At 36.0% G+C, this 72089-nt stretch overlaps 3 protein-coding genes and 2 long non-coding RNA genes across 37 annotated transcripts; all 5 read right to left on the bottom strand.

The window, feature by feature from the left end:
• Window positions 1-14260: 14260 nt before the first annotated feature.
• Window positions 14261-15040, bottom strand: LOC118486561. The gene has a single exon (XM_035983094.1). It carries the CDS (start codon window positions 15038-15040, stop codon window positions 14261-14263), a length of 780 nt encoding a protein of 259 aa, XP_035838987.1.
• A 2126-nt stretch (window positions 15041-17166) lies between these two features.
• On the bottom strand, window positions 17167-19298 carry LOC110879118 (serine/threonine receptor-like kinase NFP). The gene has a single exon (XM_022127524.2). It carries the CDS (start codon window positions 19065-19067, stop codon window positions 17229-17231), a length of 1839 nt encoding a protein of 612 aa, XP_021983216.1. The 5' UTR covers window positions 19068-19298; the 3' UTR covers window positions 17167-17228.
• A 124-nt stretch (window positions 19299-19422) lies between these two features.
• On the bottom strand, window positions 19423-24602 carry LOC110879119 (protein DA1-related 1). 3 transcript variants are annotated; one of them, XM_022127526.2, is made up of 12 exons: window positions 24353-24602; window positions 24020-24211; window positions 23410-23581; window positions 23095-23338; window positions 21809-21944; window positions 21564-21684; window positions 21260-21343; window positions 20843-21175; window positions 20687-20749; window positions 20208-20323; window positions 20066-20124; window positions 19423-19976 (listed from the first exon to the last, which is right to left on the bottom strand). In XM_022127526.2, exons 3-12 carry the CDS (start codon window positions 23530-23532, stop codon window positions 19648-19650), a joined length of 1608 nt encoding a protein of 535 aa, XP_021983218.1. In that variant the 5' UTR covers window positions 23533-23581; window positions 24020-24211; window positions 24353-24602; the 3' UTR covers window positions 19423-19647. The 3 variants fall into 3 exon arrangements, with proteins under 3 accessions (XP_021983218.1, XP_021983221.1, XP_021983220.1); XM_022127529.2 differs by lacking the exon at window positions 24020-24211; XM_022127528.2 differs by lacking the exons at window positions 24020-24211; window positions 24353-24602 and adding an exon at window positions 23697-24012.
• Window positions 24603-26957: 2355 nt separating this feature from the next.
• LOC110874802 lies at window positions 26958-29335 on the bottom strand. 2 transcript variants are annotated; one of them, XR_004879464.1, is made up of 6 exons: window positions 29173-29335; window positions 29000-29092; window positions 28702-28842; window positions 28382-28552; window positions 27751-27823; window positions 26958-27326 (listed from the first exon to the last, which is right to left on the bottom strand). It is a non-coding gene; the product is annotated as an uncharacterized LOC110874802 (long non-coding RNA). The 2 variants fall into 2 exon arrangements; XR_004879463.1 differs by having other exon boundaries at window positions 28382-28842.
• A 29019-nt stretch (window positions 29336-58354) lies between these two features.
• On the bottom strand, window positions 58355-66282 carry LOC110879120. 30 transcript variants are annotated; one of them, XR_004879456.1, is made up of 15 exons: window positions 66195-66282; window positions 65902-65973; window positions 65447-65695; window positions 65103-65295; window positions 64824-64917; window positions 64262-64727; window positions 63996-64062; window positions 63859-63902; window positions 63070-63215; window positions 62883-62973; window positions 62175-62784; window positions 61316-61451; window positions 61031-61125; window positions 59160-60939; window positions 58355-58663 (listed from the first exon to the last, which is right to left on the bottom strand). It is a non-coding gene; the product is annotated as an uncharacterized LOC110879120 (long non-coding RNA). The 30 variants fall into 30 exon arrangements; XR_004879450.1 differs by having other exon boundaries at window positions 63070-64062; window positions 64262-64328; window positions 64439-64541; window positions 64665-64727; XR_004879440.1 differs by having other exon boundaries at window positions 63546-64062.
• Window positions 66283-72089: the final 5807 nt, after the last annotated feature.

Here is a 72089-nt window from a genome sequence, read left to right as displayed (position 1 = left end):
TTGAATTAAGATCTGTTCTTATTCCGCTTGAAAGATTATCTTCTGATTTCGCTTGAAATCAGAGTTGCTTAGATTTCGCTTGAAACGAAAAATCTGATTCCGCTTGAATCAGATTTCGCTTGAGATTAACTGTTTGATTTCGCTTGAACGGTTCTGTTGATTTCGCTCGAAAGCTGATTCCGCTCGAATTAGCTGTTTTTAAAAATTTCGAAAAATTTTCTAAGTGTTTGCTGATTTTTCAGGTACGTGCAAGATGGATGATATATTCATGAACCCGTTTAGCGATTTGTATGCCTTTGCTAGAAATTCTGGAGACGATACTTCTTCTAACAACACCAATGAGAACACGCCAAATACAAAGAAAAAGTTATCGGATGCTTTGGAAGTTGGTAGCGCATTTGGAACATATAACAAACCCCCGAAGTTGATGGCTATCGAAGAGTACAGTCGGTGGGCCAAGAAGTTTGAAGATTGGTTGAGGGCCTTTGCTTTTCCTAGCTGGAAGAGTCTAAAAAATGGATACAATGATGGAGGCAAAAGTGGCGAAAGTTTAACATCACCTGAGGAAATAGAGGCATTTGTCGCTGAGCAAAAATGCATTGCACTGCTATTTCAGTCTGTTCGAGAAGATATAATATCTTTGATCGAGTACAGCAGTTCTAAAGATCTCTGGAAAAAGTTAGAAACCAAATGTTTAGGAAGTACAGAAATAGTGAAAAACAAAAAGAAACTACTTAGAAAAGAGTTTGATTTGTTTGGGTGTTTAAAGAATGAATCAGTTTCTAAAATGATTGAGAGATTTGGGCACCTGAAGCTGGAACTGGCGAGACATGAAATCATTTATTCTCGAGAAGAGCTTGTCGACAAATTATTTGATGCGTTGCCAGATGAGATGGATTGGCAATATTATGCGTTGATGCTGAAAAATACTATCAAGCCGCCAGAAGTGTTGACTGTAGATTTGCTGATTGAGAAACTAGAGAGTCACGAGCTGGAGTTAAAGAAGACACACAAAGTCAATCACTCATCATACCAGCAGAACTTGGATTTGTATTATCCAAAGAGCATGATGCCAAAGAGTACATCTCCCAAGACAGCTTTTTCTGCCAAAAATGTTAACACTTCAAACAAAGAAAGTCAAAGCAGTGGATTTCACAGTGGATCTTCGTCATCTGCAAATCATTCTGATGCAAAGAATTTATTTCAATGTAACATCGCTGTAGACTTAAAGAACGCTCAAAACTTCAGCGAGGAGTCAGCAAAGCAACAGATGGTTTTCCTAGCGTTTGTGTTAGAATCTTATGAAAGTCTTGTAGCAGGGAAGATTGGCAACACCAACTTGACAAAAGAAGATTATGATCAGATAGATCCTGAGGAGATGGAACTGATCGACATAAGATGGTGTATGGGCAGTGTAGTTCGTCGGGCACAACGTTTCATGGAGATAACCGGGAGAAAGTCAATTGGTGGACCTTTTACCAAGTTGGGCTTTGATAAGTCTAAAGTGACGTGCTTCAAATGCAAACAGAAAGGTCACTTTAGCCGTGAGTGTCGGAATGCGTATGTCGATGAATCTGAGAACCCGTTCAGAGAAGACTACTACAAGAAGGCGATTTATCATCAGAATAAATCAGAACCGCCGAGAATGAAGCAGCTTGAGGATAACAAATAGAAATCTAGAGCTCTTGCTGTAATTCACGACGATGAAGGTTACGACTGGAGTGAGTTGTTACCTGAGGAGGATGCGGTTGGATATGCATTCATGGAAAAATCTGAACCTGTTCCTTGGAAAGACAACAAAACTGAAGAACAAAAGTATTGTCACAGAAAGCTGTTGGCCACGAACAGAATGATCAGAATAGCTAGTATTTTTTCTGAGGCAAAAAGAGCAAATAGATGGGATCCAGACAGAGAATGTTATCTTGATCCCTAGGGAAACATTGCTATTGATCATAACACTCTTGATTTGGAAACCATAATAAAAGAATTTAAAGAAGATGATTATTGGCAAAATAAATGGTGGGGAAGCGGAGAAGAGAAGGAGAAAGAAGAGAAAGAGAAGTCAAAGAAGATGGACACTGGAATCATTGACACGACACAGGAGTTGAATGCTGAAAACATGGGAAAGATGGCTGACAAGGTGCTGGCTGCTAAAGCACTTGAGGTAGACTCTAAATCCGTCTCTGAGTCTAAAACCCAGGTCAGTTCAAACAAGTCAACGACTGAGTCAGGTAAGAAAGCCAATGGTGATGTTGACTGCAAAAATTGCATCAAGGAATGCAAAGTTTGTAGCACAATCACTTATCTCAACGGTAAGAAGGTTGATGATCTGACTGCGAGAGTCAGAAGTGTTGAGGATCAAATTCTTGATCGTGATAAAATGGTGAAAGCTTCAACTGAACGATTAAAGGAATTAACTAACAAAATTGAAAAAGATAAAATTGACCAAGAAAAGGTTAGGCAAGAAAATGAAAGGTTAGCTCTTGAAAATCGTCAGATCACTGAAAATTTTGAGAAGCTTAAACGCACAATGAAAGATAATGATGACAGAAATGGTAAAACTTATAAAGAAAATGTTCATCTAACAACAGTGCTTCGATTAAAAGAAGAATTAATCAATCAACAACTGGATGAAATCGCAAAGTTGAAACTTAAATTTCAAGAGGCTGAAATTGAAAATGAGCGAATCCAGTTGAAGCTTAAGAGTTACAACTCCGCAAGCTTTGTTTTGCAACACATTGTTCCCAAACCCATCGGGAAAACAAAGCAGGCGAAGATGTGTACTCTGATGGAACCGGGGTGGGTTTTCATCAAGTTCCACCACCAGTTCTAGACAACTATTTAAAAAAGCAATCTGGGTTGGTTGAACTTGAGGATGATAATGAAGTGAAACTTCCGGACACAATTGATGTCACTTTCACATCTTCCGATGAAGATAGTGTCCAAGCTGAAGTGGTAAACAATGTTGTTGAAAATGTTCTAAAATCGGACAGTGACACTACTGAGGAAGATCCATGTTTCTTGGACAAATACATTCCGAAACAAAAGTCCAAAAACAACTTAAATGATGAACCTAATATTGTCATGTACAAGATGTCGGGATCGGATAAGTTGTATTCGGATTCTGAGTTTCCATTGGAGAATGTAAATATTTCCAAGCTGACAAATGTGTTCAAATTGGTTGAAGTTGAGTTGTCAGAAGTGAACAGTTTGAGTCAAACAAAGAGACAAATGAATTTTGAGAAAGATAAAGCTTACTACAAAAGGCCTGTTGTTCCACCATGTTTTTATAACAACAAACGAAACAATTGGCCGGGTGGTTATCAGGGGGGTAAAACTTATCAGAAGAAAAGCTTTCAAAACAAGAAGTATGTAAAGAAGGTGTTTGTAAACAGTTCAAGTTCACTTTCTGATGAAGAGAAAAAGATTTTTTCGAAATCGAATGAAGAATTCTTTGAGAAGAAAGCTTCACAACCTCATTCTGAAGGCACAAGTCGGGTAGCTGACACCCGAACATGTTTCAGATGTAATCAAGTTGGTCATATTGCACGAAAGTGTACCAACTTGAAGCCTAAGACTGAATTTGTAAAGACTCAAAAGAAGAAAGATGATGTGAAGGGAAAAGCACCAATGTTTGTTGAGAAAAAGGTTTTGAATAACCAAATTACCAAGATCAAAACTGAACCCGTAAAGAATATGGTAACTAAAACTGAAAAATTTTACAAACGGGTTGCTTCATCTCAACAAATTTGGAAGCCTAAAACAGAGAAACAAACTTCAACTTCACAAGAGAAAAAGGTGGTGAATTTAGTTCCAATTGTGGATGATACAAACTTTCCACCATTTCAAGCTAAAAATTTTAAGAAACAAATTGGGAAAGCTAAAAACAACAAGGTAACACCCAAGGCTGGTCAGGCTTGGGTGGATATATTCTTCGTTGAATGAAAACCTGACTTGCCGGAGCTTCCTTGATCGCGAAGCATGAATCGGCATCCTTATTGAAATTTTTAAATCAATTTGTGCTATGTGCAGGATCTTCCAAGACTCGTTTCGAGATGGATCATGGATAGTGGAGCTTCTAGACATATGACAGGGAAGACTGCATTGTTGTACGATGTTAGGAATATCAATGGAGGTTATGTAGGATTTGCAAGGAACCAAGGTGGTCGAATTATTGGTGAAGGAACGTTATCCAATGGGATTGTGACGTTTGAAAGAGTTAATTACATTGCTGAGCTGGAGAACAATTTGCTGAGTATCTCGCAGATATGTGACAGGATGTATACCACTCATTTCACTGACAAAGAATGTTTGATCTTGAAGCCAGGATTTGTTATCCCTGAAGAATGGATTATCATGCGGGCACCAAGAGTCAATGATCTGTACGTGTTGGACATGAGTGTAGCTACTACTACCACGGGTCAGGCTCATTGTTTTGTGTCCAGAGCAACTGAGAAAGAATCGAGATTGTGGCACCGCAAGATGGGGCATATACATCTTAGAAAAATGAATCATTTGGTGCATAATGATTTATTTTTGGGTGTTCACATCAAAGGTTTTCATCTGGAAGGGGAGTGCATTAGCTGTGTTAAAGGCAAGCAGAAGAAAAAGTCACACCCTAAAAAGCAAGTTAATTCAGTTTCAAGACCTTTGGAAAGACTTCACATGGATTTGTTTGGTCCTGTGAATGTCAAAAGTATTACAGGAGATTACTATTGTCTGGTCGTTACTGATGATTATTCCAGATTTTCGTGGGTATCATTCTTGAAGACGAAAGATGAAACGTTTGACAGTTTGATGGCGTTGTTCAAAAAGATTGAGAATCTGTACCTAAGGCGTATCAAAAGGATCAGAAGTGATAATGGTACTGAATTCAAGAACAACAAGATGGAAGAATTTTGTGACGAAAGAGGTATATTGCATGAGTTTAGTGCTCTGTACACTCCACAGCAGAATGGAGTCGCAGAACGCAAAAACAGGATGCCAATCGAGACGGCTAGAACAATGCTTGCAGATTCAAAACTTCCAATAAATTTTTGGGCAGAAGCAGTTCCCGCCGCATGCTATACTCTCAACAGAGTTCTCACTGTCAAGAAGTTCAACAAAACTTGTTTCGAGCTGATCAATAACCGCAAGCCCAACCTGAAGTATTTAGAACCGTTCGGGGCACCCTGTACAGTTCTAGAACCTTTTGGAAAATTTGGTGCGAAGAGTATTGAAGGGATATTCATTGGTTATGCAAGTCCATTACGACGTGTCTTCGTTCCAAGTTTGAAGCGGATTATTGAACATGCAAATGTTGAATGTCAAGGTTATACAATGCCGCCGCAGAATCCTGGAGATTCATGGCGTTACAATCATGACAAGTTGTGGGATTCGTTTGACATGATGAAAGAATCAGAAGAAGAAGAAGATTTCTTTGATGAGTTGGATATTTTGCGAGAGTACGAGTCGCAGCAAAGGTTCCCAACCGAGTATTTTAGCCGACCACGGGAAACTTCGAATGATGATGAAGCTGGTCCAAGTAATGCTGGCGAACATGACGATGTCCAACTAGATGAAGTTGCTCCTGGTAATCAGACGACAGAGAATGATAATCAAGATTCTGAGAACATGCCAGTATTTGATCGTGGAGATTCAGATTCTGAGGGGGAGCAGATCCAGATTTCAAGTCAAACAAACCCAGTCAGTGAACATGGTGCAAATCAGAATGTTACTAATCTGGAGGGCGAGGTAGATGTTCCAGGCGAAGTTATGCCACGAACTCTTTCATACCATCCAAAGGAGCTGATCATTGGAGAACTACAAGCAGGCGTTCGCACTAGACGTCAAATTGACCAAGGGCTTACATGTTTTTATTCTACAGTAGCACCTTTACAAACTGAATTTTCATTAAGTTGTTTTATTTCGCAGATCGAACCACGAACTTACAAAGAGGCGCTTACTGAAGATTCTTGGGTCAATGCGATGCAAGAAGAATTGAGTCAATTTGAGAAATTAGGAGTGTGGAAGCTGGTAGATTTACCGGAAGGTCATAGGAAGATAAACACAAAATGGGTGTTTAAGTGTAAAAGAGATAATCGTGGAGTTGTTGTACGTAACAAGGCTCGACTCGTAGTTCAGGGCTTTAGTCAGCAGGAGGGAATCGATTTTACAGAAGTTTATGCTCCTATGGCTCGACTAGAAGCGATCAGAATCTTCCTGGCATTTGCATCATGGAAAAATTTCAAAGTATATCAGCTAGATGTAAAATCGGCGTTTCTTTATGGGAAGGTTAAAGAGGAAGTTTATGTCGGACAGCCACCTGGCTTCACCGACCCAATCCACAAAAACAAGGTTTATCTGCTGGACAAAGCGTTATATGGTTTACACCAGGCCCCGCGAGCCTGGTACGAGACTTTGTCTCAACACCTACTAGCCAACAGCTTTATTCGCGGGAAAGTGGATGCCACTCTCTTCACTAAAGAGGTCGACGGTCATCTTCTGATCGTACAAATTTATGTGGACGACATAATTTTTGGGTCAACAAATGAGAAACTGTGCAAAGATTTTGAATCAGTTATGAAGCAGAAATTCGAAATGTCATCGATGGGGGAGATGAAATTCTTTTTGGGACTTCAAGTTGAACAACTACCTGAGGGAATTTTCATTCACCAGACGAAGTACGTTCATGATATTCTAGAGAAGTTTGGGATGTCAGATTCTACTCCGGCTTCAACCCCACTAGCGACGAATCATGGGATACATCCAGATCTCACCGGAGACAGGGTTGATGAGACGCTTTATCACTCCATGATCGGTTCGTTAATGTACTTAACTGCTTCAAGACCTGATATTATGTACCCAACGTGCCTCGCAGCAAGATTTCAATCTAACCCGAGAGCTTCGCACATGATTATTGTGAAAAGGATATTTCACTACCTGAAAGGAACTCCTTCATTGGGGTTGTGGTATCGTTGAAAAGGCGACTTTACGCTCGAAGGGTATTCCGATTCGGATTTCGGATGCTGCAAAGTCAACGCAAAATCAACAACAGCAGGTTGCCAGTTCTTTGGACCTCGGTTGGTCACCTGGCAGTGTAAGAAACAAACTTCTGTGGCGCTATCCACATGTGAAGCGGGGTACGTATCTGCTAGCAGTTGCTGCTCTCAGATCCTGTGGATACAGCAACAGATGCGCGATTACGGTTTGCAGTTTCTTAACACACCTCTTTTTGTTGATAATGAGGCCGCTATAAATATAACAAAAAATCCAGTACATCACGCTAAAACTAAACATATAGAAATTCGACATCACTTCATTCGAGATTGCTCCGAGAAGAAGTTGATTCGAATTGAGAAAATCCACACTGACAATCAGAAAGCTGATTTACATACCAAAGCTTTTGATAAAACATGTTTTAAATTTCTTTCGAAATTAAATGGTATGAAGCTTGTAGATGATGATGAGAAACAATCTGCAATGGTTTGTCGATTTTTTACTTGTTTTGGTATTTAGGGGGAGTAGATATATTTTTCAGAAAATATGTATAACAGTAAAAAATTCAAAAATACAAAAACATGATAAAATTTCAAAAATCCAAAAACATTAGAAAACTAAAAAAGAGCTTGTGTGAAATAGGGAAAATGATAGTACATCGGTTTGACAGTTACTGTATGCTAAAGATTTGTAAAGTATAAAGCATTAAACAGTCTCACTGATGATGTGTCAATAGGTTTTTACGCATTTAGTAAGTTTGTTTGGGATATAAACATAAAATTCAAACTAAACTTATTTCGTGGGGAACACTACTTGGATATATAGGTAACCCCTGAAATCTCGTTTGAAAGGTCCCTCTTTCTGAAATATTAGGTCTTTATACTCAGTGATATCTGGGGTATTATTCCGGGACTTCTGCTGAATGGAAGTTCTGACCTAGTTCCCGAATAATACTTTCTGCAAATGCTTGAAACATAGCATCGCCCTCAGCAAACTGATTAAACAATAAAATTGATAATCATTGCTGTTGAAACAAAAGATCCTCTAAAGGGGACACACCGAAAAGACGAAGCCGTCATCTCTCTGCGTATACGGAAGTATCGACCTGAGCTCTCACGACCCTCGCATCTAACCCCCTACAGATATCATCTGTGGTATACTCACCTGTAAGATTGAATATTGGGATTCTAGATACGGGAGTATATTCAAGAGGTGGGACACATGAATGAGTTAAGTTCATAATTCACCTAATCTATATCCTGAATAAATTGAAATTTGTGTGAGAATTTAAAGTGGATCAGTATATCGACAATCTACGTGAATTGTTTAATTCTGAGTATGAATTAAAGCTTAACGGTACTAGTAGCTTGTTTAATAACTGATATGATTCCCTAACACGCTCTCCAAAAATATGTTTGTAAATAGTTTACTTTCTTTACATTTTGCAATTTAAGTTTCTGTATTTTATTTCCTAGTTTAGAGACTTTATTAAAATCCAAAAAGATTTTTCATTTTTGCTTTATTTTCCGACAAACCAAAGTGGAGAGTTGATCGTTGGATTCTCAATGATGGAGCAGATGCAGGGAGTTTCTGGACTGGAGTATGAGAAGAGCTAATCCTGATAAAAATCTGAGTCTTGAAAAGTCAAAAACAAGTTCATTAACTTGAAACTTGTTATTTTCAGAAATTGTTTGAAAAATTGAATCAGTTTGATTTGTCAAAGATCAACCAAGGTCATTAAATTGGACTTGGTAGATTAATTGAGTAATCAGGGTCATTAACTTGAACCTGAATACTTGAGTGGATTTCTAAACTGATAGATTATTGAGTTATTGTTATTGTGAAAAGATAGATTGTAATGTTATTGATTGAGTAATAGGTTATGGACTTCATCATCCCCGTGGCAGCAAAAAGTCAAAGTTTGAACCAGATCAAGATCCTAGATCCAAGCATGTTGAGAGGGGGAGTCTGTGAAAGGGGGTGTCTGGATTAACAGTCAAATGGGAGATTGAAGATGGAGCTAGGTTGAGTTCCTGAACCTGTGAAGTAGACAAATTTGGAAAGAGACCAAGACTGAAGACTCGACGCCGAAGACTTCGTCAACATCCAAGGGGGAGTCTGTTGGTGCACTGAATGTCTGTTAACCGCGTCTTTATCGAGTCTTAGGTCTAGATAGGTTAGATTGGAGCTTGGAAATATAAAAAGTGGATTTAGATTGTAATTCCGCTCGAAATGACAAGAAGTCATTTCAAGCGGAATCAGGTTATGATGTAATTCCGCTCCAAGATGTCAAGTAGGTGATTCCGCTCCAAGTGTTCTTGTTGATTTCGCTCGAGAGTGAACACATCATGGGGTTCCGCTTGAACCATTTCAAGTGGAATCAGACATACTATAAATATGTGTGTTGTGTTTTCATTCGTAGCGGTTGGAGCGGAATTAGAGTCGAGGTGCTGCCGGATTTTTGTCAGAATTATTGTATTTGACTCAGAAAGCAGTAATAGAAAGGAAATTGAAAGGATAAAGTTGTGTGATTTTGTTTACTTTGATTCCGCCCCTGCAAACGAAGATGAACTGCCTTTTACTAACTGTTTAGGGTCGCACACGGTCCAACAATGGAGTTTCATGATTTCGCCGACTGCAAGTCCTTGTTAGATATGATAGACGACAGAGAGTTTGTATTTAAATACAAACATGAATTGGAGGGAAAGTTTGAAGAGATGGTGACATGGTTTTTAAATGTCAAACTGGGAATCTCTTCAAGGCCTATCCCACCATTCGCATCAGATAATAGGAGGGTGGATTTACTGGGTTTATATATGGTGGTAGAACGTGATGGTGGCTACCGGAGTGTCACAAATGACAATCTATGGCCGGTGATTGCGAAAGACATGGGGTACGAGTATCATGACGTCGAGTTCATGAGAATTGTTTATGTTGTGTACCTAGATGTGTTGGTTTACTACTATAAGGGAGTGCAGGAAAAAGTGATCGACAAACAGGTGATCGGATGCGATGAAGGTCCATCGGAGATCAGCCATGAAAGGAGGAGGAGTGATGGTGATGTACGAGATGAAGAAGCTTATCAACATTATGCCCTCTTCGCCGGAAATGATTGGGAAGGTGTGATGAAGATGCAGCAGAAAAGACGCAGGTTCGACTTCAATCAAGCGAGGAAGGCAGTTGATGAAGCAAATAGGAGTGTCTTGATGTATGCTGCAAAGCATAATCAAGTTTAAGGGAGTTGTGTTAGACTGATAATTAAACTTAATTATGCTATTTATGTCTAAGTATTATAACTTATATGTATTCGATTTGTATGATAACTTATATGGGTGATAAGCGGGTATGATTTAAACTGCAATGGCAGTTATTCCCGTCAAACAAAACCGCCAAATATTCATGTATATATGTATGATATCCGGCAACTTCTTCCGGTATCAAGACACATTCTGTTTCTTAGAATTGTCCACTCATTCTATTCGAATACCCCTTGTTTCCTATGGTTTCTACATAATTCCTGTTCAAACATGAATACCGATTCAAACAAATCTCATAGTTCCGCTGCAACTGTGCTTGAATCCCAACAGTTTTGAACTGCACTCCCATTTCCTTTTTTTTTACCCAACTGCGGCTTTCTGCGACACTTCCTGAAAATATTAAATCATACGTTTTGATTACTAAAAGTTTGTAGAATTAAAAAAAGGAGAAAATTCTGTCACACCCCGATTTCCACGTGTCTCACCGGTGGGCCCGGTGGGGGATTACCGTGACGTAGTTGGCAACATTATAGTCAAACCACACAATATATGAATGCACAGCGGAAGCATAAAGATAATATATTTCAACGTGTATATCAATGTATCACCATTGTTGAAATAATAATCCATAGGGGATCAAATATAATAACAAAATATTGTTCAACAGACTTCAGGCATCTTAAGCTTGCGAGACTTCTAATGATGCAAAGGAGAAATCCCAGCCAATTATGCATAGTACCTGCATTTAGTCTTTTTGGGAAAATACGTCAGTTTACACTGGTAAATACATTCAACCGACACTTTTGTAAAATGTTTAATAAAATTGGTTTAAATGCTCAAGGCACAAACTCTTTATAACTTGGGATAATTTATAATCAAATCTTGTAAAGAATTACATGTTACTATGCGTTCGGTCGCCCGAGTCGTGTCGGGTTAAAGTTTAATAGACACACCACATAGCATAAAACCGTGGCGGGTAACCAACGGCTACACTTTTATAGTTATAAACATAATGCCGGGTGTACGCCTACACCGGGATGTCAAGGTCGTGGCCATTCGTAAATGCTGCCAAGGATATCCGGGACATGGTCATTAAGCCCCCAAAGGCGTTAAGCCAACAAAACAAGTTTTTAAACGGGTCACATTGATAATACCCAACTACAAATGAGTTGGGGTCAATTGCCCGACCAAGCGGTATTTTAGATACCGTAACCCAAGCCCGTATAACGGAAAATAAGTTAAAAGTATTTACCTTTGCAAGTATAATCCTTAATTGAATAAATCACAGATAGCTTTTACTGGTCTCCTATTCTGGAACGAAGGTTTTAAAATAACCTATTAGAATCCTAACGGGTCTTTATATTGGCCGTAGCCTAGACCGGTCAGTTTCAAAGGATAGATACGGTTTAATCGCGTGAAAGGCGAAAACCGGGAATGGAATGTGATTTTTGACCCAACAAGTTTGAAGACTTGTTTTATAGGGGTATAATAATCACACTCTGTATTTTGGGGTCAAAACAATATGGTTTGACCCGTATCGGCTAATTCATGTAAACTAGTTACATGAGCCGAACCGTGCGCGCGAAAGGCGCAACGGGTAACTGTAAAAGTCCTACACTGTTTTCCTAAGTCACTATGCTTTAAAGAGGTTGTGTTATCTGTAGGATACCTTCCATAATGCCCGTAACGAGTTTAAGTTCGTAATATGCCCCGTAGGGGTATTTCGGTCTTTTTAAAGATTATAAAAGAGGTTTCTGAGCTCTACAGGAAATATGAGTTTCCCGAACAGTTTATAAAGTCTAAAATACTTTATTTATTATTTAAAATCAGTGGCAACTGGAATCGGGTCAAAAGACCTTGTAGAACTCAAGTTATGGCCGAAAAGGGTATATTCGGTATTTACCGAACCGTTGCCATAACCGCAGGTTATGAGCAGGTTAAAAATAATTAAAAAAATCTTTAAAAATCCCAAAATATTATTTTACATCAGTGAGTAAAAGGTTTGGTGTCGAAATCCGGGTTTAGATAGGCGTTATGCTAATTGCGCTAATTAATTACTAAAGTTTCGCAATTTGCGCTATTTAGCATAACTCCTATTCTGGACCTCGGATTGACGTGAAATTTTAGGGACATGCTTAGAAATCAGTAACCAAGGTTATGATCCGTTCACGTGTCCGAAATTCTCGTTTTAATTTGAAAAGGGCGTTACGGTCAACTTTTAAGCATTTAACGGAAATGTGTAAAAGACTTGGACAAACAACGAACCGGTCACAGAGGTTTATACCATCATGTAACCTGGTCCTAAGAGAGTCCTAAGGCATATCTAAATCAAACTTTAACGGGTCAGAACTGAAGTCAATGCAAAAGTCAAACTTTTGCGACTTTCGGCTCCGAACCGGGTCTAAACAGAAAATGGTCGGATCAAACAAGCTTAGACTAGTTTATAAACTTATTATCATGTTTTATGAGTGTTCAAACAGGTTACATATCATCTACATTACAGATTATGCAAGAAATCGCAAAATGACATTTCTGTTGACTTTTTCTAAGCACGTTTGACTCGATATTTGAACTAGTTAGAGTGGGAATCAGAGGGTGCCCTTTTAGGGGTTTAATGCCCACATGATTACCATCATATAACTATCTTTGATTCGACAAACCACTGGACCATTCGTGATTTATCGCAAAGTCAATCGTTAATTACGACGGATTGACTTTTAGGCTAAACTAAGCAAAAACTAAGCCATAAAAGGGTTGGCATACTTACAGAAGCTTGGTGCACGACTTAGGATGTTAGAAGAAAGCTTGAGAGCTCCAGGAATGATCAGAAGGTAAGTTTTGAGGTGTGTTTCACTTATGCATAATGCATTGGCTTTTATAGAGGGCGCCCATGCTTCATTTATTGCCCTTTTGATCGTTCACAACTTCAAACAGCAAGTATGTCCAAGAATTCTGCATCTGGGACTCTCACGCGGCCCGCATTAGATTCATGCAACTTGTACGCGGGCCGCATGAATCTGTATGTCAGGAAACGTATCTGCAGGTGGCTCGCGGCCCGCATCAACTCAACCTTAATCTTAACGCGGCCCGCATTAGACTTGATTTTCAAGATTTTTAAATCTTTTGCAATGATTAACCGAATCTTTCGTAATCATTAACCTGACCTTTCGGGTTCGAAGGGGTAACTTTGCGATTTGGCCCTCGGTTAATTACAATTAAGGGCCTCGTGCCATTTACCCGCACTGTCAAGTCCCTGGTTAGTTTAATTCTCATCCGAAAAGCCTTAACTTTTATTGTTGACGCTTTTAACCCCTCGCATACGAATTTGATCATAACTTTCTCGTTTTAAAACGAAACTTCGCGAAATTTATATAGTGCATTCTAGTGAGTATATTTTACTGTTACAAAGCCTCGGGTTCGTCAAAGGGTCACTCAGAGGTATAATTAAACATGTTGACACAGTTAACCCCTGTAGCTTGTAATCCCTCACTTTCTTCCGCGTTTCGCTCCGTACGATCCATGATTTATTCGTTCGAAGGTACGAGCATCGTTTAGGGTTACTATACAGTATATTTACCCTTTGTTGACATTTATAACCCTCGAATTTACATACTTTCAAGGTTTGTCAACTTTAGTCCTTTATTTATTTTATAATGCCACGTGTAAACTCATGACACGTGTCAATACTTTATTGGACACAAAATTTCGAGGTGTTACAAATTCAGTTAGAAGAATGCAGTAATTCTTATTTGTAGAAGAGTGCAGTAAGGTGTATGTGTGTGTGTGTGTGTGTTGCAATAAACTGTTGAAAAGATGCAATAATACTTATAGATTTAAAAAAACAATATACCTCGACATCTGAGATGATGTGGGAAACCTGTTTCAAAAAACTCCGCATTGTTGGTTTCTTCCTTCTCCACATCATACTTTCCTTAACAACACTAATTGCTTTTTCGATTGTTTGCTCACAGTAGTTCATTTGTTTCTCATAGCGTTCCTTTTCTTTCATCTTTTCCTTTTTCTTTTCATTCATCCTTTTTCTCCTCTTGTTTTTTTCTTTTGTTGCCCTTGGCACCACTTATAACACTTGCATTACCTTCCCACAAGCTCGCAGGCACCACAAGCATATAAACACGCATGTATATGAAGAAAAGACATTTAGATCGAACCTTATTCATGTTCCACTTTTGCCCCTCATAGTTTTTACTATGGGGATGGGGAGATACAAGGCTCTCGACAAAGATACTAGCACGAACATAGGGCCCCGCAGAAGGCACACATTTACCATCTCCAAGAGTGTATACATAGCTATTCCTCTTTCGTAACACCAATAAAGAGTGCGAAACATCATACTTGGTCTCACAATGATCATTATTATATAATTCCCACGTATTGTTTTTCATCACCCATGTTTTACTAGATAAAAGGAAACGATCCCAGTATATGCATAGATATTCTTCTATTACACCGAGAAAGCATTCGATGTCATCGACATCATTCACATATTCTTCATCCGCGAGTTGGGGAATTTCTTTAAACTCTTGGGTAGATAAATCTAAAGAAAGAATTACTCTCTTATATTTATCACTCATAAACCAATGAAGCGCCCCACCACATAAGACGCCATTAAAACCATCAATACACCTATACTTGACTTCTCCAATAACTTTCCAAAGATTTGATTTCAGTGTTAGCGCATAGAATACCGTCAGTTTTCTTGAGGGAGTTTCCCTGAAGCCTGCTATAACCTTGTAATAATCTGTAGAGAAATCATAACCAACACCCCAACATACTATTTCTCTCATCAATGAAAATTTGTCCAAATTAGGCCGAAAGGGCGGGGTCAGGAGTTTCTTTTCCTCTCTAGTCAAAGGATTGGTTACTACCAATTCAAAATCCAAAGGAGAAACACATACTAGGCCATTACAGGAACCAACAATATGAGTATACTTGCAGACACAATTGTTATCTATGGATAGAATGGAAGACAGAGCGATCCTTCTATGCCCCCGAGTTCTGGATCATTGTTGTAAGCATGTTTCAAGTGAGCTTTAACAAAACGAGAACAGGATATAAAAGAATACCATAACTTACACACGCTCTTGCATCGGATTAGATCTTCCACATCCAATCGCACCAAGATATCCTCAACTACATCAACTGCAAGCTCTGCCATTCCAACTCAACCTTAAACAAAATCGATCGAAAGAGTCAGGGATGCAACAGGCAAACGTATATATCTTCTATGCCTAAGCCCCAAATCACTAACATCTTAATTCTTACATCCCAGCCCAAACACATTAACAACCCCAGCCCAAGCCCAAATTGAAAACTCTTGGGTTTGCACTTGGAAACCAACATAACTGATCGAACCCCAACAAAAAGCAAACGTGTACACTAATCAGATTAAGACCACCAGTAGTGGCCAAAAATTTGGGGTTTTTTTTTCACAAATCCACGCCCCAAAACGCCTAGGAGACCGCCCCCAGGGCGTTGTTTTCCAAAAAAATGCCCGAGGCGTTCTTTAATTCACGCCGGTTGATGTTTTTGATTGACCAATGACCGTTGGCAACGGACCAATGACCGTTGGCAACGGACCAATGACCGTTGGCAACGGACCAATGACCGTTGGCAACGGTCATGATGCAACGGCTAGATTCTTTTTTTTAATTTAACTTTTATATAAATACCATCACCTTCACCCATTTTATACAAACATCAAATTTTTAAACAACCTTCACCCATTTTTTACACACTCTTTTCTATAAAAAATGGATTCCCCTACCTCTTCGTCGTCCATTACAAATTATTACTACAAAATTTTTTTAGCGGACAAGGGTGACTCGACCGATGAGGAGGTCGAGCAAGAGGCGGTTACAAGTGCGTGCGAACTAGCGGCTCGGTATATGAAACATTTTAGTTGAAGAAACACTGACCTTATGGGTAAGCTCCGGCTAGGACTTCAACTCTTTGGCGATCCGAACAGTTGACTGCAAAACATAACACCATTAGAACTCGTTACAGGAATGGGGTTATTCCTGTAACCACCCTCTGGTGTGAGAATAAGTCTCGGTTTGGGAGAAAGAAAGTATGAATGTAGAGAGAGAGAGAGAGAGAGAGTAAACGAGCGCAAGATGATGATCATACCTTAGATGTTTACCTCTATTTATAGTTTACTATTAGGGTTTCCTCTAACTTAGGATGGGTTCCAATAAGTTAGGGATTTGCATGATCTTCCCAAAAGATTGGGGATTTGGTTACGTGGTTTATCCATGCAGAATAGAACATTCTAAAATAAACGTTTGTAATTAAATATTCATAATAAAATAATAGGTGATGACCGGGTCGGGTTAGTCGATCCGGGTCATACCTCGTCAGTAGTCAGCCTCAACGTGAGATTTTACGAAGAGAATATATTCAACGAGACCGACAAGCGGCAAACGACCTGTTGATGAAAGATTACTTCGATGAAGCGCCAACTTACCCAAACCCTGAAGTTTTTAGGCGTCGTTTCCGGATGAGTAAGCGTTTATTTTTACGTTTACACGTATGATTATTTTAAACAAAAAACGGATGCGAGAGGGACACTTGGATTCACCGGTATTCAAAAGTGTACTTCGGTTCTACGAGTCCTTGGGTACGGAAACACGACGGACATCAACGACATATTTAAAAATGGCCGAGAAAACAACGCGAGATACCTTGGAGCATTTTTGTAAAGGTACATTACTATTTTTTTACTTAGCTTAAAGTTATATTTTTTTAGTTATATCACCTCACAGGCTGGAGAACTTTCACTAACCATTGCAGCAGTTCAGGGGAGATGATTTTGTAAAATGTTTCATTATTTTTATAAGTTTTTTGTTGTAGTAAATATATTACTCCATGCTTTCATCTGTTTTCACATTGAAAAGTGTAAGGATACAAAGAATACACAAATAGACCAAAAGTATATTCAAGAAAACATGAAATGAGCAATGACATGTACATGTTTTAACGACCTATAACTGAACCGATTATATGAACATCTTCAGTTTCTAAACCTGAAGAAGTCGAAGATCTTTCATACATTTCCGAATACGACTGACTAAGAACCGACAAATTAAACACAATTTCCGTCATTCCTGGTCTATCTGCAGACTTCTCAGATGTGCAAGCTCTAGCTAATGCAGCCATATTCAAAGCAGCATCAATCGGGTAGATGCTACCCAAGCTCGGATCCATCCATAACCGTAGATTTTCTTCTCTTTTATCTTCAACTTCAATTATCTTTCTAATTTCCTTCCATGCCATACAAATCTCTCCGTTTTCTCTAGTTTCCATCGCTTTCTTTCCTGAAAGCAATTCTAATAATATAACGCCAAAAGCAAAAACGTCGACTTTTAACATGATGGGGCTTATAGCAGGTCTAGCGGCAGAGAAGTTTCCGATTTTGCCCTTGAAGTTGGAGTCTAGAAGTATGTTGCTTGTTCTGAGGTCTCTATGCGCAATGCTCGGTTGACTATGTTCATGCATGTATTGAAGACCGTTAGCGATATCTAACGCTAGATTCAATCTTTGAGACCATGAGAGGTTAACTTTAACAGATGAACCCAAAGAAGAAGATAAATGTCTTGAAAACAGCCATTTGTCGAGCGAGCCTTTTTCGGCGTACTCATAAACCAGAAAGCAGTTCCCATTAAAACTAGATGAAATTCCCATTAATTTCACTAGATTTGTGTGGTTTACTCTTTGTAAAATCTTGAGTTCTTCTGTTGCATTTCGGGTTTTTTTCACAGCCAAAATCTGACCGTTGATCGTGGCCTTGTAAACCGCGCCACCAATTCTGTACCGTTCGCTGAGATTCATGGTTGCTGCCATGATATCTTTCCTATCGTACATGATCGGTTTGCTTAAATAGCCTGAAACCCCTGGAAGCAATTTATCTTGATTCTTCTTCATGGGTGCAACCGGTTCATGTTTTGCAGCTTTCTTCGTGTAAAGAAGATCAGTGAACTCAAAAGACGACTCGCTACGAGCCAATACTCTTTTCGATTTTCGCGAACGATACTTGTGGATCAAAAACCATGACAGAACGATAACAAAGAAAGATGTTCCAAAGATGATAAAGATTATCCGAAGCTTTTTCGACATTTTAGTTTCGGAACCGGAGAGATGATGAGGCGGCGGGAACGTCGGTAAGTTAGACACAGGTATAAGAACCGGAAGACACACAGCAGCCGTGAAATTCCGGAAGTTGTTCTCGTTAGCAACATCGTCAGAACTTGTGTTAAACATGGTGCTCACACTCGAGATTTCATCTTCCGGTTGCCATACATACGTAATAAGATATCGATCTCGATTCTCCAACTGTTTCGGACACTTACAAAACAAAGGGAAAACGACTTGATCACCAACCGTCAAATTGGTTGGGTTCAGCGCAGGGTTCATATCTTCAACAACATGATAATTGGTCAGATTCTGAAACACAGAGGATGCAACAACATAAAAGCTATCGCCTTTTTGCGTTGCATATGTAACATTAGAGAAATAACGATTCCCGTTACAGATACAAGCAACAGGAATCAACAAAAGCTGATCATAAAGTATTTCTTCATTTTCTGAAGTGAGATTGCTAGCTTCTGCTATGCTCAGCCGGCTGATACCAAATAGATCAGATATGTTGCCGATGTTCATGTAAGGTGACCTGGCACGATATGTGACGTAGGTTTGACAGGAAGGCGGCGAGTCAGCAGAACACGTGAAGTTCGTGTCTGCCGATGTTGCATAGACATTATTTGGAGAAAATAAGAATACAGAAAGAGCTAGCAATGAAAGAAATGAGAAGGCCATGTTAATAACTAAGCTTCTTTCACAGGTGAGTTATATTATGTGCCAAAATTAGTGAAGCTGCTATTGTTACTAGTATTGTGTAGCTTTCAGTCCTTAATATAAAAGTGAGTCCATATATAATATGTTCATAACTTTATGACATTTTGCTTTATTAATATATTCATATAATCAAATAATAAAACCAAGTCGAGCCGGCTAGATAAGACGTTAGCTGCACCGTATTCGCCAAAGGCTGTCTGTCTATATAGAAACTTTCAAATCAGTGAATCACCACAAATAAAGAAAGATCTAACTTATTTGCAGAGGTTAACCAGAAAAGACAATTTGGAATAATAATACTACATTTCAAAAGAACTTTGAAAAGGAATCTTGATGGTGATATCTGGATATGCTAGAGAATGAAAAGATCATTTCAACAAATGTTTTTCTATATCATATTTTGTTCTTTTCCGTATATATCGACAGTTACAGAAAACACAAACTGGTAATCATGTAACGTCACCGTTCCAAATTGTTGATTATTTAATTTCATATTTTGCTTTTTTGATTAATTACCAAAACTCATTGGTGGTGAAGCTAACTAGCAAGGGAATCGTCCAGTGAGTCGAATATGATCGAGAGTGCTTCTGAGACCGTATTTAAGCACGGCCTTGTTTCCTTCTCTGAAACCGTCACCATAAGCTGCAGAGGTGTCTGACTCGATCTGGTGTTTAAAGAACTCACCGAGTTGCTTCTCGAACTGAGACCTTTTGCCTTTTTTTGATGATGCGGGTGCAGGTGCAGGTGCGGATGAAGATGATGAAGCAACAGCGGTACCGCTAGCTCCAGCCATGATCTCCGAGTCTAACCACATATGAGCAAGAACTTGGCAGATACCTTCTTCAACATCAGGCGGCAAATTGGAGTACCCTGTTTATTCAAAACGAGAAGAAAATTACCAATTTAACCTCAGTATGGACATTTTCAACATTGCATTCTGATTAAAAAAAAGTAAGTACCTTTAAGCCGGAGCCATGCATGCATCATCTCATGAGCCAGAATTGAACCCGTTAATAACCTGAATATATGAAGATTTTATGTCTTTGATAGCATATAAAAGCATTATCTATAATTATATAGAAATTTTATATGAAAAATTACCTAGGAAGACTATATAAAACGAGAATAGCTGTCACTTCACATCTACGAACTAGCTTATAAGGCTCGGTAAACATGTCAAATATCCGTCCTGCCCCAACCCTTGGCCTCCTTATTATCTGGTAGTTTCAGTAAAACAGAAAAAAAGTTCCAAAAAATATATATGTGAAAAACTGGACACCTTTCATTTTTTTACACTAAAAATAGATGAGCAAAATGTCATTTTCGTCCCTGAGGTTTGGCCAGTTTCGCAACTTTCGTCCAAAGGTTTGTTTTTCCTCATCTGAATCCAAAATGACAGATATACCCCTGACTTAATGGAGAAAATGGATGGAGTTAACGAGCCGGATTAAAATGGCAAGATTTCAATCCTTTTGGATCCAGATGCGAAAAAATAAACCTTTGGACAAAAATCGCAAAACTGGTCAAACCTCATGGATGAAAATGGCATTTTACTCAAAAAAAAGATTTAAGATTCATACAGTGCTGATGGTTTGTTCTTCTGAAAGGCAAAGTCCTCGAGTTTCTGGCAAGTGATGATGACCCTGCCAACAATTAAAGACTAAATCCCGAAACTAATATGACGATCATAACGCAGTTTCAGTAATACTACAATTGTATTTAACATTGATGCATACTTGTTTTTCACCCTCCATGGCTTCATTTAGGGCTTGTCTCTCAACCAACAACATCGGAACTTGTTGCTCAATTTTCATATTTAATCCTTCATAAAAATCCTGAATTTCAAGATAAAGAGGTTGACATTCATGAGTATCCATTATTGCAGAGTCGAGACACTGCAAACATAGCTTTCGACCGTCATCTAGCAATAAATATCTTGTGTCCCTTGGTTCCATTCTTTCACAACTGCAACATCTCGGAGTCCCGTCATGCTCATGGGCCGGGCAGTACTTTTGTAGCCAAAACGGGTGGGCCCGGTACTCAATCAGTCCACCTCGATTTGTTGGTATCTGTATATAATTTAAAAAAAAAAAGAACATAAAACCTCATCTTTGCCTACAATTGCGTATAAAAGTAGTATTTGTGAAACTTACAAAGTTTTTGCAAACGTCACATTTTGGGTGATGGTGCTCTTTATAGCATGATTTGTGGAAGGGGCGATTTTCTGACATGGAGAACTATACAGATAAGCAGAAAAGTCAAAGTCAAAGTCCAAGTCCAAGTCAAAGTAACAATGAAAAAGAAATAAATATTGCAATTTACATGGATGGAGAGTGATATGTATTCCGAATCTAATCTGACGTCTTTTTTATTAAAATCTGAATCTTTCTAAGGCGGTTAAGGTTTCAAAATTTTAAACTTGTTAATGATAAGTTTGACTTAAGAGTAGAGTTTGACCTCATAATCAGATATTGGTAAATTGCAAGCATGACAACGGAAACATTCTGGATGCCAAACGCCTCCCATGCAACTCAAAAACCGCCCATGACCAATTCTACCGTTGCAACCAGCACATGTCCTACAATCGCATGTTTTAAAAGCGGTTAAATAAATCTATTAACGACTATTGTGCTTAAAACATTACTTCAATTACTTGTTGGAAAATAAAAGGTTATAATAAAAGTATATATAATTATATATACCTGCATACACCTTGAAAGAAATGTGGCAAACGAGGAAATAGGCTTCCATAGTTATTCCTTGGTGGCGAATCCATGTTTAAGCTTAGCTGAATAGCCTTCGCGAGCTCTTCATCTTCCTCAAGATACGAATTGTCATCTAAAAAACGCGTTCTCAATTAAATTATATGCAATAATATGTTACACAACAAATGGCGTAGTTATTAAAGGCGTTAGGCGCTCAAGGCGCATAGGCCTCGCCTGGGGCCTAGGCGCAAGGCGTAGAAAAAAGCGTGGGCCTGAGGAAAAAAAAGCATACAACAAAAAAAACTTGAAATATTTTTATATAATACAAAATTAATACTACACTTCAAATAAAATAAACTAAAGCTATTATACAACATTTAGTATCGTCTATTTATTACCAAAAGTCAGTGGCGAAGGATAATGGGTGCCCGGGGGTGCACCCGCCCACCCCAATGTTTCGATTAGAAGTGTATATGGTCCGATTTTTCGTCCGAAAATTTTAAAAATTATATAGGATCGCCCCCCAATTATTTTTCCTAAATAATGGATAGTTTGGTAAATATATTTTAACTCTTATTTTATTTGTTTAACCCTTGATTACCGACCACACAATAAAATTAATATCTCACAAATAGCTTCATCATTTACATAGAAAAAGAAATTGCTGATAAGTTTGATTCGGGAAACATATTTAATGAATTCAAAAATCTTAAAGGTCGCCGGGCTGAGTTGTAATTTTTCGTCGAGGCTCCATTTATCTCGTATCATTATATATATACAGGTCTTTTGTTTGTTATACAATATTTAGTTTTTCTATGTGCAAGAACAGGTCCTTTGAATGAATGATTTTTTTAGTTTTATTTGAAACTATTATTATTTGACCTGACCTGAATCGAATAGCCGACCCGACCCGACCCATAACATAACGATAGGAAAAATTTTTTGGGTCCCATTAGTTTACGCCCCCTCGAAACTTTTGGTCAAGCTCCGCCACTGCCAAAAGTTATAAAATGCTAGTTTATTAGTGTAGAAAAGTAGTTTCGTTAGATAAAAAAAGTATTATAGCTAGAATTTTGACAGAATTTAGAGAATTTGGCCGAAAACTCTCAATAATCTAGGAACCTCGCCAGAATCTGCGCATGAACCATCACCTGGAGAATTAAAGCGCAATTGCCTTGAGTTAAGGCGCAATTGCCTCGCCTAGCTAGGAAATTGGGCCTAGGCGCAAGAGGCGATGGCTTTTAACAACTATGATAAATAGAATGAATTGAAAATTAACCTACCGATTACTTTTTTTCCTTTGTGATCTTCTTCAGAATGAGATGGAATTTCATCATCATCTTGATCTTGTTCAGAATGAGATGTAACTTCATCGTATTGATCTTCTTCCTCTTCTTCTTTTAAACTTGAGCAAACACTTTTTGTATCATCTTCTACAAGGGAAGACGCATTTCTTTCATCTTCTTCAGCAAGAGAAAGTGCAATGGCCCGATCAATTTCTTCATTATCAAAGTCCAACAATTCATCCTACATGAAAGTAAAGAAATTAGTGTAACAAGTCATAAATTTATTAACATGCATACGGAAGTGCATAATACCGATGTAGTAGGAGGGTCCCCCCAAGCTCCATCATTTTCATATCTCTCATCATACCGCCCTTCAGTGACTCTATGATCCGAGCCCAAACCGTACCCTTTCAAAATCTTAGTTAGCCAACCCATACCACACAATGTCGTATAGAATCGGGCTTGTTAATTATTTTGTCACTTTCTGCAAGCCACATCATTCTTTAATAATTAATTACACAAAAATCACATAGTATAACAAGTTAAGAAAGCTAAAACAATCACACAAATTTAAGATTGGATAAAGCTAGCATCTTTACCGCGGTGTGACGGCTAAAGCCCATAAAAGATTCACTACAGGAACATAACACTCCTCAAAATCAATTGAATAAAACTCTATTTGCACCAATTATTTATTGATCATCTATACATTCAGCATAAAACTATAAAAGAGTAATCTTTATGATCAATAATCCATAATTAATCTCAACTGCCACCAACACCATCAACTATTATTGGGCTGAACAACTATGACTTTGGAAAGTGACATAACCCAAGAAACTTCCAGATTAATTTGTCCAATTTATGACGTCACTGTGCATTAAAAAAAAAAGATAATATTTCTGGGTGTCAAAAACCTGACCTCACACAATTCAAAGAATCCACATAAACCAATGAAGATGATGAATCCAGTAATCATCCAAGAGGCTGAACCCAATTATGAGCATACTCATCAAAAATGAATTAAACTCAATGGTAAATAATATTTACAAGTTTCCCAAATTCTTCAATTACTCAATCAAAAGAGGATCTTGAATCAAAATGGAACAAGATTCTGGCAAAAACAGAGACAAATCAGGGTAAAGAACAAGTGGGTATAATCAAGATTATGTAAAACAGTATAAAGTTTGAATTTTTAAGCATTAGAATGTGAAAAAAAATATGAAATAATATATTGTAAAGATTTAGAGGATACCATAGTGAAGACATCGGTTGAGGCACAAATAGAGTGTTGAAAATTAGCACAAGGATCATTGATTAGTGGGGCCTTTTGTTCAAGTTTTTCAACAATTAGTCCGCAACTTGTCAAGAGTATGAAACCAACTGCTTACCTTCTTTCTTCCCCAAATTGATGAAAGAACGAAGATAGTGTGGTTCTTCACTCCTTTGTGCCTAACTTAACAAAGATAATCCTATAGAAAGAGTTGAATGTCATTTTAGTCCCCGTCAAATCATTTTTCACTTTATCTTTAAAGTTTCATTTTTTGTCTATGGGTTTAAAAAGGTTTTATCGTTGCTATTTTAGTCTACTGAGTTAACTTCATCCATTTTTTCTGATAACGAGAAGGGCAACTCAGTTATTTTATATGTAATTCTGTTAACTAGAAGGGCAGTTCGGTCATATAAAATGACCGAATTGCCCTTCTCATTAACAGAAAAATTGATGAAGTAAATTCAGTAGACTAAAATGGTAACGCTGAAACTTTTTTGAACCTACAGATAAAAAATGAAACATTTGGACTAAACTGATAAAATGACCCAAAACACAAGACTAAAATGGCATTTAACTCTTATAGAAATGTTTAGGTGGGTGTTACTTGGATTTTTTTGAATTAAAATAATGAGAAATAGTGATTTAGGTGAACGATATGGGGACCGTCCAGCAACGTCGACCTTGAGACGCCGCCCCCCTCTCCATTCCGAGCCCTCCGTCGCCGTTCCTCCATCGTCGCCAACGTCGGGTTCTCGACGCTAAGGACGGTCCTCCCCCTCTCTCACACACCTATACATACAACTTATATATATATATATATATATATTAGGTTCATCCCCCATTTCCTCACATCCATCCTCTTTGCCCCATCCTCACACCCGATCTACGTGGCGTCTACGTGGTGGATCATCGAACGACGATCACTTATAGCTTTAATTTGAAATCAAGTCTTATTATTAAATAAACATTGATGTGGGTGAATATGAGAATCAGTGAGAATCAGAATTGTTGAATGTGTTGTGAGTAAAGAGTTAATTTTAATTAAGAGTGGGTTACAACCGTATAAAATTGTTTAATTTTAATTAGAGTGGATTACAACTGTATAAAAAATCTTTGTGTTTTTATGATACATAAATTTATATAATCATTTTACTTTTTTCTCTTACTTTACTAGTGGGAAACCCGCGCGTTGCCGCGGAGTCGACAATTGTAAGGCGCTAACAGTTCATGGATCGGTTGATGAAATGCATTAACTATAAATAGATTAACCTTCTTTATTCCATATATGAAGATGCATTCCTCATTGTTACTCCTATTTGCAGCAAACTATTATCTAGTTATGATTTTAAGACTCGATTACAAAGATGCGTGTATATTGCTGATGTAATTTTGCTAGAGGCAGTAAAAGCAACTTGGTCAGTCATGGGTCAAAACAGAACTGGGTCAAATGAGCATTTTTGGTAAGAAACTCATGGTTCAAAACATAAGCGGCATGGTGAGTCATGGGTCAATACGTATGGTTAAATAAACTTTACTAAAAATGAAGTGGGTTAAAATTCCAATGTGACCCATTGGTATCATAGACCCCATACCAGAGAATCTTATTATAAACAAAATGTTATCGAAATGTTTACAATGACGTCATCTATTAATAGTATGAAAAATAGTTTCACTACCTGTTTCATTAACAAAACCATTCGATTTACAAACCAACAAAAAAAAGCAACCGACATCTGAACTTCCAGATGAAAACAAACCAGCATGCTCAACACAAACAACCCACATAAACAAAATTACAAAAAGAGTATCATTGGTCATACATACTTTATATTAGCTCCACCCTTAAGCATGTATGCGGTAACATTTTGAGCAACCCACAAAGCAGAAGCAACAGTAGATGAACTAACAGCAGCCAACATATCATTAGACCCCAACCATGACCTCTATTCCAGACCCTATAAACATCCTGAGACAATCATGATCTGCATCAATCGATTACGACAACAGAACACCTCATGACAAACTGGCATCAAGTTAATAAAGTTGGGCTAGTTGTACACCGCAGCTTCATCATGTTTGGCTAGTGGGTTCATCAAGCCTTTGTTTGGCTAGAGGATTTGGAATTAAATGGGCTGAAGTTTCACTTCAAACCTTTTTGATTGAAATTATGAAAGTCAAAAGTAATAGGTAAGTGTTCGTGTAAATTAATCAGAGCCAACCGGCCCATTTGCACCCACACCAAATTTTAGAATTAATATTTTGATAAAAATTTGATATATTTAAAAACAGAAACAAGGTGACCAACTACAGTTGCAAAGAAAAGTTTAAAGCTTCCACATAACCGTTCCTTTATAAAAAATGATGCACTATCACATTAACGAACCTTACCCATTCCAGTTGGAAAAAATATGAAAAAATAGATTTAAACTTGACTTAGAAACTTTGAAAGATCCTTCTTTTCTGATATAAATTGACCTTTTTTTCTATCTTTTATCATGCTATCAGCTATGGTAGACTTGTATCATCAAAAAGGATTAGCTGAAGTAAATAAAGAATTTTTTTTTTTTTTGTTATTGAGCCAAAGTTCTGTGATTTTAGTGATACGTTCTCATATATACAAAAATGATACAAACACATGACATACCATCCCAATTCAACCATGCAACTTCACTAAGATCTTTGGGCCTGGGGTACTGTTGGCATATGAAAATTATAATACATAAGGAAATTGGGGATTGGAGAGCTTCCACATACGAGCTCTAGAATAGAAAAGTTAGTATAATTTGTAATGTAAAAAAAGGGAAAAATGTTTTAAATAGTTAAAAAAAGAATAATGTACCTGAAATGCCATGGTGGTTGCTCTTGAAGTATGATCAGTGTCATCAACATTCAGATGATGCATACCAGAGCGTAAGATTGGTTACCTATCATTCCCATTGGCGGCTGGTATTGCCTTCTAAAACCAAAATAATTGTTTATACATCAGCCATCTATCAATCTTGACCAATTTATTTGACAATGGGTTGATTCAGGTTAGATATCTCTCTTAATGGGTCAAGTAAATCACTTTTATTGATCAAGTGTATTATTTAGAAATGGTAAATATTGTACCATATTGTTTGACCTAACCCATCCAGCTAACCCGTTTTACATAAGAATCAACTTTGGGTGACTCCTGACCCCGACCCGTTTGCACTATTTTACATGTTTCCTTTTGACTAAATTCTTCTTATTTTACCCTTCTGACCCATTTGAGATAAAAATAAAATACAATAACCCGAATCGACAGATTCATAAGTAATGGGTCAAATTTGCCACCTGTAATTTAAGCTTAACAATATATTTTAGCCAAATGAGAAAATTAAACAAGAAAAACTTACTCCATTAGCACAATCGTATCATTTTCTTCATCAGTGTATAGATAAGTGTAAGATTTGGCTTCAACAAATATTTCTGCATCAAAGGCCAGAAATCAATACTCTTCATGTTCAAATCAAACCAGAAAGTGAAAATACATACTGGCAAAATAGGCAGGTCGAGTCGGGTGGTGGGTGAAAACGGGTTCAGGTCGGAACGGGTCGTTTCTTTGGGTTGGAACAAGTTCAGGTCAGAATGGGTTTTGTCGAAACGGATCCAGGTCGGAATGGGTTTCGGTTGGGTTGGTTTTAAAAAAGGGGTTTTTTGTTAAAATGCTTGCAAAGTTTACATATTTTCACCAGGATTATCCATTTCAAAATTCGGCCTTTCAATTGAATCAAACTTTACACTTAGCTTTTCAATTTTTTTCAAATAGTTCTTTGATTCGGGTTTCCTGTATGAAAACCAAACAGGTTATTTCAAGCTCACTTATGTTGACCATATTGTCATGTTTTTATGAGATTGTTAAATTTTAGATCTTTTATTTAGTAGATACAACGATAGTTCCTTAATAGTTAAAAGTCCATGCACCAGCTAAAGAGAATGAATGAAAATATTTTAACATTTTTTTCTGATTATAACATGATTACATACCTAGGATTAGGATTACCCTAAACAACTTTCTGGACAGCTACATGTGGCTCACGGATAGGCTTGACCACCGCCAACTGGATGTTATATCAAGGGTTCTTCTTCAACAATCCAAACTCCTTTAATAACAGATCCTCACACTCACACACCAAATCTAATGTATCTTTGTTATAACTATTATTTTTCAAAATTAAACCACAGTAATAGGCATTAACGTCACAACAAAGGTTACAAAACAAGGGAGGGAAATCAATACAAAATTTTTCTTTTATATAATAATTGAAAAGTGGAAAAATCTATATGTATATATAATAAAAACGCACCTGCTGCTTCAGCTTTCTGTTGAGCTAATTCACGATCATCAATGAACTCTTCAGTGTCATTCTTAGTGAATGAATTTAGAGCTTTAAGTCGTTGAAATTCTTGCTAGGTGTGTTGAATATCACAGAATTCAAACTAATTTCCTGTGGCATTATGTTTATCAGCACAGAGGACACCTAAACTTCAAATTGTCCGATTACAAAGAACACTTATGTTAATCGAATGAGTTCAGTTTAGCAAAACTGATGTAAACAACGTCATTGAATGTGTTGTGCATATCTATTAGAATTAATTGGTTACCTGATGGCGCAATGGTAGTTACGGTACGACCCAAAGCTCCATCGAACAAAGGTTTACGGCAAAGTGTGATGGTGGCTGCGTAGATCACCAGAACTGGAACAGATTAATAATCACACCGTTATAATAATCATAGAAACAAAATAAAAACAAACCAGGTAGGCGATGATTGGTACCTGAATCGTGATCGAAGTACACAATTGATAAAACTCATGGTGGTGGACGGAGGTGTGATGAATTGGTGTGCAGTCTTTACAGGGATATTAGGGTTATGGAGGATTCAGTCGTGATGAAGGTGAAGAGATGAGAGGAAACTGTGATTTGGGTATTAGGGTTATATATATTCATTGAGAAACGATTCAATTGTCTAAGAAGTTAATGTACTGTTATTCCATGATCAAATCCCTAAAACACCCCTGTGGTGTCTTAAAATTTTAGAAAAGTTGCAACTTTAGCCCCTTTAAAATGGCTTCTCTCTATTGTACATAATGCTTCAAAATTTATACGCAAATAAAATTACTATCTTGTCCATCACTTCTCCTTTTTATAATAGTATAGAAGTATAGATTTGAAAAGTAATATGTCAAGTTTGCCAAGTGTAATGCAATGATTTATTTTATGGAATGTCGCTGATTGTAATCTTGCTTATGACAAAATATTATATGCGAGACACAGGTTTTTATGATAGTAGGCTTTTGGGAGATGGTTTCCTCTAGAATTAGTGAGAGGTCGGGTAACTAGCGCTATCTGTGATCACAGGCGTGAGTGACTTTTTACCAATAGGTGTACCAAGTGACCTGGATTTATTCAACTCCGAAAAAATTATGTCAAGTTTTTAGAGTATTTTTAGTACTTAACAGGTAAAGGTAAAAGATATTTTTTATCGTCAGTAAATATTTAATTAATTTAGATTGGATTTTGTGTTTAGTTTACTTTTATTTAAAGAAGATAGCATGACTACTATATTTAGTTATCATAAAATTAGGAAGGCTAAAGGGTGTGGGGGTCATGGTTGGGACATGATTCGCCACGTCGGAACATGAATGGAAGGTTATACCACCCCCTTCTCTAATTCACCATGGTTTGTATGGATTAAACCATGGCAACCATGATCCTCCTTTCCATTTTTCAAGTAATCATTTCCTTTTTCTTTAAATAAAAATAAATTAAAATAAATAAGGGGATGGTGTTTTGGGTCATGACCACACCCTTAGGGTAATGGTTTTGGATTGTGGATTAGAGGTGAGTGACATAGCACTGACGTGGAGGGCCATGGTGGTCATGAGGGTCATGACCACACCCTATAGCCTAATTACTATTACTAAATAATAACAAGTAGGGCCAGCGAACAGTTCGTGAACCGTCCGGTGGGAAGTTCGTTTATGTTCGTTCGATAAACTTAACGAACGAACATGAACAAAAAAATTTGTTCGGTAAGCTTAACGAACGAACACGAACAAAGGTCTCGTTCGTTCGAATGCGTTCGTGAACGTTCGGTAATATGTTCGTTTATGTTCGTTCGTGTTCGTTCGTTTATGTCTGTTCGTGTTCGGTTTTTTATGTTTATTTTTTAAACGTTTTTAATGTAATTTTTTACTTTCCCGCATAAGTATTATTTCCCTCTCTTTTTGTTTACCTTTCCCACCTTTTTTTTTACTTTCCCGACTAATTCCTACACTTCATTACACTAATTATATTAAAAAAATTAGTAAAACTACTAACCCATGTGGAAGCTAGATATTCAAGAGTTAAGACATTTATTTTGAAGTTTGTATGAAGAAGCTAGATATCGAAGACTTTTTTGGGATATGTATTTTGGATGATTATGTCTTAAGATAAACTTGATTTGTCATATGTTGCTACTTTTGTGTCTTGAATTCTTGATAATTGTTTAATGGTTGTATTTTACTACTTTCGTTGTGTACAATGTTTAAGATTAACGGTACCTTTTTTTAATTTTCAAAATTAATGTTCATTTGTGTTCGTTTGCGTTCATGGTTAGTGTTCATGAACTGTTCGCGAACAACCAAAATTCCTTAACGAACGAACACGAACACAAACTTATGTTCGTCATGTGTTCGCGAACTGTTGGTGCAGTCATCTGTCGACTACGTCTAATGTCGAGTTCGGGTTGTGATGCGGTTCTGATCAAGTATGATGTCATCATGCTTAATGATGACATCATGTGACATCATCATTATGCTATTATCATCATCAACAGCAAACGACAAAATACATGTTAAATTGCAAGATATTAAATTCCAAGTTTTGTGTTGATTGGACCAACATGAGGTCCAATGAGCTTCTTCCTTATAAAGGTCCAATGAGGTTCTATTATAAAAGCTCACTAAAGACAAAGTTATATCAAAGGAGATCATTTATGAAGCAAAGGTTGGAATCGCTTATTCAGTTGATGTTGGAACCGCTTTTACGGCAAGCTGTTGAACCGCCTTTATGGCATCACGTGGGATCGCTCGTAATGTAACATGCATGAACCGCCTTTGTGGCATGTCTCTATGGGCGGTTCACATCTAGTATAAATAGGATACTTTGTCATTTCATTTGTAACGGGGTTCAGATCTGATACCGAGGTGCTGCCGGTATTTCCTCTTACTGTAAACATTGTTAAATCAATCTACAAGAGGTTTAAAGTGTGTATCTAGCTGTGTACGCATCCGTTTCTTTGTTTCCGCCTCTGAAACGGAGTTGAGCTCTTCCAAACGACTCGTTTAGGTCGAAGATCGATCCTACAATTGGTCTCAGAGCCAAGGAGTTTGCCACCTTGCCATTTCTAACTAGATATGACATAATACGCTTGATTTCTTCTCGGCTTTTCACTATGACTCGGATTAACCGGATTGACGAAGGCGATAGACAAAATATGCATCAACAATCTCCCCCTTGGATATTGCCGTAGTCAATCTCGTAGTGAAACTCGTAACGACTTGTCTTTCTCTCTCTCTCTAAGACTCGAACTAAGATGTAGTCGACAGACAACTGCACTAACACGAACAGTTCACGAACATCCAAATTTCCTTAACGAACGAACACGAACATAGCCTTGTTCGTGTTCGTTCGGTTCGTTTACAGCCCTAATAACAGGGTAGGGATAGTGTACAAAGTGTCTAAAGTGTAAGAAGTGTTTTAAACTATTAGATCTTTGATCTAATGGTTGACATCAATAGGGACCAAATTATAAATTGTGTTCTAATTATATGGACTGATTTGAAAATTGTAGGGGTAATAGTGTCTTTGTATATGTTTTAAATGAGGTAACCTCTCCTAAATTCTAGTGATTCACTCCTAAATTCTAGCGATTCAAATCTAACTGCTAAATTCTATCGATCCTAAATTCTAAAAATACAGAAATATGTAACTGCTACAAGAAATGTATAACACTATACATCCATCAAATAACACTATACATCCATCATATAACACTATATAACACCATATAACACTATGTAACACCATATAACTCCATATAACACTATGTAACAATATATAACACTATATAACTCTGTATAACAATATATAACACTATACATCTATCGTAGACATGCTACCAGAAAAATATAACACTATATAACACTATGCATCCATAACACCATGTAACACTATATAACACTACTAGTCTAAGTTCCCGTGTGTTACACGGGTGGCTAAACAGGAAAACTATAATTTTATATACGTTGAATTATTAACGAAAATGTTATAATTTTATAAAAATTATAATTTTATATACGTTGAATTATTAACGAAAATGTTAGACAGTACACGAAATAATTGAAATGCATGAATAGGACAAAAAAATCACAACTCATTGAAGATCTCTTTATAAACAACATTAGTTGTTTTATTCGTAGGTTTATCGTCGTTGTCAAGTATTAGTAGCTTTACTCTATCCCGTGTTTTAACCCTTGATAAAGCAACATACAATTGACCATGTTGTGTTTTTATCTATTTATAATGTGTTATTGAACAACTTGTAGTGTCTCATCAGATTCAAAAACAGTTTTATAACAAAAATTAAATGAAATAAAGGTTCTGTCACTAAAGAAAATATTAAATTACAATGAATTAAAGCAACAAAATCAGAAAAAAACGAATAAATACATCTGTAACGAATAATAACAGTTTACTTTGTGAGTTCGCCATGGTGGCTCGCGTGTGTATCAACGCAGAGAACTGTAATGGAGATTGTGTAATGAGTTTGCACTTTTTTACCACTTCCCAGCTATGCTCAAAATTAAGGAATCTATCACAAATTTAGGAAACCAAACTATACATCCATTAACCCTAAAAACGAAATACCTATTCTATCCTATCTTATCATGATAACTTTATATTAATTAACATATGCCTTGCAATGGTGAGATCAATTTTAATCCTAAACCTTACACATCTCAATTACCTCATCTCAAGTGTATATAGTTTAATAGTTTAAATAGTTGGTGGAATAAAATAGTTTAAAGAGTCTGAATTACCAGAACCTCCTTTGCCTGAAAGTTTAAATAGTTTTTGATATGTTGTTTTTTATTAGTTTAGATGAAACTTGTGGGATAAAAAGTTGGAAAATATGTATTTTTTTTTACTAAGAAGAATAATAATTGCAAGATGTCAAGAGTTAACAAACTATGTAACAATAATAACCAAAATCACTCAATAATTAAAAGAGATAAGTTTCTTATGTCTTGAGTTATTAATACCGTAACAATAAGAAACAAATCACTCAATAATTAAAAGAGATAAGTTTCTTATGTTTTGAGTTATTAATGCTATTTTTAGTAAACAATACCTGGATCAAAGCTCTGTACATAGAATTCATTCCTGGGATGCTGACATATTTCTTGTAAGTGTAACAACTCTCATTAAAATCCGTAATTAGAATAATAATTACTCAATAAGGAAACCCTAATTGAGACACCCAAGTAATTCTGCACTTACCCTAAAATTTTCGAAACAATCGGAATCAGGATCAGGGCCCCTAAAACTTAGGGGGGGTTAAACCCTAATCGATATTATCCTTATTATTCGTTGTCTGAATTGAATTTAATAAAACTGTCAACTCACCCAAGCTACTGGACACGAAACCTACCCTACCCTAAATTGGCATCCCAGGCGATACGCGGGAGGTTCCCCGAATTCTGCCGCGACACGCGGGGGAAGCCAATTTTCAGTATAAATAGAGGGCCTTGGGACTTGAATCTGGGAGTTGAAACGACGTAAAATCGTTGTCTGTACATCGAGTTAAGGTCGTTTTACTACAATTAAACACACACACTGCTTTCAAATTGCTGCCGCAAAACAGGGTAATCACTCGATCGCTATTACGATTCATTTTCCGAGATCAATATATCCAAAGAATGTTTAAGTGCCGCCCACATTAGGGTTATACTTTGTCGTTCGTCGTTAATTCGATGAATGAGTTTAAGTATCGCACTTTGTCGTTCATTGTGAGAATTTGATCTTGTGAGTTATCGTAACTGCTGTATTGATCACTAACCCTGTTTTGTGTGCATTATTGTTGAAATTAGGTTAACAGGGTTAAAATCATATTCTATCCATACTAAATCTGCAATGTGAGTCATTCTCTTTTTTTATCAACTGTTTTACAATACTCCAAATCATTTTTCAGAGTTATAATTACAGTGATTAAGTTTATGTAATCACCAAATTACAGCCGGTATGTGGGGTATTGTGCACAATATTATTATTATTATTATTATTATTATTATTATTGTTTCCTTCACATTAGGTGGGCGAGCCTAAAGTGATATACGTCACTCATTGGGACAGCCAATGGTGATATGACCACAGTCACAGAGCTGGTCTGTGACAAATACCTATTCTTGAAAGTTGGTTGATAATAAACATATGTAAAAACTCTTGATACTGTAAATTATAACAAATGTGTCGTTTTCAGTAAATAGAATGATTCACTCAGTATTTCCCCGCTGACAAAACCTTTTTCAAACATGTTTCAGGTGATCTACTGTAAATCAGGAAAAGTGTTGAGGAGCATTTCAAGCTTAAAATAGTGGCTCAGTATAAAATAAAGAAATATGTTTTGAAATAAGGATTTATCACTAAAACTTATGTATTGTAAATTATCGGGGTTTATCCCGAATTGTGAAATAAAATAATCGGGAAAAGTTTTAGCTTTACAACGATCCTGATGTTAAAATTTCCGCTGCTAAAATCACATAAATAAATATCACGTGATTTCTGTCCCGCGGCTCCTGAAACGGGTCAAACCGGGTCGGGGGCCGTGACAGAAATAAGGTGGTATCAGAGCCACTGAGTTAAGCTAATTAAGTATTTAACAGATACTTAATCTTTCCTGATTACTGTTATGTGATTATGTGTTTTTAATTGACTATTTGTTAGTTACAGTATGGGTAAGCAAAAGTTGCAAGATATCTATCTTAAACTAGATAGGTCAGTCTACGAAGAGGGAAGTTCATCCAAAACTAAATTTTCAAAGCTCCCTACAATTCCTGAAGAAGGAATATTTGTGCGTAAAGCACAGTATGAAAACCCACTTTCTCCTAGAAAAAGGAGTATGATTATTAAGAAAAGTAAGGAGCAAATCCGAGAAAAGAGGATTAAAAAGGAAACCCAGGAGATAATTAATAAATCACCGTGGGAAGATAAGTTAGATGAAAAATGGACAAATTTGTGTATGCTAGCTACTGTAGCGGAAAATGCAAATCTTTAAAGTACTCTAAATCTAGTACTAGTACTTCTCAGTACGTAGATAAATAAAGCTGAGTGTGTGTTCTTTCTTGTATTTTGTACAAATAATGTGCAATAAAACTTTGATGTTTATTTGTTAAACTTTGTTCCAAAGTTTTAACTTAGCATTTCTGTGCATTTTGCATATATGCTACACAGCATGAGCGAGATATCTGAAGCTTTTCAGAACCTCAATCTTTACCCGGTGAATATAGAAGTTTCCCAAGAGTTTACTGGATACTTTGCTGATGTGGACCAACCTGTAGAATTCCATGCTCCACCTTTGACAAAGCCAAAACGAAAGAAAAAGAAGAATTATGTATGGGGTAGTCGTATTCGTAGGAAAAAGCCAGTTCCGAAACTTCCTAAAATAAACAACCCTTTAGAAAAAGAAAAAGAAATTGTAATCAAGGAGAGTTCTAAACAGCAAGAGATGGAAACTGAAGTTAGGAAAGATTCTAGGCAAATGGAAATACAGTTTGAGGAATATTCTAAGGAAATAGAAATGGAAGTAGGACAAGGTTCTAGACCAACTCAGATAGAAATCGGAAAGAGCTCCAATCAAAACCAAAACCAGGGAATAACTTTTCAGGATAAAATAGATTTTCTATTGGCAAACTGTGAAACTATTCAGCCTGTCAATACGAATGTTTTTACCTATCCTAGTGAAAATCCACTCCCTATGAATTTTGCACCAGCAATCCCAGACCCAATAGTCCACGCTCAACCTGTAGAAATGGAAGAATGGTGGACGAATGATTGGCAATTTCAAAATATTGTCAACGACCCTTATTCCTTCTTTCCGCAATTCGATCCAGAACCCCTACCTAATCCACCAATGAGCACTGAGAATATGGCTGAACTTCGCCATTTCGGTGAAGAGTTGATGGATGCAGGGAATAGAATCAGGGAGATAGGGGGACAGATTGCTTGGAAATATGATGAAAGGGAAATGCGTTTTTAGAACAACAAATGGTGAGGGATAGGAAGATGGTAAAACTATAGTTGTGTAATAGTATAGTAAATAGTGAAATCAGTCTGTAACATAACTCCAAATAAAACTTTGTAAAATATCTGTGTGTAGTGATGCATACTATAACGGATATGAAATGGAATCGAGAAATCGATAGTTTTGACTTTATGTGCATAATGAATTTTCTGAGTGTTTGTGTATAAATTGCTATTTATCAAGATACTAATTAATATATATTATCAGATGGCAAATAGTGGTAATGAACCAGTAAATGAGGTTAATCAGTCGGAGCAACATCCAGGGGATCAATATATGACTAGACAAGATATTGAAAATATTGTTGCTCAAGGGATAGCCAATGCTATTCCAGCATTTGTTGCTGCTGTAAAAAGTCCAATCGAACCGCAACATATCATTCCTAGTAAACGTACTACTGAAGATAACTTCAGTAATAGTATAAACGGTGGCCATAATCATGTTAATCATGATAATGAATCCCAGCACACGCCGCTCCCTAAGAAACAGAAAGCTACAACACCTGGTTGCACTTTCAAAGAATTCCTTGCTTGTAAACCCACTGAATTTGCAGGCAATGAAGGGGCAACTGCATCGCTGCGTTGGTTTGAGAAAACCGAAGCAGTAATTGCAATAAGTAAGTGTGCCAAAGATGATCAGGTCATGTACGCATCGAATCTGTTTAAAGAAGGAGCATTGGAATGGTGGAACACTGTGTTACAAGCTAAAGGAAGAAATAGGGCTTATGCTATGACTTGGGAAGAATTCAAGAGTCTGGTAGAAAGAAAATTCTGTCCTGAGTATGAAAAGGAACAAATGGCAAATAAGTTCCTAACTCATCGGATGATGGGTGTGGATTGTCGTGGTTATACTTCGACATTCTTTGAATATGCGAGAGTAGTACCTAACCTGGCTTCGCCAGAATCGGTACTCATTTCTCGCTATATTTGGGGATTAATTAGCGAAATTCGAAATATCGTTAAGGCTGCGAGACCTCGCACTATTGACGATGCAGTAGAATTAGCTAACACCTTAACTGATGAACTGATACGCACACGAGACGAAGATATGAAGAAGGAATTAGCTCAGAAAATTACCCAAGGATTTAGGATGGGTAATAGTAGTAATTTCAAGAAAAGAGGAACAGGGCAACCTTCAACTGTGCCATTTTGCAAAATTTGCAAAAAGAAACATTTTGGAAAATGTAACAAACTTTGCAATTTTTGCAAAACAACAGGACATCGGGAAGAAAACTGCAGAAAGAAATCCATAATTTGTTACAATTGTGGGGAAGCCGGACATATCAAACCAGAATGTCCTAAGTTAGTTAACCCAGTAGACAACAAACCCAAGGCAGCTGAAGGAGCTACTAAAAAGAATGCCAGAGCATTCCAGCTAACTACTCAAGAAGCAGAACTCATCCCGGATGTGATAGCCGGTACGTTTTTAGTTCACAACATTTATGCAAAAGTATTATTTGACTCTGGTGCAAACCAAAGTTTTATAAATACTTCATTCTGTCAAGCTCTTAAGTTACCTTTAACTACCGTTAGGCAGATTTTTACAGTCGAAACTGCAGATGGGAATTCAGTCAAAATCTTTCAGGTTTTGCAAAAAATAGAAATAGAACTCTTAGGTCATCAATTTACTACAAACCTATTGCCTATGAAATTAGCCGAGTTTGATGTTGTGTTAGGAATGGATTGGTTAATAGCCAACCATGCTCAAATCATTTGTGATAGAAACTCTATAGAAATTCAAGCACCTACTGGAGAGATAATTAAGATTTCAGGAGATAAACCTCGAAAGCCACTGAAGTTCATATCAGTAATGAAAGTTGCTAATTATGAAAGGAAGCAGGGAATAGTATATATGATTTCAGTAATCATTTGTACTAAAGGAAAAGAACTTAAGGAAATCCCTGTAGTCTCAGAATACCCAGATGTATTTCCAGAAGATTTACCTGGGTTACCACCAGATAGGGAGGTAGAATTTAGGATTCATCTAATTTCAGGAACTACACCGATAGCCAAGGCACCCTATCGATTAGCTCCTACCGAAATGTTAGAATTAAAGAAGCAATTAGATGAATTACTAAGCAAAAGATTTATACAACCTAGTTCATCCCCTTGGGGTGCACCAGTGTTGTTTGTGAAAAAGAAAGATGGATCGATGAGAATGTGTATCGATTATAGAGAATTGAATAAGGTTACAATTAAGAATCAATACCCATTACCTAGGATTGATGATCTTTTCGATCAATTACAAGGCGCTAAATATTTTTCTAAGATAGACTTGCGCTCCGGATATCATCAATTAAAGGTTCAAGAAGAAGACATACCTAAAACTGCATTTAGGACTAGGTATGGACATTATGAGTTTACAGTCATGCCCTTTGGATTAACTAATGCACCCGCAGCATTTATGAACATGATGAACAGGATCTGTAAACCATATTTGGATAAATTTGTAATTGTTTTCATAGACGATATACTGATTTATTCAAAAAGTCAGGTCGAGCATTGCCAGCACTTGCATGCACTCTTAACTTTGTTAAGAAAAGAAAAGTTGTACGCTAAATTCTCAAAGTGTGAATTTTGGCTACAAGAAGTGCAATTCTTAGGACACATGGTGAATCACGAAGGTATTTACGTAGATCCTGCTAAGATAGAAGCAATTACCAATTGGAAGGTTCCGCAAACTGCAATGGAAATTAGAAGTTTTATAGGTTTGGCCGGTTATTATAGACGGTTTATTAAGGATTTTTCCAAAATAGCTGTACCATTAACTAAGCTAACCTGTAAAGCCACTAAGTTTGAGTGGGGACATAAACAAGAAGAAGCCTTCAGAATTCTAAAGCAAAAATTAACCAATGCTCCAATCTTAGCCTTACTAGAAGGAACAGAAGATTTTGAGGTATATTGTGATGCTTCAAAATTAGGATACGGATGTGTGTTGATGCAACGCAAAAAGGTAATTGCGTATGCTTCCAGACAATTGAAGAAGCACGAGGAAAACTATACGACTCATGATTTAGAATTAGGAGCTATAGTTTTTGCCCTTAAGATATGGAGACATTATCTGTATGGAAGTAAATTTACTGTTTATACAGATCATAAGAGTTTAAGATATATATTTGGGCAAAAAGAGTTAAACATGAGGCAAAGAAGATGGATGGAAATCCTGAGTGATTACGATTGTGATATTCAATATCACGAAGGAAAGGCAAACGTAGTCGCAGACGCCTTAAGTCGTAAGTTCCATGAAAAGCAAAAGCGAGTCCGTGCTCTTAGAATAAATCTACAAGTAGATTTAATGGAACAATTGAAGGTAATTCAGGAAACGGCAATCAAGGACGATGCCGAAGGAATGAAAGGTTACCTAAAAGAATTAGAACAAGGAAAGGATGGAATCTGGAAATTCTATAACAGCAGAATTTGGGTACCTAAACAAGGAAATTTAAGATCAAAGATTTTAGAGGAAGCTCATAAATCTAGGTATACTATACACCCAGGAAACAATAAGATGTACCAAGATTTAAGAAAGAATTTTTGGTGGATAGGAATGAAAAAGGATATAGCCGAATACGTATCTAAGTGTCTAACTTGTTCACAAGTTAAAGCCGAACATCAGAAACCCTCAGGTCTACTACAACAGTTAGAAATGCCTGTATGGAAATGGGAACTCATAACAATGGACTTTGTTACTAAGTTACCCAAAACCAGAAAAGGTAATGATGCAATTTGGGTAATCGTGGACTGATTAACCAAATCAGCTCATTTTCTACCAATAAAGGAAACCTTTAGCATGGAAAGGTTAGCCAAATTGTATGTAGATGAAATAGTATCCTTACATGGAGTTCCACTCTCCATTGTATCGGATAGAGATAGTCGTTTCACTTCCCGTTTCTGGACAAGTTTCCAAGAATCAATGGGAACCCGACTCAATCTAAGTACCGCATATCATCCACAAACGGACGGACAAAGTGAAAGGACGATCCAAACTCTGGAAGACATGCTCCGTGCATGTGTAATTGACTTTGGAGGTAACTGGGATAACCATTTACCATTAATCGAATTCTCCTATAACAATAGTTATCACTCAAGTATCGAGGCCGCTCCATTCGAAGCACTGTATGGACGCAAGTGCAGAACTCCCGTATGTTGGGCACAAATAGGAGAACGTCAATTATCAGGTCCAGAAATCGTGCAAGAAACCACAGACAAGATAACTCAAATCAAGGAAAGATTGAAAACAGCCAGGGATCGCCAGAAAAGCTATGCAGACAATCGTCGCAAGCCACTCGAATTCCAGATAGGAGACAAAGTACTTTTAAAAGTATCTCCTTGGAAAGGAGTAGTACGATTCGGTAAGAAAGGAAAACTGAGTCCAAGATATGTTGGACCATTCCTAGTGATTCAACAAATCGGACCAGTTGCTTATCGCTTACAACTACCAGAAGAATTAGCTGGAGTACATGATGTATTTCATGTATCCAATCTCAAGAAATGTCTATTAGACGAATCCCTGGTAGTACCTCTTCAAGATGTAGAGGTAAACGAAAAGCTGAAATTCATAGAGAAACCTTTACAAATAGAAGATCGAAAAGTCAAGTTTCTCAAACACAAGCGACTAGTATTGGTGAAAGTCAAATGGAATTCAAAGAGAGGAGCTGAATATACTTGGGAGCTAGAGTCAGAAATGAAGCGGAAATACCCTCATCTATTTCAGTGAATCTCGAGGACGAGATTTTTCTTAAGGTGGGGAGGATGTAACAACTCTCATTAAAATCCGTAATTAGAATAATAATTACTCAATAAGGAAACCCTAATTGAGACACCCAAGTAATTCTGCACTTACCCTAAAATTTTCGAAACAATCGGAATCAGGATCAGGGCCCCTAAAACTTGGGGGGGGGGGGTTAAACCCTAATCGATATTATCCTTATTATTCGTTGTCTGAATTGAATTTAATAAAACTGTCAACTCACCCAAGCTACTGGACACGAAACCTACCCTACCCTAAATTGGCATCCCAGGCGATACGCGGGAGGTTCCCTGAATTCTGCCGCGACACGCGGGAGAAGCCAATTTTCAGTATAAATAGAGGGCCTTGGGACTTGAATCTGGGAGTTGAAACGACGTAAAATCGTTGTCTGTACGTCGAGTTAAGGTCGTTTTACTACAATTAAACACACACACTGCTTTCAAATTGCTGCCGCAAAACAGGGTAATCACTCGATCGCTATTACGATTCATTTTCCGAGATCAATATATCCAAAGAATGTTTAAGTGCCACCCACATTAGGGTTATACTTTGTCGTTCGTCGTTAATTCGATGAATGAGTTTAAGTATCGCACTTTGTCGTTCATTGTGAGAATTTGATCTTGTGAGTTATCGTAACTGCTGTATTGATCACTAACCCTGTTTTGTGTGCATTATTGTTGAAATTAGGTTAACAGGGTTAAAATCATATTCTATCCATACTAAATCTGCAATGTGAGTCATTCTCTTTTTTTATCAACTGTTTTACAATACTCCAAATCATTTTTCAGAGTTATAATTACAGTGATTAAGTTTATGTAATCACCAAATTACAGCCGGTATGTGGGGTATTGTGCACAATATTATTATTATTATTGTTTCCTTCACATTAGGTAGGCGAGCCTAAAGTGATATACGTCACTCATTGGGACAGCCAATGGTGATATGACCACAGTCACAGAGCTGGTCTGTGACAAATACCTATTCTTGAAAGTTGGTTGATAATAAACATATGTAAAAACTCTTGATACTGTAAATTATAACAAATGTGTCGTTTTCAGTAAATAGAATGATTCACTCAGTATTTCCCCGCTGACAAAACCTTTTTCAAACATGTTTCAGGTGATCTACTGTAAATCAGGAAAAGTGCTGAGGAGCATTTCAAGCTTAAAATAGTGGCTCAGTATAAAATAAAGAAATATGTTTTGAAATAAGGATTTATCACTAAAACTTATGTATTGTAAATTATCGGGGTTTATCCCGAATTGTGAAATAAAATAATCGGGAAAAGTTTTAGCTTTACAACGATCCTGGTGTTAAAATTTCCGCTGCTAAAATCACATAAATAAATATCACGTGATTTCTGTCCCGCGGCTCCTGAAACGGGTCAAACCGGGTCGGGGGCCGTGACAGTAAGCATGTGGATGAAGATATATTAAACAAAAAAGAACCATCCAGACTTGCATGATGACAATATAAAACTTCAAGCTGCATAAGCAAATACACGAATTTAAAAAACTAATAATAGAACCATAAATCAATTAGGTGACCAATTTGCAGTAATAATAAACAATAATTAAAAAATACTATAAAGTCCTTATGATGATCACGTGAAGCTATATAATATTTATGTTATCTGGTGTTTTTAAGTTGGCCATTTAAAGTGGACTTTGGTCCCTCAAAAACTTACGTTTGACCAAGTCAAACATGCTTTACAACAACCCCATGAGTAAAATAAATGGACATGTAACCATTGGGTGTCAGCCCAATGGCCACCAGCCCGCATTCTAATCCGGAGGTGGCGGGTTCGAGTCTTGCTCGTTCCCAATGTCCCTACGGTAGCGGATTTACCCCCAGACTCAGGCTTGCTGGGTGGCGGTCTGCGAGGTGGGATCACCTCGGCGGTTGGGAGGACCGTGGAATATCCCCCCCCCCCCAAAATAAATGGCATGCTACATAATCTTTTGAGAATTAGAAAGCATACTTTCATGTGTAAAATAAACATGCTTTATATATCGACCTAAGTCTGCAGATGACGGAACTATAAAGTTGTATTGTGAATATCTTTAGAGAAATCATAGAAGGCTATGAGATTAGTTTAGATCTAACCAACCTAACTTCTCACTACTATCTTAATTAACCATAATATAAAATAAGTTATAATATATAAATGGTTGTAAGCTGAATCACCTTGATTAATGGTAACCTCAATATACAATCCATTGTACTTATAATTTCATTAAACTTTAATCAGTTTAACCCATATTCCTTTTAGATTGAACTATTTGACCCATTAGAGATAAAAAAAGCCCATGTATAAGTCAATGGATCATTCTTTCCATTTAAGATTGGAGTAATAGGAAGTCGATGACTAATTGTACTAATGTTTAAGACATACCAATTAACTTTCTTTTCCTGGTAATTAACATGAACCAAGTACATGCAAATCTCTAAGTGCTTTTTGTGTTGAAACTTCCTTTTGTTGGCGAGTGCGCTTGAGGAAACCAAAGCACAACACTCCCTACATGTAGTTAATTTAAGATGAGTTTTAGTACCCTGGGAAGCAAAATAGTCAAACACAATTTCATATTTCTCCTTGATATTTCTAATTTCACATATAGAATCAATATAAATCCAATCTGATACATCATGCACATTTTTGGTAACTCAGTCAATTGAACTTACATGAGTAATTGAAAATTTTGATATAAAAAGCCATTCCGAGATGTTGGCACATTTTATGGATCATTGATCTTAGCCTCAGCCTCCAACTTTGTTATATCCTTGTCATCTGGTAGTGAAGTTGCACTCTTCATGACCAATTTGAACATGCAAACCGGCAAGTTATAATGATGTGGCACTCAATGAGAGCTTCCCATTCTTGGTTTTGGCTCCAAAACTCCATGGAAGTTCCTCAGATTTGATCAAATCAACCCAACCAACAACATTATATCTATAACAAAAACACAATAATAAATATAGATTTTTAATAAGTTAAAAAATGTGGTATAGTGCAATTAAATTACCCATTTGCAACAACCGTATTTTTTTAAATTAATAAGATTATAAATAATGAGAAATCAATCACCAAAAGTTATAACATAACTACACAACATAAAAACCAATAACATAAAATTACCTGCACACGGGAGTTTGGAGTAGAGTAAACACTCATAAGTTTACCATCATGTTCAATTTCATAGCCTTCATATTTGACCTCATGAGATCGCACAATTAACTCTGAAAAACAAATCATAAAAAACAACGAAAATCCAACCATAGATATCAAGCCAATGTTTTTTATTGTGTGTTTCTATTTAGTGAGACCCTAAGTTTTGGGCTGGCAAATACATACATTGTTTCAGGCCACTCGGGTAGTATTTCTTCAGGAAAAACAACCCATATGAAACCTCATTTGCGTGATTGTGATACGCCAAAAGCTCCAGCCTCCAATATTCCAAAGCGCACCTACAATTAGTAGAAAATGTTAGTAACAAAACACATTACGTGTTCAGATCATCATTTAACAAACTACGATGCTTTTTTTTTGACATAGATGTGCATGAAGCGCCACCTGAGGCATGCTTTTTAAAACCAAAATGAATGCATAATTTTTTTCAAACGTTAGCCACATATATTTCAAAGGATTATTGAATAAACATAATCATGTACCTGTAGCCCATTTCAAGCAATCAAGCCAGGGTTAGACAAAATGTTTGTCCTATATTAAAATACACAAAGTTCCTCACAAAGTTTCTAACAGAAAATACTTGAGCCGAAAATTTCAACGAATTGCAAAAATGGCAAATAAGATACTTAGTAATGAAAGTAATAAAAAAAAGAAAAAATATTTGAAATATTATTACAATAAATGTTTTAGAGTCTAGGTTAATAACAATAATAATGTCAATAATAATAGTAGTATCAATAATTATAACATTAACAAATAACAATAAAAAAACCCTTACTTGGTAGTAGACTTGAACGTTGTCAATCCGTGAAAACCATTCTCCAAAATCCACCAGAAAGTAAACCAAATAAACATGTTAAAAACTAAAAAGAAATATAGATAAGGTTGAAGTTTCATTTTTAATCTACAAAAAGCCAGCAACCAAGGCTGAAGCTCCATTATACCTTTTTTTACTCCTTGCTCATCTATCTTCACTTGGATTATTCTTTTTATCCCACAAAAAAATTATTGGAACACATTATTCGTTCTATTTTTGTTGATTAACTACACCATTTTCAAAAGTATGACTATCAACAAAATAGCTTTTTTAATCCTCCCTCATCTATTAGAAATCATCAGCAATATTCAAGTATAAAGTAAATTTTTATGTATTTATTAAACCATGAGAATTTATTTGAAATTCGATTTTGCAAGCTACAAAATTGAAAAACTTTGGAGCCATTTGAATATATTCTATTAAGCTACTTTCGACCCAATTGAGAGTCTTAAACTTTTCATAATTATACCAAGGTAAACTTACTTCTTTTTTTCTATAAAGGATAAAGAACTTTCTGTTGAACATTTCATCAAACACTTTCCAAGCACTCCCAAGATCACCATGCTTAAGGTACAACATCACCCAAAAGTTTGTATTCACATGAAATTAAATCGAGTATAAAGACGCCATTAAAAGTAGGATAAGCAAACGATGGAAATGAAAATCATATTATAGTGATATTATCAAATATTTATGCATTTATCAAGCCACACCAAACAACCTATTCGTACACGCACACACAAATCAGTAGTAGGAGGTTAAAACGTTGTAAAGCCATAACCAGAATCAGTTACCCCCATAAAAACAACTGATCTGTACATATAGCACGCTAATGAAAAAACAATTTAAAGAAACAATTTAACAATAGAATTTGTTATGACAGGTTAAACATTAGTGAATACCAACTGTTAAAAAAGGAATTATAAGCATATGAAGAAACCTATTTCCATAATTCACCGTAATAAACAAAATTTGGTTGAACGATCACCAAACCTTATAACTTCATACCCACAACCACTGTATTCTATTTCTATCGCCAGAGTTAACCTTCGTCTTGTTAAGAAACTTCAGCCCCTTTACGTTCCCAAAAACCGATGCCGTCATTCACAAATCAACAAATCAGATCTTCATTTTTAGATATACTGACAAAGAAATTAGGGTTTAAAGCGGAATCAAACACAACTGTGAAGATTAGGGTTTTGAATATTGAAGAACTTTAAATTATATGTAAATCTGTAAAACAAATACCTGATCGAATTGAGAGGAAGGGTTCATCCGAAACTCTAAACATACGTTCGCAAAATAAATCAGACTGCGACTGGAATTCAAAGAAACACTGGTTGCTGCCATCGTTCTTCTTCTGACAATCATCATGTAACACCCAGAAAACATAAAACTTTATACTAGAATTATAAAGTATAAAATAAACAAGAATTAACTAACTAGGAATTTATAACCTAGTTAACTACAAGTCTTTAAGTAACTTATAATAGGGTTAAAACAACCAAACTTAGAGTTAAATAAAAATTTAGGGACCAAACTAGTCAAGATTGAAACTTAAATGTTTAAAATGATAAATAAACACCCCAAACACACACTGGTGTGGTGCTTGGGTCGATCAGGAGAAAGGGGCGACCAGGGGATATCCTTCAAACCCTAATTCTTCACAAAAAGCTCAAATTGGAAGCCTAAATCAAGTCTAAATCAAATTCTGATTATATATTAGCAATCACCTTGACAAAGGGATCATAAGGTATGCAAAATTGTGGTATTTTGATACATCTTGAATTCTAGGTTAAACGTGAAAAACGAAAATTTAGCTTGATTACTTGATGCATGTATGAAATTAGAAGCAACATGATGTTTAGGGATAAAACCCTAGATGAATTCTTGTTAAAATTTAGTACGATAATTCTAGAGATTTTAATCACCATTGTAGGTGATTATTGAGTTTGTAGAGACTAGATAAACACTAGGATTGTGAATACTATTTGTGACAACCCTCATAATTACGTGTATCCGTACGATTAATTAATATTATATTGTGTTTATTGATTGTACAGAAAATTGACTAAATGGTCCTGAATGTTTTCTTAAGTGTTGGGAATTAAAAGTGTTACAAAAGGATACATAAAAGACACTATACGGTACAATTTAACACTTTAACGGAACGGTACCTAACCGAACAACCGGACATTACCTGGGACACCAAAATTTTGTCAGAAACATTGTTCTATTATTTTTAGACTAATTACGGTCTCCAAATACCCCAACACACTAGAAAATATGACATACACATAATACATTAGATAATACACTTAACCTCCTAAATAATTACCTACTTATGATCAAAATTTACAATTAACCCCCCCCCCCCTTAATATTTACGGCCCCAAGAGGACCCACCATATCTCACTTGATCACCATAATCTTTATAAGATATTTCTTGGATTTGATAAGATCTTGTAATCTTTACAAGATTTCTCTTAGAATTATAACTATACAAGATCACCATCATCTTCACAACACAACTTCACTCATCCCTCACACTCTCTCTCTCCCTCTCGGCCCTCTATACAACCGCCACCATCACCACCTTAACACCACCATCTTCATCCAATTTCAAGCTCCATTCATGTGTTAGAAGATGCTTTGTGAAGCTTGAAGCTTGTGGATCACCAAGGAGCTCACTTACTTGCTTTTTTCTCACATCATCTTCATCATCTTTTTCACTAGAGATCTTCCCTAGCCTTTGAGCTAGTTGTAAGTTCTTGATTAACCTTGTTCACTTCCACTTTAATGGTTAAAAGATAGTGCTAGTATGATGTTGTCTTGTTTATGTTGATAATGGTTACTTGATGAACAATGGTACTTGCCATGATAAATCTGAGTTAAATAAGCAATAACCTGCTGCAAGTGATGTTAAAAGTCGTTGTTGATCACTAGACATGTTAACGGAACAAATAGAACTTGCGTTAGAACACTATAAGCTGAAAACAGGAAGCTGTCAAACTATTACAGCCACCTTCAGTTGGCTGTAACCGGGTCATAACTTAACGAAAAATTGATTTTCTTGAGTCTATAACGTGCTATTTCGAAATACGGTTCTAATGGCACTGGAATCATAATTTTTGGACTTCGTTTGCTATTTTTAAAGGGGCGTTTTTCACAGCAGCAAAAGCTGCGTTTTTACTGCAGAAAATGTGTGTTATTTTTTTCGTCATAACTTGAAACACGTGTAGAATTTACTCATGAAATTTATACTGTAGATGGAAACTGATGTCATTGTAATTCTCTCACTGGAATTTCGTCAATCGGACTTACGATGAATTTTAAATAAATTTTTCCGTGGACTGCAGTCAGAAAGTGACGAACCTGATTGCAGTCCGGTAAATGATTTTTTATAAAATATTCGTAATGAATTGGATCCCGAGATTTTTACACAATAATATTTGGATCGTTTAAGATCTTCTGTAAAAGTTGGGAATTTTTGAAGTAAGGTAACTAATTTATTAAAATGCCCGAAAACAGCCCAGTTTTGGATATTAAAGCTGAAATGACATAAGTAGTAATTTGCGTGTCTAAATGTCGAGTATGTTATCTGAGGATGATCTAACATGTTATATGTCAATAAAAGCGTTATGTGCAATATCGTATGCTTGCTCTTGAGTAGCTATAAGTGGAACGTTTATATGGGTGTGAACTATTAAAGTGAGTGCATGTTATGTAGTAGATACATGTAGGAACTTTGTGCTCTATTTGAAAACACTAAATGACTAACTGGTAATCATATTAGGACGTGATTGACCGATCGTGACTGTTAGCTATTTTTTAGAGTCAAACCAAGAAACCGAGGTGAGTTCACACTTTCTACAAGGCATGAGATTCCCGGTGGTTGGGAATGGGTTAAAGAATTAAAACGGAACCTACATATCCTCCTTGGGTAGGATATGTACCGCCATCCTCCATGGGTAGGATGCCAATATTAATCCTGCATATTCTCCTTGGGTAGAATACGTACGTTCGTCCTCCTTGGGTAGGGCAACAACCTTAAAACTTACTAGACAAAACTCTATCATGAAGTCCCTCAATTTTTATATCGACTTAATCGTCGGGCCAATGGCGAGCGGGTCATTAGTTAATAGCGCTATTAGGGTTGACAAGCCTCACACCGTGCCCTTCGGACGGGCGTGTACTAATGGATCTGGGCAAACTGTCAATGATGATAGACATTGACGTAGGGCACAACTATTGTTCGTCAGTTGTCAATATGGTAACGGTCTAGTGGTTCACATGGGGAAGCCCCCACTAATTATGGATATGGTTTGGGGAAAACAAAGATACTGGTTAACACGTGGTTTACGAAACAACTTGCGGTTTTTCAAAACAAACTTGCAAAACTAAACAACCAACTGTGAACTCGCTCAACTTTATTGTTGACTCGTTGTTACATGCCTTGCAGGTCATTAGATGCTTATGGAGCTTGCACGAGGAGGAGGTCGTTGTGGAATACGGACTGTTATGTTCCGTGCTAATCATTTAATCCTTATGGATTTATTGAACGTATGTTTTGGACTTTAAAACTTATGAACTATGAAACTTATGTTTTGGTTTCACGTCTTATGCTTCCGCTGTTTGATTTGAACTTGATTAACTAGTTTTTGAACACCAATTATATTGCTTGGTTGGACTTTAACTATTTTAAATACATTGTTCAATATGATTGGTGACTTGATCCTGGTCATGTCACGCCTCCAAGCGGTGATACTCCGCATGGTGGATTTTGGGGGTGTGACAGATTGGTATCAGAGCCATTGGTTATAGTGAACTTAGTTTTAAAAAAGGGAAAGCTTTTTGATAAAACCAGACTATAACCTGTACAGTGCTCAACGATCCACAACGACGCTTCGCTCCACGTGCAAGAATCGACACAATAGGTGGTATGAATTATGTTTATATTGTCTGTTTGATAGTCTACATAGTGCATTAGTTGACGTGATAACTGCTATTTGAACCTTGTGTGCTTACTCTCTTTTGTCGTCCCACGCTTACGCACTTTCGCGACACTTTTCTCACTCACGTTGCTTCGTTGTGAAGATCATGAACGGACGCGGATGACGTAGTGGTATCAACCTAACTCAAGCCTCGTTGATGGCTTTGATCAATGAACGAGTGGCTGAGGCACTCGCAGCTGTCCCTGCAGGAGGTATAACCTGCCATATCAACCCATCTTAGGACGTTTAGATCCTACCCTCGCGAACCAACTCTTGTGTTTAACCTTGTCTTTTACTCTCGCGCAATAGGTCAACATGCACAGCCTCCCGTATGTACGTTCAAAACATTCATGGATTGCCGACCTAGTACCTTCAGCGGCACAGAAGGAGCTGTAGGTCTCCTTCACTGGTTCGAGAAGATTGAGTCTGTTTTCGAGATGTGTGAATGCCCTGAAGATCGTAGGGTGAAATTTGCTACTGGAACACTCGAAGGTGCCGCGTTAACCTGGTGGAAAGCTGTTAGTGCACTTATGTCTATCACCTTCGTTAATCCGAGCCATAACGAGAAACAGAAGAAACGAGTCGTTATATTAGTGATAGCTAGACAAAAAGGCAAGGTGGCATAATTGTAATTAATGAGAAATCTCATTAAAGCCTTGGCCTATAAATAGGGATGTTATGTTAGAGTTTTAGAACTTTTTGCACATTTGCATTTAGAAAGCTCTAGACCTAGAGAGAGAGAGTCTAGAGAGAGAAAGTGGTTCAAGGTGCTTGTTCTTGTTATATTCTTAATAGAATCACGTTTATTTTACATCGTGTGTGTTAGGTCGCGTTCGTGTACGGTTTCCGCATGTTATACGTTCGTTTCGCAATCGTTTTGGAGTCAAAACCGGTCCAACAAGTGGTATCAGAGCAGGAGCTCGATTGCACTTATCCAACACACATTTTGTCACGACCCCCGACCCACCCTGGACGGAATCGGGTGCCGTGAGCAGTCCAGTGGTACCGGTGATTATTTTTATTTTGAAAAACATTGCAGCGGAAATTTCATCAGGACCGTGAGTTAGGAAAAATATCAGAGTTTAGAAACACCGGATTTTATTTATTAAATAGATGGGATAAACCCATGTTTTACAAAGGTAGCTTTTAATATAAAAATGATATTTCTTAATTTGATTTAATTAATGAAATAAGCCACTTCTTGAAGTCCTTCAGTGCTGGATCTAATCCTTACTCCAATCTACTGTAATTACCTGAAACGCGTTTTAAAAAGGTTTTGTCAGCGGGAAATACTGAGTGAGTTCATTCAGGTTTTATAAAAAACAGATTTGTTATAATTCACAGTATTAAGAGCGATTACAATGTTTTTATCAACCAATTATCAAGAATGGGTATTTGTCACTCGACCGGATCTGTGACTGTGGTCATACCACTATTGGGTCCCGTCGCCCCAAATAGTGACGGCTCACTCACATAGAGTGATATTAGGCTCACTCACCTAGAGTGATAAAAATAGTAATGTGCACAATACCCCACATACCAGCTGTAATTTGGTGATTACAAAGACTTAATCCCTGTAATTATAACCTTTGAAAATAACTTGGAGTTTTGTAATACTTACTCACAAACTGTGAGAAAACAGTTAAAAAGAAGAATGACTCACATTATAAACATGCAGATTCATACGGCCAAAGTTTAGTCTACAGATAAGCCTTGATATATTGCAGATTTATACTGGCAAAGCTTAGCCTATTGATTTAGCCTTGTAACCGAGTGCACACGAACTAGGTAGGTAACTTAATACAACAATTACGATAACTCACGAGATCAAATTCTCACAACAAACGACAAAGTGCAATACTTAAACATCCATCGATTTAACGACGAACGACAAAGTATAACCCTAATGTGGGTGGCACTTAAACATCCATTGGATATATTGATCGGTCGGAAAATGAATCGTAATAGCGATCGAGTTAATACCCTGTATCGTAGCAGCACCCTGCTATACTAATTAGTGATTCGCATGTGTGTGTTGGGGAGTATTTTCGGTAGTTAAACATATAGCTTAACAGAATGGAATACGTATTTGTGTAAAACCCAAATCAAACCTCAACGATAGTTACGAGATTCGAACCTTAACGAACTTCACAAAGTGTAGTCTTATTCAGACAGTACTTTGGCATCCGTTTAACGAACTCACAAAGTATAGTACTTTGGATTCCGTTTAACGAACTCACAAAGTATAATACTTTGGATTCCGTTAGTTGGTTCCTGAATCGACCGAATAGAATATCGTATCGGTGATTATTGGTTAGAACACCAACGTATAGAGAGAAGAAGAAAAGAAATGAGCAAAGAAAAATGAATCGTAAGCTTCTTATTTATAGCAAGCAAGCAAGCACCTCAACATATTTATGTCGATGTGGGATAGTGACGTGCCTGCCTACCTGCTTGACATGCTAGCTAGCTTGCTTATATATATTAATTCAGCTGCTTCACTCGTTTTTCTCGTATAACTTTTAAAATATAACGTTTTATAAAACGACGAATATGTCTTTAGAACGAGCATATTTTTATCTACGTTTTAACCTAAGTTTCATTAAAAACGGAGTAAGGAAAAAAAAATATTTTATTATTAATATTAAACGTTCTTATACGACCCCATATATATCTATTTTTAATAAACCTTACTTAGCTTAATTAATCTTGTTAGCTTAATTAATATTGATTAACTGATTAATTAATCATACTAAGTATTAATTTTAGCGAGAGTTGTTACATCCTCCCCACCTTAATAAAATCTCGTCCTCGAGATTTGGACTATGATATTTTCTTGGGTTATGTTTCTTCTTCTAATTAAGAGAAACAATGTATCGCGGAATGGAATCAAAAGATATTTTGAGGGGTATGAATTTTAAAAATAGAAATGATTATAGAAACAATTGGATTCAATATCCGAAATGAACTTACTTTGATCAATTAGGGGAGATTCTGAATTGATAAATATCTATTTGTGAATGGAAGTATGGAAAATGATTTGTCAATGATTATCCGAAAGTCAATATCGTTTACTTAAATGGTACTGGACAATAGAATTTAGTGTATCGTAATCTGAGTACATAATTGTACCAAGAATATGACAAATCAAACGAATGGCGTATGAATAGGGTTTAGCACAGGCTACAAATCTATTCGGACGCTGCAAAGGGTTTGTAAAGAATTCAATGATGACCGAATAAATTTATTGTTTTCGAATTTGAGAGTTTCAAGGAGGCTTTCTGGATATTTCAAAAGATGAAATGTTCAAACGAATAAGATGAAATGGTATATATTTTTTTTCAAGGTGATTGGGTTCAAGCCAAAAGATATATGATCTATAGATTCTTAAAATGAATGTGAAGAACTTTTTGGAATTAGTAAAATTCTTTGTCAGAAGAAAACTTACCTTGATTGGTACCTAAGGAAGACTTAAGATTGACCGGGTCAAAATAAAATGAAAACATGAAAATGTTTTGTCAGATATTAAATTATGATATGAGAAAATTAATGTGTTGAGATGGGTGATTTGTAAGAATACATGAAAAGACAATAAAGTTAGTGTATTTTTGTCTTATAATTGTATTCAGATGATTTTAATCAAAATGTTTGATTAAAGATAGGTGATATTTTGATTTATTAAAATCCTTTTTCCTTTTTATGTTATCATAAGGTAGAATAATAAATAAATATAGATAGGTTTAAATATTAAAACCCGTGGTAACTTTGACAAAATAATGATATAGGTTTACCCAATATTCTAGAACTTATGATTATTGTTTTTAAAATCAAGTGTGTTTAACTATAAGATTATGGTATTTTAAATCATAAAAGTAGAATAATAAATGTTTATTTTAATATCAAGCATACTTAAGTATTGGCTTGCGTAAATAACATTTGATATTTTAATATAAAAGAATATTTCTATAAGTATTTAATGGTTGTGAAATATTAATCAAGATGAACATTTATTTATAATATGTTTTGTTTATGATTATTTAAATAATTCTATTCGTCCCTTTTAATTGTTTTATGAAAATATGTCTTCTCTTTACAGTACAAGTATATATATTTCTATATATATATAATATAAAAATATTTTTATATATAATTGAAGTTTACTAAATAAGTATGATGACTTAATTAACTAGTCATTATCACGGCGGATATTGGTTAGTGCTGCCTTGTTTAAGCATAGGTGGCCAGTCCATGCCTAACTAAGGCTAGGCTATTCAATACATGCCCTTGATAATAACTCTAGTATCTAATAATAATACTAATAATATTACTAATAATATTAATTGCCAAATATAAACTTAAATGAGAGTATACTTCAAAGAAAATTTTATACATAAAAATATAAATTCTTTACCTTAATGGTTTTAACAAAAATTTTAAATACAGGAATACTATATTGGAAGTTTCTATATATAATCAATTAAATTTATAATGTTTTTCGATCAATGATGATAAGATAAGAAATATCACGAAAGGCTCGATTTAGGTTGTAAGGACTAACGAATTAGGACATGAAATGGTGAATCATTATCTTAGCACACAATTGTGTTAAGATTGCTTTCATAAAATAAATCAATAAAGCGGATTCAATATAAATAAATAAATAATTAAATCCTAGATTAGCGCAATCTTCAAATTTGTGAAAATGTCATCACAAAGTGATCGTGATCAAAGAAATGATTTGATGAATTCGAAGACTAAACAAGCATGTTATAGTTCAAGAGAATTGAAGTGCTTGTTGGGACTATTTTGAATATGATGGTTTCAATTCATCATATGGGACTTCGAATTGATTACGTATTGAGAGCAAGTTAACTGGGTTTGGATGAAACGAGTTTTAATAAGGAAGTTTGGACATGATCACAACAGAAACCATGTATAACCTTCAAAAAGAAAATCGAGTTTTTCAAAAAAAAATTTATCGATCAAATATCAAAGAGTAATCATTTTGCAAAACGCGGTTTACAATGCAAAGATCAAGTATAGCGAAATGATATTTGAGGTTGGATAAAACAATAATTTGGAATGAAGCCTTCCTAGGGTCTTATAACTCAAATGAACCACATGCGCAACAAATAGTGCATGTGTATCGTATGGATTTACCAAGAAACGAAATGGATCAATATTTGCTATTATGAAAGAATTCTTTATGGTATGATGACCATTAAAAGAACACGAAAGTCAACTTATTATAGGCAGAAGTCAGAATTGCTACGAAAGGAATATAAGAACTTTTATCTGGAATTTTGTGTGATACCCGTTGTTAAGTGCCATTATCAAGGAATGTCGAATGAACTGAAATGGAATAGGGGATTTGCAAAGGTATGTGACTCCTTTTTCAGTGATAATAATTATGACTTAGTTTAGACTGTGCACCGATGATTGTGAAATCTTGTTCCAACGTACCTCAGCGAAATGTAGATCGTTTGTAGGATCACGTGGCAAAGTGCTTCTTTTTGATTAGTAGTTTTCTACTGACAGAATTAGTATTGGTGTCATCGTGCCCAATTTATACTTTTCAAAGTTCTTGCCTTGGAAAGTCGTGTGTGATATATTTCAACGTCTGTGGACGTATATTTTAAGTTTCATATGTTTTCTTGTGCATTAGCACAACTTTATATGTTTCTTACTTGTGCATTGTAAATTTTTATACTTTCGATGATATCCCATCTTTAAAGGGTTCTCATTGTATGAGTTACGAGGTAAATGATCAAACAAAATAATGTTTGATATTGGAAAAGAGATTCCTGATAAAGAATTCTAGACACGGATGCTTGTGTTTTATTTCAATTTATCAATCCTTATGGTTTTTTTTTTTTTTTGGAATTTCCTTATAGATATACCTATCTATATAATCACATATTTCACATGCTGAAATAAACATACCATTTATCAGGTCAATGTATTTAACAGATTCATATTTCCAAGAACCAGTCAGGTATTTGGTCATGATACTATTTAGGGAAATCTTGTCACTGATTTGACATATCATTTACCCCGTCTTATCCGGTTCGCGCCGGAGCGGTAATCTCAATATGTCCGGACAAGCTGGAGAGTCTGCTACTCTATACCCAGTTTTGCCGGAGAAAATTTTCTATTTCCCATAAATAGTATCTTTTCAAAAAGTGCCTCTTTTATTAGGGCTTTTATCCAGAATCAAGGAAATTTGTATTCCCATAACATATCTTATTCTAGACCAAATAATATCAATAAGCAAGAATAAATAGCAATTAAGTGCTATTGCCTGCTAACCGTCATACCAGTATCCATTATATTATACTTATATAAGTAATTTACCTTAAAGTTTATTTTAAGGTAAAATTCTTAAGTTCAAGTCTAAATACCATCCGGAGTGCTATCAGATAATATTAAGTTTCTAATTCTCCGTTTCACTTAGGTATTATTATAACACCTAATTGTGTAAACCAGTGGCTTAGCTTATACTAAGGCATCTTTTCTTATGTTCAAGTCTAACTGCTATCAGCTGTGCTACCATTTAATAGAAATCTCCTAACTCTTTTTATTTAAGCTTAAGTATTATTATCACAACACTTATAGGCTTAAAGCAGTGGCTCTGATACCACCTTCTGTCACGACCCCCGACCCACCCTGGACGGAATCGGGTGCCGTGAGCAGTCCAGTGGTACCGGTGATTATTTTTATTTTGAAAAACATTGCAGCGGAAATTTCATCAGGACCGTGAGTTAGGAAAAATATCAGAGTTTAGAAACACCGGATTTTATTTATTAAATAGACTAGTCTAAGAACCCGCGAAACTCGCGGGTGGCTTAACACCAACTAAACACATAAAAAATTCTAAACGTTGAAGCGTTAACCTATGATTTGGTAAGCCTAATATTTTGAGACCGTTGAGCACATCCCAATAGTACATCTCGCTCATCTCTTTTACATATTAACTTTTTGTCAACTAAACCTTCATGATCTTTTCATGCCTTTTGGCCAATATGACTTGCACCAACAGTGTCAACATCTAAATATACATTAAGACATGAACGTAGAGTCATAACACACACCAATACATCTTCGTAAAGGTACTAACGAACATTGTGTTAAAAAAATGTACGTCAGCCAAATCCACACATCGTGTTTAAAAATTGAAATCTCTTTCACTGTGTGCAATAAAACATGTTCATGTTAAACAGGAACATCAAACCTCACAAAGAATAAATCTATTGCATTTAAAAAAAGAATAACCGATAAAGCAGCAAGTTACGATACCTCGGTCCCGTGCAACACCTCCCAGTGTAAGCAACGGTGTTTCGAACGCACTTCTGGTATGCCATACATCTCAAACAATTCTTTTGTGGATTCTCCAAGATAAAGAAGATCTTGACGGCAAGCATAAGACTTAAGTTCATCTTTCAATAGCTGAACATTCCATACTATAATATCTACTTGTAATCTTAACATAACCATTGGACTTAAAAATTTTAAAAGATGCCTAAAGAACACTACTTCTATATCCATATATCTATCCATCATTTAATATTTAAAATAAGCATTATCGACAACTTCCCTACCATGTCTTTCACCACCACCTTTACCACATAACCCCCTTTTTTCTGAAGGATAGAATCCACCCAAACACAATATAGAGTGCATCCCAGCACAATGAATTATTATAGTTTTCATGACTCAACCCCAACAAAATATAGAGTGCACCCCAACACAATCAATTATTTTAGTTGTCATGACTCAACCCCACACCTCAAGTTAGCTCTTACAATAATGTAGTGTGTAAAAAAATACGTTGCACAAGTCATAACCAGTTACATTATAGACTTGGAAGTTGAGCAACCTGATCTAAGCTCTAAAATTATAAATATATATACACACAATATTTGTTTATACATTTATTTAGGTGAAAATCGAATGTCATGGGGGAAACAAAGACCGACAAAAGTTAAAAAAGGTAGATCCTATTCAATATGTCATTAAACCTTGAATAATGGCTCGTTTCCAATGACCAACATCTTTCCAAAAGCATAAAGTGTGCAAGATCCATAGATTGTAGAAATCCACCAACCTTGTTCAAGGTTACAAAAGAGACTGTTCTCGGCATCGTACTTTTATTTGTAAAGCCAAAGAGAACATTACTCTGGATCAAACATGTCCCAAAACACAAAAGTGTTAAAAAAATACATTAGTTTAACATTTCAAAATTTAACATAAATTATTACAAAGTCATCTTACTTAATATAATAGTATAATAGTGACGTGACATTTTCAAACTATTTACCTAAAATTCGAAAGCTTAAATTGAAATGCGAAATGGGTCATATGATTATTCTTGTCCAACGTCGCAAAAGTACAAAAATACATAGAAGTGGTCGATTTTGAGTTCGTATTTTATATTCAACAAAGCAAATGGATTAAAAAATTAAAATCAGTTAAAAGTCATGTGATGAAAATCACCTATAGCGTATCCCAATTCTTACAATCTCTAAAATTGCTTTATTAGAAAAAGATTATTATTTTAATAGTATTTGTTTGTGATATGTTCAATACACTAAGTACTTATAAACCTCCGGAAATGTTGATATGTGTTTAAGGTTAACTCGGTCAGACTGACCTGAAGTGTAACAAAATTTTACCTCTTTTGACCCATCACCGGCTGTTTTCTTTTTTTTTTTTTCCATTTCTTCGGACCAATTGCCGTTCCATCAATTCATTGGTAGAAGGTTCAGTGGCAAATGCAAGTGCTCCCAGTGTACCCATTATCATATTTACCCATAGTAGCAGCTGAACTACAGTCAGGGGAGCACTTCCTGCAAACATAAAAGTAAATTAAAAATATATATATAAACAGAAACTCCACCCTCTCCCCCATAGGATAATTGCATGATTACCTGTCAGACATAAAAAAGAGATTATATTGACGGAGTGAAGAATTTATAGCGTTGTAATATAAAGACGCTAATTTTTAAGTTACAATATGGTTATTGATTATGGATAGTAATTCAGATTACGATCCTCTAACTTCTTTTTTAATTTTCATGGCAATATTTTGCTATTTAGGCTCTACAGTTTTGTCTGTTAAGCCTATTTTCTAGCACACATATTTAGTAGAAAACACTTTATATCAATTAATTGTTTAAATATGATTAGATTATACAAATCTATATCTTTGAAGAGAAAAATACATGCAGGTTTTGACTTTTGAGGTCAAACATGAACACATTATGCAGATCTCTTTGACTTGTTTCGAAAGGAATTTGAGTGTGTTGTATTAAGACTCAAATGATCCTCAATGAGAGGATTAGTGCAATATATACAAAAGGATGACCTAAAAGTAAACAAAGTTCTCCCTGACTACTGATTCAACTTTATTAAATATGTCAAAAACTTGAGTTTGGTATTTATCTTAGTTTAGACAAAGATATGTGTATCTCAAGAAATAATCCTAAGAATTACTCTAAAACACTCTTTAATAATAATCAAATAAGATAAACAAATTCTCTCTAGAAACATTTTCACTGTTCGATCTTTGTATCTCTAGTGAGAATCACATATACATGCCACAAAACCAAGGGCGGAGCTTTATTGGGGTCGAGGGGTCATAGTTTTAGTTTTACCAAAAAATTCTAATTTTTTTGTAGTGTAAGAAGCTAGTTATAGGGTAGATTAAAGTGGACAGTCAATTTATAAACCATCACAATGGTTCAATGGCAGCCCTCCATTTGTATAAACTTGTCGGGATGGTCATTTCGACCTGTTTACTGCATTTGTAAGACATATACAAAAAAATGCCCCATAAATATTAAATACCAGTCGTCTACCTTGCATGATCTCCAATTAACTATAAAAAAACAAAACAAAATATAACTTCCCAACAACCAGAGATCCAACACTTTAAACTACTTGTATTGAGTTAAAGATCATGAAGTCAAAACAACAATTCTGACATCTCAAAGTAAAACTTTTCTCATCTTATTTCCAACTATATATTAAAAGCATTAAAATTCTATAAAATCCAACAATTTTTACCACAAAAACAACCACTGTCAAAACGATTTGGGTCACAATCGGTTAAAAAAATATCACAAAAGTAAAACAAAACACGCAATCAAAACAAATCTAGGAAGCATACCTATGGTGGGTGATTTTGGCAAAGGTTGACCAGAACCCTACTTACAATCCACAAGTCATTCCAGTTGTATACATAAAAATATAAAAAAAATATAAGCACTACAATAAGTTTTGGCTTTAAGAAATGTTAACATTGTTTTTAAGCCAAAAGCATGTGACAAACCTGAAGATAGACATGGCTTCTCCAACTGTACTTTATAATATGCATTATTAAAAATAACTGGATTTCCAAAGCCTTTGCTTCCAAGAGTATGTGCACCAGATAATGCTACAAGTTCTTGTGTTCTTGCAAAGAAAACACATTTTAATGTTGAAATAGAGGAATATAATAGTTTAGTCCACAATGGTCAAGGTATTCAAATATTCGATCACTTACAAATTGACCTGCTTTTTTTCACCTGAAACCCATAGGCAACAACAACTTGCATATGCGTATCCTAATGGGAACATCATACTCACCGCAATTGCCCCCTAGATCATTAAATCGAGATATCAACAATATGGCTAAAAAAATGTCGTATTCAATCTGAACTTATACTACAAATATCATCAAAGACAGATAACCTGGCTGTTTCTCATACAATATCTTTTTAGCTTCGACCAGAATCCAAACAATAAAGTTAGTTTCAACTGATAATAAACATTATAAACTTACACATACCTATGGTGGGCGATTTTGCCTAAGGGTGACCGGAACCCTATTTACAACCTCTGTCGCCACCATCAATACCATCAAGGTTACGAACAATCCACAAAAACAACCACTGAACAGCTCCACTCATTCAAATATAGAGTCCCTATCAATATCATCTCCTCAGAAACCAGTCAATTTCAGACATTAAACGGCTCAGTTTATAAATCCAAGCAAATACGCTACTACAGGAAAATATGAGTGCATGCGACTAAATCTAGCTAGGGCAAACGAACAGGCAAAACACGTAGTTGAAGATTCTATATAGACGGAAAAGAGACATGATTGTACTGTCCAAGCATATTTGACGACATAAGCCATGGACTTCGGCGAAGAATGCACAACGAAGAGATATTATCCGAGTGTTAGGGTTCAGGTCACCATGGTCGCCGGAACATACCACTGAACCCTGTCATAGGGCCCCATCAGCTTTCAGTCTCTCTCTCTACCCGATTCTTCATTTCCCTCTCTCTCTACCAAGCGTAACAGAAATAATAATAATAATAATAATAATAATAATAATAATAATAATAATAATAATAACAATAATAATAATAATAATAATAATAGAGAAGAAAAGGAGGTGTATGTGATGGGAGAGGTGGAAAGTAGGAACATACGTGGCAACTTTAACAAAGTATACAGCCCAACACATAAAAGAAGTTACAATAAAACTAAGCAAGAAACACCATTAATACAGAACTTACCACCACCTAAAGCCTAAGTATGTTACAAACTCATATTATATAAATATATTTTGACCCAATTGTTTGACCGATAACATAGATAGGATCATAAGCCAAAAGATTAAGATTTATAAATGATATACCTGGACCCAAGGAACCTGTAGCAGATGATCTCTTGTTCTTATTTTTCATTTTTTTTTCAAGCGCAACCTGAGTTTCCATAAACATGTTCAACCTATGAAACTCAAGCTCTTTAGTAAATTCCATCCTCTGCTTCTTCAACCTCACCATCTCCTCTTCTCTTGCTTCATCCTCTCATAAACCTCTCCAAACATAACAACCGCCCTCGCCAATTCCTCATACGCCCTATTCTCCGTTCTCTCATAAACCTCTCCAAACTGAACAATCCCCCTCGCGAATTACTTATACGTAAGTTAGCGACTTAGCGGCGACGACGACAATGTGATATATAATACACAAACTTAAAGGTCTCCCGCCATTCCATGTCCCGTTTGAAAAATCACAGCAGACTATACATATAATGAATGATGTTGGGATAAAAATCAGACCGAAATAAACTGTAACTTTCAAATGAATAAAATGAAAGATATGATCCTTGAAATACTACATGAGCTAGTTCCTCCGCAATTGAATGGCATAAAATAAACTCTGGGTTCCAAATCCATAAGCAATGCTCGTTGTATGTAGCGTTGATTATCAGTGTGATAAAAAAACACATTTCCTGTCACCTCCCTACAGCAGGTTTGCACACATAATATTGGCACACCATAAATTCATGATTTCATCAATAATGGCACTAAAAAAGGTTTGATCAAATTCAAGAACGGTACCGGTTTTGGACTTCTTGAAGGTGGTTCCCTCTCACATAAGCTACTTAAGATGATAACATGAACTAATACCTTATGCTTGTTGTTTGGATCACTGCAAGATAATGGAGCACTTGTTCCATTTAAACAACCACCATGACTAAAAAATAGGTCTGTTACCCGACCTTCCATCTAAAAGAAATAAACTCACCTTGGTTTTGCATTTCAACTCGTTAAGTTCAGCCTCGATTAATTGATCAACAGACTTGCTTTTTATGACTTCTTCATAGTTAGACTCATTTGTTTCTACACATTTTGGTTCCTTTGGTTGCCTCTCATCAACACCACCATTCACATCTGGAACAATAGCATTACTCACTATCACCACAAGAGCAAATTTTCAAGTACCAAACACATAAAGATATCTGCAAAGGTGCTGCAAAATCATAGCAATATATGTATAGACATAAAGTGTGCTTCAAGATTTTTTAATACCAAAATCACATCACATTCTATCACAGACATTTCATCGAGCATATGGTATGCACATAATAAACTGAATTTAGTAATATGAACTTCTAATCGTATCAAGAACTTGAAATACAGATTTTACAGATCTAAAGAGTCTTTAGAAACTAATCATATCAAGAACTTGAAATGCAAATTTTACATTATATATAAACATACTGTGCTCATATCGATTGGTTGGATGGCACAGGTATCAAGCATACCGAATGCTCTGCCATTGACAAATGTCTTTACAGTTGGCCATACGCAACCAACCGAAGCAGATGAGAAATTTGAAGGGACTGAGACGGCAATTTGAACGAAGATAGGCGAATCGATCCTTAATAGAAAGATGTTAATGAACTCCAAATAAACAATGGCGACAACAAATTAGGGTTTATGGCTAACACAAAGAATGCAATTAACAAAGAAAAGGTGGAAATGTGGCCAAAGTGGTTATATTAAGAACTTAGCAAAGGAGCAAAATCGTTACCTCAATAGCCGAACAAAAAACAAATAAGAGAGGCAATAATGACGCTACACGGGTGTTGGGTTATCAGTTGAAACTTCAATATGAGATGCAATGGCAAATTGTCAACCATGAAGAGGCTGATTTCGTGGTATAGATACCTTTCTTTCCAAAAGAGATTCAATTGTCTTAAGCTTTTCGTCCAACTTGTTTGGCTCATCATTTTAGCTGGAACATCACAAACATGGCTGCTTATGAGACAATATAGATTTAATAACCCTATTTATAAACAGTAGCTTTACAAATTTCATCAACCACTCCAACCTAATATAATGTAATTAATATTTCTTATTTATAAACAATAGCAAAAATTAAAGAATAAATAAAACTGTTGCACCAAACTGAATAAAAATTTATGGATGCTCACCATGTTTTCCTTAGTGCTCTCCCCTTTTGAGTTAACATCATTATTCTTTAATCATCATCACTTTCAACTAACATACAAATTACACAAACTAACAATATTCTCCTAATTAAGATCAAACTAACATAAAATAACCCTAAAAACAGTAACAATTACAAATAGAGAGAAGATGAGACGTACATAATCATTCTAATCGGCGTACATTAGAGACTTATTCATTCATAGTTCTTCACGAAAACGTTAGGATTTACACAGCTTCTATTCACTTTTAGACTTTTCAAAACTGGGATATTAGAACAGTAACGGAAAAGATCAGCGAGTTTCAAGTCACATAAATAAAGGTATTTTGTAACATGGTTTCTCACTTAAGCTACAAAATAGCCCGATTAAATACCAATGTACTTACTTAAGCTACAATAAAAAATGAAGATCAAATTTCAAATGAAAACGCAGCTTAATGTAGCAAAACCTACAATCATTTCCAAAATCAAACGAAAATGCCATTGAAATTGAAAATATCCAGATCCGGGTCATATAATTCAAAAAATTGCAACGAACAACTTACCTTCATCTCCATTGATTGAACAATCGTTGACATCAACATCGATGTACTTGATTTAGTTAGTGTGTTTGTTAATAAGAACTCGAACATAGCTCACCTAGCACACAAAAATCATAAGGTCGAAAATATATTATTAAATCAAGATCCATTAATCAGCCCTAATATAAGAACCAAACAACCACATAATATAAGTAATCAGGACCTCAGATAAGCCCTAATTAGAAAACCGAAAATCTAACATTTGATTCATATGAGAGACGCCTCAATTGGTATTAGTGTTACCTGGAATCATTGCGTGATTGATGACGGCGAGATCAAAATGGAATCCGAACCTTCTCATATATTTCTATCTAATATTCAAGAAACACCCACAAAACCTAACATCATATAAAGAAGAACCTTGTTTAAACTTTTGAAAAAGAAAGTCAAAATCTGGTATAATCCCACAAACCCTAACATCAAATAAAGAAGAACCCTGTTAAAAAAAAAGAAAAATCAAGTCAAAATCTGTTATAATCATGAGTTAAATATAGATAAAATCAAGAATACCCACATACCCAAACATCAGATAAAGAAGAACCCTGATAAAAAAAAAAAATTAAAAAAAAGTCAAAATATGGAATAACCTTTAGAGGTTTGCCTTCCGGAGTTTAATCAATCAATAAGCTCTCTTTGAGATTTAAGCTTTGCCGAAACTTCAAACGTCAAATTCAATATCAACTCATCGGATTCGTGTAATGATTCCGGTAAGAAGAAGACGACATCGTATTCAATCGGTGCCCTAATTTCTTATCTTAACCAATAACTGCCAAATCGTAAGTTTCGCCGCCGTTTAAGATATAATCACCGGTAGTCACGTCTTTTACAACAACAGCCTTAAAACCAACACACCATAATCATTAAAAAAAACCCTAAAAACGATTGTGTTGTATCGAGTTATGCAAGCATTGAAAAGTTATTCAATTCATAAAAAAAACAAAATCCGAAGAAAGGCGTGAACCCAGAAGTAAATTTAGTCGGACCAAAGAATAAAATTGTCATAAATGTTCAAAACAACACAGTTAGGGATGAAGAAACATACCGAAATTAAAGGGGAAGTGGCAGCGATCAAAGTGTGGCGACAATCATTGGAGCATGGAAGACTTAACATTACCTGAATCAAGAGGAAATTGATGTTGTTAGGAAACAATATGAAATACAAATACGTCATACGAATGGCGATTTCAGAAAAAAAAAATCAGAAATACATGACCATCTCCCGTCTGCATCTCTCATCTGCTCCATATCTCTTTTGTTTCTCTTTTACAATTTTAAATATAATGAAAGCATTAAGATAGGAGAATCATGTAAACCAAAAGACAAAAGAAAACAGACCTTGTTGCTTGAACCGCAGACAAATGGTTTTAGGGTTTCTTTGAAGTGATTTTGGAAAGAAGAGAGAATGAGGGAAACAGCTATTGATTGAGAATTAGGCGCTTGTGAAATTGAATAAGAAAGGAGAGAAAGGAAAATGCCGCCCAAATTCTCAATTCTCTGGCCAAAGAGAGCTGCCACATCATGGTCAAATAGTCAACCTTTATTTTGCTTTAGTATAATAGATAGATGGGATAAACCCATGTTTTACAAAGGTAGCTTTTAATATAAAAATGATATTTCTTAATTTGATTTAATTAATGAAATAAGCCACTTCTTGAAGTCCTTCAGTGCTGGATCTAATCCTTACTCCAATCTACTGTAATTACCTGAAACGCGTTTTAAAAAGGTTTTGTCAGCGGGAAATACTGAGTGAGTTCATTCAGGTTTTATAAAAACAGATTTGTTATAATTCACAGTATTAAGAGCGATTACAATGTTTTTATCAACCAATTATCAAGAATGGGTATTTGTCACTCGACCGGATCTGTGACTGTGGTCATACCACTATTGGGTCCCGTCGCCCCAAATAGTGACGGCTCACTCACATAGAGTGATATTAGGCTCACTCACCTAGAGTGATAAAAATAGTAATGTGCACAATACCCCACATACCAGCTGTAATTTGGTGATTACAAAGACTTAATCCCTGTAATTATAACCTTTGAAAATAACTTGGAGTTTTGTAATACTTACTCACAAACTGTGAGAAAACAGTTAAAAAGAAGAATGACTCACATTATAAACATGCAGATTCATACGGCCAAAGTTTAGTCTACAGATAAGCCTTGATATATTGCAGATTTATACTGGCAAAGCTTAGCCTATTGATTTAGCCTTGTAACCGAGTGCACACGAACTAGGTAGGTAACTTAATACAACAATTACGATAACTCACGAGATCAAATTCTCACAACAAACGACAAAGTGCGATACTTAAACATCCATCGATTTAACGACGAACGACAAAGTATAACCCTAATGTGGGTGGCACTTAAACATCCATTGGATATATTGATCGGTCAGAAAATGAATCGTAATAGCGATCGAGTTAATACCCTGTATCGTAGCAGCACCCTGCTATACTAATTAGTGATTCGCATGTGTGTGTTGGGGAGTATTTTCGGTAGTTAAACATATAGCTTAACAGAATGGAATACGTATTTGTGTAAAACCCAAATCAAACCTCAACGATAGTTACGAGATTCGAACCTTAACGAACTTCACAAAGTGTAGTCTTATTCAGACAGTACTTTGGCATCCGTTTAACGAACTCACAAAGTATAATACTTTGGATTCCGTTAGTTGGTTCCTGAATCGACCGAACAGAATATCGTATCGGTGATTATTGGTTAGAACACCAACGTATAGAGAGAAGAAGAAAAGAAATGAGCAAAGAAAAATGAATCGTAAGCTTCTTATTTATAGCAAGCAAGCAAGCAAGCACCTCAACATATTTATGTCGATGTGGGATAGTGACGTGCCTGCCTACCTGCTTGACATGCTAGCTAGCTTGCTTATATATATTAATTCAGCTGCTTCACTCGTTTTTCTCGTATAACTTTTAAAATATAACGTTTTATAAAACGACGAATATGTCTTTAGAACGAGCATATTTTTATCTACGTTTTAACCTAAGTTTCATTAAAAACGGAGTAAGGAAAAAAAATAATATATTTTATTATTAATATTAAACGTTCTTATACGACCCCATATATATCTATTTTTAATAAACCTTACTTAGCTTAATTAATCTTGTTAGCTTAATTAATATTGATTAACTGATTAATTAATCATACTAAGTATTAATTTTAGCGAGAGTTGTTACACATTTCCGCTCGTGATTTCATCGATTTCATATCCAGATTTCATCTATTTCTTCATCTTCTTCATATTTTTCACGTTTTTAACTGATTTTCGTCAAATTGAACGGGTTTTTACGGTCCAAATCTGCTGATTTTTTGATATGTTGTGCGTAAACACCTGATGTACAACCCTACAAAGTTTCAAATCCTAATTCAAAGCCGTTTAGGAGAAATCTGAGTTTTTAGGTCCGTTTTCGCGTCATCAGCTTGATTCCGCTTGAAATCAGACCTTATTCCGCTTGAAAAGTCCTTATTCCGCTTGAAAAGTCCTAATTTCGCTTGAAAAGTCCTAATTTCGCTTCAAATCAGACCTTATTTCGCTTGAAATTCCTTATTCCGCTCGAAATTGTGTGTGTTAGTTCAAACGGAATCAGATTCCGCTTCAAAAGTTGTTTCCGCTTGAAAGATAAAGTCCTGATTTCGCTTGAAATTGAAATTGGTGATTCCGCTTGAACATTATTGTCTGATTTCGCTTGAACTGTCATCATTTCGTTTGAATAAAAAACGGATGCATGTGATTATAAATCAGATCCACTAAACATTGAAAGGTCCAATTAACAAGTGTTGAGTGTATCAGGTTGCTTGAATACATGTGAAACTGAATTGTGACTTAGAGTTTGTCGGCTTATATGAGCATGTGAGATGTATTAAAAGAGTTGTCGTGTGATAAGGGAGGCCCAATCAGACTTCGTGTAGTATCTGTGGCATGTGATTCCTTACTTGGCCCGAGAAATAAATTGGACATTTAAAAGATAATTGTCGGCTTATTATGATCTCAGCACATGTGAAAAAATTAAAGGCACCGATCCATTTGAATTGAGAATAGCATTTAGTCATGTCGCATTGAAAATTGTTTCAATTAATATGTGTAGGTCATTTTCAAAAAGTTAAAACTTTGAGAATAATAAATACTTGTCGGCAATTAATATACTATAGTCAATGGTAATTGTCAGTTGATCAATTGAATATTTCGGAGATACGGGTTTTTCGGTAAGGTCGGTTAGAAGAGACCTTGGTGGACAGTTAGATCTAAACATCGATGCAAACAATTTTTATTGGAACCGTATTGCAACACCAAAGGCGAATCTATTTGCGTGGAGAGCTAGTGAAAGAAAGATACCTACATTTGAAGCATTAAGAAAAAGGGGAATAAATGTAACATCACAAGTGTGTAAAGTGTGTGGAATGAGAACGGAAACGACGGATCACATATTGATACAATGTCAATATGCAGACTTGGTGTGGACTCAGGTAGATCAGTGGCTAAACGTTCCAGCCGGCAATATTATGGATGAGGTCGAGGCCAGATTATTATGTGTAAACGGGTTAGGAAGATCGAAGGCGCAACAGAAGATAATTCATGCAGTCTTCCTTGCAACTTTATGGTACTTATGGAAGAATAGAAACAACATAGTTTTCCACGAGAGAACAACATCCACGAACAAACTAGTGGAAGAAATAAAGGAAGAAACTTTCGAATGGATGAGGCAAAGATCAAAGAATGTCCGGATGTCTTGGAGCGATTGGAGAAGATTTAATATCCAAATGTAAAACTTGATTTGTTTTAGCATGGACCATCCTGTAATTTGACATTGTGTATTTTGCTTGGTGTAGTGGAGATCTTGGATGTAATCATGTCTCCATAGCATCTTGCTATGTTGACTTGTTGGTGGAATGAATGAAAGTAATGTTTTGTTGTTAAAAAAAAATTGAATATTTCGACTAAAGTGATTGCATGTGTTTCTCGGTCAAATAAACATCAACATGATGTCGACCTAGTGAGTTTTATTGAGGTCCAATGAGAGCTAAACTGTTTGTTAGTCATTAAAAGCCCACGAGAATTTGTCGGTCATTAAAAGCTAATTGTTTGGCATTTGTGAATTGATATCAGTCCACTAAATCAGCGGCCCAATAAGAATTAAGAGTATTAAAGATTGTTGAACAAATACACTTGTTGATATCCGGACTGCATGTGATTGTATTTGTTTGCTTGTGGAATCAATTAGTGACAATTGATCTGATCATCACGAATTATAGTTTGCTTGTGAGCATGTGATTTTCGGCCCAACATACAAAATATAATCAGTGTGCATGTGTAGTTGATAAAGTAGTTGTCGGCACATTCAGTATAAGTTTTAAAGCACATGTAATCATATATGTTCATTTGACATTTTGGCAGCCCAAGATTGTCCTGGTTAAGGAGCTGTTTTGTGCGAAAAGCCCAATTCATTCAGTGATTTCACTTAAACAAACAACATTGAAACGAGTTTGCGAATCTTTGACACGAGTCCTACACGAGTCCTAGATTGATTCCATCGTCACACACTTTCACATATTTGTTCGTTTTAAACTGGTCGTTTGTTTGTTTATTCAAGGTGATTCAAGGTCAAAGCATCGGATACTCACCCGAGCGGATTCTCACCCGATTCGAGACACATTGTCGCCCGAGCGGATCCCCACCCAATCCATTTTCACAAATTCATTCTGTTGATCTTTGTTGACTCACTCGATCGATACCTATCCGATTCAGTTGATTGTTAGAAATTAAATCTAATCACTGTTGATTGTTTGATTCAAGGTAATTCAAAGGAGCTGAGATTCGTGGAAGTCAGCATCATGACTGAAATCAAGGTGAAAACCAGAGAAGAGATTCTGAAGGAGAAAATATACCGAGAAAGAAACATTGCTTGGAACAGAATGGATGAAATGCAAGAAGAGTATGAAAGTGCTGTAATCAATAAGAGACGGGACAAGAAGCGAGAATGCTTTGTAAACAGAAATGGTGAACCTGTAGTTCCCAAGAAGGATATAGTGTTTGATGATGTTCTTTTGGAAATTCCTCTGTCCGTCGAATACTACACAAATGTTGGAAAAGATAAAACGTATGCGAAAAGGTTTGACAAACATCTTAGAGATGTTATGATTTCAAGTCTGAGGAAGAGGGATCAAGAAAGAATGAAGAAGAGTGTTGATGAGATGGTGAACAATTTGAAGACAGTTGCTGAAGAAGCTAAAGACAAAGCTGTGAAAGTGGAGGATGCGAAGATAGAAGAGGAAGATAAGGTAGAAGAAAAGGTTGTGGAAAAAGAAGCTGTCACTGAAGAACAGCAGATTGAAGAAGCTGAGAAGAAACTTGAAAGTTTGGTTGAACTGAAGGATGAGAGTTTGAATGTTTCTGGTGATGATGCTGGTGATAAGAAGAAGAGTGATACTGATCAGAAGCAGATGGAAGCAAACACCGAGGTGCCAATCACTGAGGTAAATTCTGATTCTGAAATCTTAAATGAAACTGTTGAACAGTGCAAGAAATGCATGGAACCATGCAGTGCTTGTACTGAAAAAGACGAAAAATTCAGAACAAGAGATCTTGAATTCACCAAAATAGAAGAAGTTTTCAAAAATAAATACAAAGAAATGCTTGAAGAGGAAAAGGTTTTAAAAGAAAATGATGAAAAGCTTTCAGAAAAATGTAAAAATTTAGAAAAATAAAATGAAAGTTTGAAAGAAAAAGTTTTAAAAATAGCGGAAGAATGTTCACAAAAGGAAAATGTTTGTCAAGAATTGAAAAAAGAATATGATTCAATAAAATTGGCTTATCATATTACAAAAGAGTCATATGAAAAGGTGAAAAGTGAAATGAAATTTGTTCAATCAAGATTGAATTACTGTTCTGAAACATCTAATGAGCTTAAGCGACAATATGAAATAAAACAACAAGTTGTAAATTCTTATATTGAGGATGTTGCTAAGCTAAAGCGTCAGATTGTTGATTTAGAACAGGATAACAACAAGTTAAAAAGTTATCATGTGTCGTCATATGTGCTTGAACGTATTTTCAATATAAAACCAGATGGGAAAGATTCTGAGCAAAACACGAAAGGTATTGGCTCAGAGTTTCATCAAGTTCCACCACCGGAAAAGTTTGTGTTTTATGATGATGAAAAGGTCGAAAAAGCTTTCAACATGGTAGAGCAATTGTCAGACAACATTG

The sequence above is a fragment of the Helianthus annuus genome, chromosome 14, assembly GCF_002127325.2.
Source record: "Helianthus annuus cultivar XRQ/B chromosome 14, HanXRQr2.0-SUNRISE, whole genome shotgun sequence".
NCBI classification, from domain to species: domain Eukaryota; kingdom Viridiplantae; phylum Streptophyta; class Magnoliopsida; order Asterales; family Asteraceae; genus Helianthus; species Helianthus annuus.
Note: the sequence above shows the minus strand (reverse complement) of the source record. Positions and strands in the feature narration are given on the sequence as shown.

Excerpts from the sequence above, each read along its gene's own strand:
- LOC110879119 (XM_022127526.2), bottom strand. The coding sequence starts at position 23,532 with ATGGGTTGGCTAACTAAGATTTTGAAAGGGTACGGTTTGGGCTCGGAT. Across the intron at positions 21,685-21,808 it reads TTCTTTCAAGGTGTATGCAG|GACATGTGCTGGTTGCAACG; the intron begins GTATATATAATT and ends ATGCGATTGTAG. Across the intron at positions 20,324-20,686 it reads AAGAACAAACCATCAGCACT|ATAATAAGGAGGCCAAGGGT; the intron begins GTATGAATCTTA and ends TGAAACTACCAG.
- LOC110879118 (XM_022127524.2), bottom strand. The coding sequence starts at position 19,067 with ATGGCCTTCTCATTTCTTTCATTGCTAGCTCTTTCTGTATTCTTATTT.
- LOC118486561 (XM_035983094.1), bottom strand. The coding sequence starts at position 15,040 with ATGAGAGAAATAGTATGTTGGGGTGTTGGTTATGATTTCTCTACAGAT.